The sequence below is a fragment of the Xenopus laevis genome, chromosome 7S, assembly GCF_017654675.1.
Source record: "Xenopus laevis strain J_2021 chromosome 7S, Xenopus_laevis_v10.1, whole genome shotgun sequence".
In the NCBI taxonomy this organism is placed as follows: Eukaryota; Metazoa; Chordata; class Amphibia; order Anura; family Pipidae; genus Xenopus; species Xenopus laevis.
In genome coordinates, this window is record NC_054384.1 from 47,399,164 (window position 1) to 47,471,252 (window position 72,089).

Sequence of the window (72,089 nt, forward strand, 5' to 3'; positions counted from 1 at the left end):
TTCTTTTCACCTTGAAGTGGCCTGCATTTATGCTAACAATCCCGCTGTGATCCCCCCCCAAACTTCACATTACCAAGGCACATTATATAAAGCAAGTCAATAACAGTATAGTCCTGGTGGTGCAAACACTGGCAGCATAGTTACCAAATTGGACACTGCCCCCAGACATGGTAAAGTCCAGCATGTGCTGCATGAGAAGGATTTCCAAGTGTATCATAAGTCAGTATAGGCGGGGGCTGCCGAATCCTTGCACCCCTCCTCATTTCTCTCTGGGGTAGTCCTCTAGATGAATCCTCATTAGAAGAATATCCATCATTCGGCAATGACCTCTGGTGAGTCTCAGTCCTCGGTACATACTCTGACCCCTGACAGACAGGATTAGGCCAATCATCAGAAGAAAGAGAGTCACTCTGGGCTACATATGTCAACACCAGTAGAAACATCACTAATTTAAAGTACAGGAAGTAGGTGATTCCTATGCCAGGATTTTACTTGACCTTCTGGTCCCTTTATCTTGTACAGAGAAATCCCAGGCAGCTTGCTTACCACATCAAACAGTTCAGGTCTCCAACAGTCAGCTAGCTTATGCTTCCCAGGCAATCTTAAATTCCTCTGTAACACTTTGTCACCTGGAAACAACTCTATGTACTTTACTTTAAGATCAAATCTTCTTTTGTTATTGACAGATACACATAGCTGAATATCAAGGGGCAACAGTGGCTCCCTCCCAAACATCAAGAAGTATGGAGAGAAACCAGTGCTATTATGCCGTGTACTGTTATAGGCATGCACCATAGCCTCCACATGCTTACCTAGCATATCCAACAATGTTCTATTAAATCTTCCAGGCAGGGCATCTCCCTGAGGATGGTAGGGAGTAGTTCTGCTCTTTTCAATGTTCAACAGTTGCAAAAACTCTTTAATGAGCCGGCTCTCAAAGTCTCTGCCTTGATCAGAATGTAGTCTATTTGGCCAACCATAGTGAATGAAACATTTCTCCCATAGTACTTTGGCTACTGTAGAGGCTTTTTGGTCCTTGGTGGGGAAAGCTTGAGCATACCTGCTAAAGTGATCTGTGACTACCAACACATTGCCGATGCCCCTTGAATCGTTCTCAATATAAAGAAAGTCCATACACACTAAGTCCATGGACTCTGAACTCTTCAGATGACCGATTGGGGCAGTGAGGACCAGAAGTGTCTTCCTTTGCAGACATCTTAGGCACTTTCTACAGTAACTAGTAACCCCATCTCTCATTCTAGGCCAGAATAAGGTCTGGACCAATCCATAAGTCTTCTCCACTCCAAGATTTCCATGGTGACCATGCAGACTCCTTAACTCCATGTTCCTGAACTTATGGGGCAACACCAATTGCCGCCTCCCAGGGTGATTATGATATGGTATCACCCGGTATAACAGTCCTTGTTCCACACAGAACTTCCCCCAGTCATGCTGGATAAATTCATACCCTCCTGGCAAACTCTTCTTGAGCAAAGCAGCATTAACTGCTCTCCACAGGAGCCCTATCACAGAATCAGTTTTCTGGCTTTGAACCATGTCCTTATGACTGATGAACTTGGAGTCTCCACCCACTAGGTCAACTAGATAACAGAACATAGATGGTATAGACTCTGGCCCTCTCAACTCAGAAAAAGCCACATTGTCATCCACTACAGCAGCTATAGCACAGTAAGCCTTAATACCTGGGCTCTCATCCCACTCCCCATCATTTTCCAGGACAGGCAGGCCCGGTCGTCTGCTCCAATATTCTTAGGCCCTGGTTTGTACTTGAGGGTGAAAGAGTAGTTTGACAGTGCTGCTAACCACTGGTGTCCTGTGGCATCAAGTTTAGCAGTATTCAAAATATATGTAAGAGGATTATTATCTGTTCTTACTTCAAACTCTACTCAATACAAGTAGTCATGCAACTTGTCCGCAAGGGCCCACTTGAGAGCCAGGAATTCTAGTTCATGTACAGGATAATTCTTTTCACTGGGTGTCAGACTCCTACTAATATAGGCCACTGGCTGCAGCCCTTCTGGGTATTTCTGGTGAAGGACACTTCCCAATCCTTCATAACTGGCATCAACATGGACGATTTATGGCCTGTAAGGGTCAGCATAAGCCAATACAGGAGCTTCTGTCAGCCTTTTCTTTAACAGAACAAAGTCCTCCTCACAGGCTGAACCCCACCTAGCACCAAAATGGGTTTTAGCAGCTCTTTTTGTCTCATCACCATGCACATTAGCAAGCCTCAGCAATTCATTTAAAGGGTGAGCCACTCTTGAATACCCCTCTACAAACTGCCTGTAGCTTACTAGCCATAATGATCTCAGCTTACTGACATTTTGGGGTTTGGGCCAGGTTGCCAATGCTTCTACCTTGGTGGGATCTGCTTTTATCCCTTCTGCAAAGACCACATGACCTACATAGGTTACATAACAGTGAACCATTTGCTAACATTAAGGGCTTCCAGAGTCTCCTCAATTCAAGGTAGGGTATACTGGTCGGGTCCCTAAATGGAGTGGGGTTGGATAAGCGGATGGTGTGCTGTGTACTCTTAACACACCAACATCCATTTCATCTGTTGAAAAAACTTGTCTGCGTGCCAATAAACTGTTACTCAGCCTCTGCTTACACTCCTCAGAAACAGGGGAATTCCAAAAATCAAACGCCAAGTTTGACACAGAAGCAGATACGGGAGTGGACTGAACATCAACAAAGTCATAAATCTCATGGACGGGGTAGCAGTACGCCATATGGAGAAAGATTTTGAACAGTCACTTGAACAACTAGGGGTATTTTCTTTCCCCACTCCTTTCTCACTGGAACAACTTGCCATCCATTCTGGGCCGCAGCCTCTGGGGGACTTTCAACCAGCACACATATGTAGCCTTGCATTGTTTCCGGTTCTACATCAGTTAGCGCTCTCATAGTCCTATTGGACCCCGGAGGGAGCTCAACAGTTTGGCCAGCAACATGGCATAACAATACATACTTGTAGGTAACTGTAAAGCTGTTGCATGCAATCTTTGAACTGTTATTAGTGTTCATAGGGGCTCCTGTCCCAGTCACTGAAGGGTGTAAAATAGCCCCGACTTCACTGACATTTGTTCCCAGAATTATGGGAACAGCCTTAGGATCTCCCATATCTGGGCAGACTACAGCTTCAACTTCCTGGAGCTGAGGACAAGTACCTTGAGGCCTCTGCATAGTTACAGTCACTTGTAGCAACCCATGTATGGGGTAGGCCTGCTAATTCATCCCCCCCAACTCTAAACCTCTAGCAGACTGTAAAGGTCTGTGGGCTAGATGTTTTAAGTAGTAGCTATAATGGATTACTGTGACCTGTGATGCAGTATCAAACAGGGCATGTACTGGGTGTCCATCTAGGGCCCGCCATGCTTCTATGCCTTGTCGCACATGATTTTATAACCTGGCCTCCTACATGAGACTGTCTGCACCGATTTGGGGGACTCTTTCTCTGGACAATATTAATAAAATACCCATCCTTACCACTCCCGAAACAACTGGTAGGGTTGGTAGCAGGTATCCCTTTGTGCCACTCTGATGGAGACGTTCTCCGGATCAGGGTTATCTGTGGTAACCCCTTTCTAGTAACCTTGCAATCCTTCACATTAGGTAAAACAGGGCTCTGCTTTAGTACAGGAGTACAGCTGGGGAACCAGCAAAGCGTAGGGTTGCCTTCCTCTTGCTTAATCACTTTCATCAGGTCATTAAAGCCTGTGTTTGTTTTATCTCTCAGGAGTATTTGCAAAGTGGAATACATGAGGGAAAAGGGTGACATCCCTGTTAACAATTGTTTTAGGCGTAGTTTGTCTACTTCCTCTGCTGAAATGACTCTTAGAAAAGAGTTGCCGCAGCATGTTCTCTAGCTGGAGTATAAATGCAGACACATCCTCTGTAGGCTTCTGCTTCGTCTGTTTAAAGTCAGCCAATAAATGGTCACGGTCCTCAAGCTTTCCGTATGCAGAAGTGAGGATATCAATTATGTCCATAGCATTGTAGTCTATGTGACTGGCTTTAAAATTTAACACAATACTATCTGCTGGTGGATGTACATGCTCCATAATTCGCTGTCTCTTGGTTTGTTCTGAGCAAGCCCACTCATCTAACGCTTGTAGAGCAGATTCCTTCCAGGTCTCAAATCACTCCTCGCCTGTAGGGAAAGGTTCTATGCCTGAAAAGGTCTTTAGCTTTTATAGTGGCTTAGCTGCAGACCCTGAGCCAATGCCTCTGTCATTTGGGTTATTGCATCATTGAAGGAATGCTCTGTAGTACTGACATCCTTAACTTCAATGGTCTCAGTTACAGGTGGTTCTTGCTTTACTGTTTGCAGTACATTACCGGGTAGTGATGGCAGTAACCTCCTTTTTCTTCTGTATAGCTTGCAGGTGAACTGGGTGCTTCAACTTTACAAGCAGCAATGACAGCCTGTGGATACACCAGGGGGCATCCCACTGATAGATCATCCTGGGGGAACACAACATATGGCCCCCTCTCTGTATTGAGTGTATCACTCACTTTGAAAAGCAGGACTGCATAACCATCCATGGTTGAGCCCTCATCTGCTATCAGGTGTGCAGACTCTAAATGTCTATATTTAAATAGGACAGCATTTCAAGTGTAACTTCAGGCAGTACACAGCTGCAAATGCATGGTTTGGGTTCACCTTTTCCTTTAGGGCCCAGGCATAGGCCTGGTCTGCCATTTTAACTGGCATATCCGCAGTGATTTCTGCTTCGATCTTAGCATTGCCTCCAAATATAACCCTCTTCTGCTACTGCATGAGATTTAGCATGCATTTAGTTGCGTGTGGCGCTACAGGAGTCCTGTGCCTCCGCTATATGGGAGAGCAGGTACACTTTACTATGGCTGCCTCCACCCAAGGTCAGGACAGGCTGAACTGTAATACCCCTCCCTGGGAACGTCTCCGATCTGCAATACACATACACAGTGGAACGGTTCATGTGTTTATTTGGCAAGACACTATACCTTTATATCACAGTGATACTGGTAGCCTGCCAGCCAGGAGCAACTTCACTTAAATAATACAGCTGATGATCTCTGGACTGCTGAAGGGAATCCCCACTTATGTGGCAGTTGCTTCAAAGTCCTGAGAAGGACTCCCTTTGGTTTTCCGTGCCCTGAGAAAAAAGGAATTTACTTACCTGGTAAATGTCTTTTGCATAGGCCGTACTGTCAGTGCAGGACGTATGGGGTTAAGTACTCCTCTCTGGAGGCAGGACAAACAAGAATGAATTTTGACTCCTCCTCTTCCTGTGTGTCTCCTTCTATCTCCAGTTGATTGTAAAGTCTGTGAGGAGAGAACTCTAACTCCCTAACTAACTAAGGATCGGCAGCAACCGGCATCCACAAAAAAAGGGAGGGATGCTGCACTGACAGTACGGCCTATGCAAAAGACATTTACCAGGTAAGTAAATTCCTTTTATGCATACGGCCTACCTGTCAGTGCAGGACGTATGGGGATGTCCCAAAGTCGTCCGAAAATAGGGTGGGAAATAACAAAAACTGATAACTGAAAACGTCTCTAAATTTGCAATAGGAAAAACTATCAGGAAGCTAACTACGTGCTACTGCTGCTTGTAGCACCTTCCTGCCAAACTCAGACTGTTGAGAATGGAAAACATCAAACTGATAAAATCTAGTAAATGTATGAGATGATGCCCATGTGGCTGCCTGGCAAATGGACTCAAGAGTCATGTGTTGATGGTATGCCCATGAAGTACTAACCTTCCTAGTGGAATGAGCTTTAATAGGCAATGGAGGATCCCTCCCTGCCTTGGAGTAAGCAGTGGAAATTGAATCTACTATCCATCGCGCAATTGTTCTCTTGGAGGCAGGGTATCCAGCCTTATGACCTCCAAAAAGAACAAAAAGGGCATCTGAATGCCTTAGAGACTGAGTTCTGTCTACATAAATTTTAAGGGCTCTAACTGGGTCCAACGTGCTAACTGAGCTAGAAGGGTTATCAGAGTCCTGTGACTGTAATGCTGGAATCACAATATCTTGGTTCAAGTGAAAGGCAGTGACTACTTTAGGTAGAAAACTTGGTTTGGTACGGAGTACCGCTTTGTCAGAATGGAACTTTAGCCATGGTGATTTGCAGGATAACGATGCTATTTCAGAAACTCGTCTTGCTGAAGCTATAGCGAAGAGGAAAACTGTCTTGATCGTGATATGTTTTAAATTGACCGAATCGAGGGGCTCAAAGGGAGATTCCTCTAGTGCCTGTAACACCATATTGAGGTCCCATGGAGGGACTGGGTGTCGAATTGGTGGTTTGAGTCTGTTCAGTCCCTGAAAAAATAGTCTGAACTCTGGGAGTATCGCCCATTGCTTTTGGAATAACGCCGCTAAAGCTGACGTCTGTACCTTGAGAGATGTGACACTTAAATCCAACTCGAACCCAGATTGCAAAAATCTCAAGATTTCAGGGGAGTTACAACTAGCCCATGACAAATCCTGAGAGTCACACCAGGAAAAAAAGATTCTCCAAATCCAATGATAAGCTTTACATGTAGCTGGGCTTCTAGCCGCCAAAAGTGTTTGAATCACCTTGTGTGTGAAGCCTTTCTGCTCCCATAATTTGGATTCAATAGAAAAGCCGTCAGGCTGAGTCTGTGTACTTCCGGGTAGTATGATGGTCCTTGTGACAGAAGATCCTGTAATAGAGGTAGACGAAATGGTTGGTCCGCTAACATCGTCATGATGTCCGCGAACCACGTTCGTGCTGGCCAATATGGAGCTACGAGAATGGTTGGAATCCCTTCCTGTTTGATCTTGGTTAAAGTTCTCTGTAATATTGGTAGAGGAGGAAAGGCATAAGCCATCTGAAATGACCATGGAATAGCTAGAGCGTCTACAGCCTCTGCCATTGGGTCCCTGATCCTGGAGAAGAATCTCGACAGTTGGTTGTTGTGTCTTGACGCCATGACATCCACGCAAGGTGTGCCCCATCTGACTGTGATCGTGCGAAACACCGAAGGTTTCAGTTTCCATTCCCCCGGATCCAATGTATGGCGACTGAGATAGTCTGCCTGCCAATTCTGAATGCCCGGAATATAGATGGCTGTCAGATGGGCTGAATGTTGTTCCGCCCAAGTGATTATCTTGGTGACTTCCGACATCGCTGCCGCACTCCTGGTGCCGCCCTGCTTGTTGAGGTACGCCACCGCAGTACTGTTGTCGGACTGAATGCGAATATGAGCACCCTGCAGATGTGCTGACCAGTTCAGAAGGGCATTGAGTATGGCTCTTATTTCCAGTACGTTGATGTGTACCTTCTGTTCCTGAAGGTTCCAGAGGCCCTGGCAACTGAGCTGATTCCATTGCGCTCCCCAACCTGATAGACTCGCGTCGGTGGAGATCACCAGTGGTGCTGGTAGTCGCCAAGGTTTGCGAGCCTGCGCCACCCCTTGCCCAGAAGGAACAGTCTTACCAGAGTCTGTGGTCTTGACGAACTTAGAGAATACCCTCTTAGAATACAGCTCCTGGACATACTCCTCTGTAGTGGTATATCGTTCCACAACGGAAATAAGCTCATCCATATCTATGGGATCTGTACGTCCAATGCAACGCTGTAGTTTTAGCGGCAGGGCTCTGATAAAATGGTCACAGACAACTCTCTCCATGATCTGACTGGAAGTAAGTGCCTCTGGCTGTAAATACTTGTTGGTAAGATGAATTAAATCAAACATTTGGGATCTCACCGGTTTGGTAGGGTTATACTTCCATACATGGACCCTCCAGGCTCGGACAGCCAGGATAACACCCATCCTGGCCAGGATTTCCCCCTTCAGCTTGGCATACACTTTGGCATCATGCCAGCTAAGATCATAATATGCCTTTTGGGGTTCATCTGTTAGAAAAGGAGCCAGTACTTCAGCCCACTGATCCTCAGGGAGCTTCTCTCTCTCTGTGACCTTTTCAAAGATGGTTAGGTAAGCTTCAACATCATCATCAAGTGTAAGCTTTTGCAGGGAGGACTGGATCAACTTTCGCGACCTGGAAACTGACCCCACTTGTCTCTCTGCCATAACTTGAATCTGCTGCTGCAATGACTGATTTACCAGCTGTTGTTCTTTCACAGAGGCCTGATAAGAGTCGAATATTGGTCGCATTTGTTCAAAATTTAGTCGGTTGGTCTCTTGCTGCAGTTGGTTTGCCTGCTACTGGTTAGCATTTGCCAGTACTAGCTGCTTTACTAGTTCCTCGATAATTGCTGAGAAATTCCCTTTAAGCGTACTGTCTCTTTAAGAATCTTGCCCGCATCTAAACACCATATGTGGGGATTTACTCAATTGGTGGCTGCAGTGCTTGCATAACATAAGGTGAACAGCAAGTAGAGTTTGTAAACAAGACCAGGCCTGCTCGTTTATTCAGCAAAATAACACAGTTCAAGTGTAAAATGAAAACAGCTTACCTCAGTCAGGAACTGACCCCAGTACCTCTCACATTGAGTGTGGCTGGCTTGGTTTTAGGGAGCCTGATCTCTCCTCTCAGTACTCCCCCTTCTCACTGCTCTGAATTGTAACACTCCTTTTACTACTCAGTCAGCTGAACATGCACCTGGCACAAAATCCGTAATGGACCTAGGAATGGAAGCTTCATCCCACCCAATGCTCTTCGAAGCCTCCGGACTCCAGGATCCAGACCAGAAATTCAAAACAACTCAGAGAAAACCCATAAACTGGTTTTCTCCCTATATCTATTCCCTGGAGCCCCTCACCATGTATAGGTATGAAACATAGGCAAAATATAGACACCATTTATTACTTTTCCAGCTGGTGTCTCACAATACTTAAATACAATATGCAAATAAAATTAAAACAATTAACTAAAGTTTCAGAAATATAATGTTTTTTTGCAAAATATCTGACTAAAAGCTGCATCAAAACATTGCAAAAGCAGATATAAAAACAGATAAATGTGAATAATGCTTTAAAAATAAAATGTGCTAGAGGTAGATCTAACACTATGCTTACTGTAGTTGATAAATAACACAGTCACATTGAGAAATCATTAACTAAAACTAGATTCTATGGTGAAGAGACTGAAACATAGGCTGAACTACAGCTTTTCAGAGAGTGGGCTGCAAGGTACTTTGAGACTGGGGTTGGAAAGTAGGTAATCAGAAATAGTACATATATCTTTTCTAAAAGAAGAAAATAATACCTGTGATAGATACAAGCAAATGTGAAACTAGGTGGGCATTATGGTTCTTAACATATCTCAGTATATGTCTTTCTTTCTAACAAAGATTTCTCTCAACATGCCACTGCCCCTGAGAAAATATGGTCTTCAATAACCCAAGAGCATGATCACTCCAGAGAAGTAAGAAATGATAAACAAAAACAAGGAAGAGCCTGGAAGGCATGTGGAGTCTTGGGGTTTGCCTTTTGAATTAGGCCTCTCTTGTCTGAACAACCAGTCATACTGAAAGACAAACAGGAGCTAGGGGCATCTAAGTATCAACATTCCGATAAAAAAAAAGATCCTGTATCAGAGGTCAGAGTGATCAAAGTTGTACTGATGTTGGCATGAGAACCAAGAACAGAAAATCATTACATAAGCCGCAAACCAGTTTCATTTAAAAACCAGAGCCACGCACACACATACAAAACATAAAGAGATACATCAACCATGGTCCAAACAAAAGCACTGGCAAAATGCTGAGGGGTAGTGGTTCTCTACCTCTCTTCAGCCAACAGAAAAAATACAGAAAAATCAAGAAAGGAGAAAGGAACGCCAATCACCTGACTTTAATTCTGTACAAAGGCCCCAACCTATTTCGCCCCCTGCCCTTCCCTATCTCTTCTCACTTCTCCTCTACATTCTATTCTTTTATTCTGTCACTCTGCTTCCAGATATTAGTTCAGTAATAAGTTAACCCTTATAACTGTATGACTATTTATTTTATACCAGTGCTTGACTAATGTCCACTGTGATGTTGTTTATGAAAATGTTAAAACAATAAAAACTTTTGAATTTAAAAAAAAAAAAATACCCTGTACTGAAAAATCTAAAGAAAAGCACCTAAGGGTAAGTTCACACCTGGAGATTCGGGGAGATTTAGTCGCCTGTCGACTAATTGCCTCTTCTTTGGGGCGACTAATCGCCACAAACTGCTTTCCCTTGTCTTCCACCTGCTAGAATGAGAAATCGCCTGCAGCATGGCACTCACAGCGCTTCGTTTTCCACAATTGCCCGAGGTTTCCACGTGAGGCAACTCCTAGCGACTTCGGAAAACAAAAAGCCGTGAGAGCCATGCCGAATGCATTTTCTCATTCTAGCAGGCGAAAGACAGGGGGAAGCTGTTCGGGGAGATGAGTCACCCCAAAGAAGAGGCATGAAGAGGTATGTGATTAAATCTATCTAAATCACTCTACATATACACTTATATAAGTCGCAATAAAGGAATAACAACTATTAATATGCTTGTAAAAACAATACATTTTGTATTGTAGCTACAGTAAAACATGAACTTCATAATAGAAATAAACAAGCTGACTTCAAATATTAATAGACCCAAACTGACTGCTAAGACTTGTCCCCTTTAAGAAGGGGCCTATTACAGATATTTTTGTTGCAACTTGTTAAAGGAGAAGGAAAGCTACTGAGCAGTTTATTGCTAAGAGATTAGACACAATAGTGCAAGCTACTGTATAACACTATATTTATTCTGCAGAATACTTTACCATAGTATGGTAAAGCATTCTGCTCAGATTCTGGGCTCAGATTACAGCAGGGAGGGGGGGGAGAGGGAGAGAGGAGCAAACTGAGCATGCTCAAACCCTAGCCCTGGAGGTTAAGGCTGAAAACAAGAAGTCTGTAACAGAAGCCCATTAATACACAATAGAAAGGAAGAAATTGTGTGTTGCTTTTGACAAAGCACTCAGAGCAGCACTTGATGGTTTACTGGTGTATTTATATAGACATTTCCTATACAGCTTACTTAATTTTAGATTTTCCTTCTCCTTATGCATAGCCTAAGCCTTCTCCTTATGCATAGCCTAAGCCTTATTCTTACTTAAGCTGATCAGTGTTTCTCATTAGATACTAAAAATACTTGGCCATGTTGTTCCCTGGTTGCTCCTCTTTACTGGTCAGTAATAAAATCACAGTGACAATAAGGTAAAGTAGAGAATCCTCTTCTTACCCAGCTCTGTTATAATTGGTATATGTGTTCTACTGTTTTTTTCCTGACTGAATGAAATTTTGCCAGGCTTAGTGTTATAAAAAAGGAAAGTTAGAGAAGAGAAAGAGTGGGGCCACCTACACCCCTTTTCCTAATACGTATTCTCCCCCCCCCTTTTCCTAATTATATTTATCTCTCTGTATCTTTTTTTTCTTCTTATTCTGCGTACTGGTCCAGTGCAGTATGAGGACCCCCACAATAAAATAAATCTTTATTGGTTCATGTTAAAACACAACTTGTTCAAGCAGGCAGGGGAACTAGCTTTACGCGTTTCGTAGCCAAACGTCACTTCATCCGAAGCTTAGGCGCCCCCTGCAGGTACAAAACTTATAAAACCACTCCAATAAAAAATTCATACTGAATTAAAATCAAAGATCACTACATATACATAAAGGGATATGACTATGAAGATTTTCATTCATCCAGGTCATGGTATATCTAGTATAGGTCAATCTAAAAACAACTGGACTTGTCATATTGCCATTCATTTTGAAGAGAATACTCTAAAACTGGTTCGGGAATATGAAAGAACAGCAAGAAAAGTGGCAGACTATCGAAAACTTCTACACTTTAATCTCAGATGCCGACATCAGGGACTCACCCCTTGTAGTCTGCACTACAAGGGAGGGCCTTACTTACTTTCCAGGGAACTACACCGACTCACTGGTTCAGGTATGTGGATGATACTTGGGTTAAGATCAGATCCAATGAAGTGGCGGCCTTTACAGAACACATTAACTCAGTGGACAATAACATCAAGTTCACAAGGGAAGATGTCCACGAGAACAAACTTGCTTTTTTGGACTGTTTGATATGTATCCAAGAGGGGGGTAACTTGAAGACGGAAGTATACAGGAAACCCACTCATACGGATCAATATCTGTTGTTTGATTCCCACCATCCACTGGAACACAAACTGGGTGTCATTCGAACCCAGCACCAGCGGGCGGAATGTGTGGCAACTGATACAGAGTCCAAAGACAAAGAGCAAAAACATCTCAGAGGAGCTTTGAAGGCATGTGGCTACCCAGAATGGGCCTTTGTCAAAACAGCTGCAACCAAGCCCAACAGGAACACCAATAGAAATAACCGCCTGGAGACACATAGTAGGTGAAACATAGTCATCCCATATGTAGCTGGAGTGTCAGAGAAACTCATTAGGATTTTCAACAAACACCATGTCCCTGTGTTTTTCAAACCTAGCAACACACTGAGACAACAACTGGTACACCCAAAGGATCAAACACCAAAAGAAAAACAAAGCAATGTGGTATACGGAGTCCAGTGTAGCGAGGAATGCACAGATCTATACATTGGGGAGACAAAACAACTGCTCTCCAAGCGAATGGCTCAGCACAGGAGGGAGAACTCTACAGGGCAAAACTCTGTCTTTCTACACTTAAAAGACAAGGGACACTCCTTTGAAGATAGCAAGGTCCAAATCTTGGATAAAGAAGACCGCTGGTTTGAACGAGGCGTGAAAGAGGCGATTCATGTCAAGGTGGAGAGACCATCTCTGAACAGAGGCAGGGGCCTTCGACACCACCTGTCTGCTACATACAATGCTGTTCTAACATCTGTACCCCGGCAGATTCAGAACACTTCACAAATCCATTCATGCAACCCCCACAAGTAACACCTGTATCTAGGAGTTGCATGACACATTGGATAATCCTATCACAACTACACAGAATCAACACCTCTGTGAATTTCTTCAGATGTCACCCCCTTGAAGAGTTACAATGTGCCATTGTAAATGGATTAGTGGAAGAGTTTATATGTTGAAAACTTCCCACACCAGTCAGTTGAACTGAAGAAGATGCTCGGATTAGTAGTGAAACGTCTTCATTGATTACTCAGCAAGTCCAGTTGTTTTTAGATTGACCTATACTAGATATACATAAAGGGATAAATATACAGTATTAAATATTCATAATGCATTCAAATTGAATAAATAAATGAATGAGAGTAATAATGGTAAGGTAGCAGACATGATATTATACAACCCATCATGACTAGATACAATAACCGGATTGGTAATGATACTCAAAATCAACAAGTATGCATTCAAGTTAATTACCATGTAAGTTAATCAAAAAATCAATAAATAAAATACATGAAATACAATCAGGTAATTAACCCAAACCCAAAAATGATTGTTACTTAATTTGAATAGATAAATGCATGATAAAAGTGTATCAAAAATCTTGATGAGGGAATTTTAAGTATTATTGAGTTAATTAAATTAATTATAAGAACTTAAGGAAACAACCCTGATATTGCATGGAACCTGGGCTAATTAGAGAATCATATCAATAGGCCCCACAATAGTTTGATTTTATTTTGATCTATTCTCCTAGGTTAGATAATCAAATAGTTGGAGAGAAAGGGTGTAATATATCCGCTGTGATATTTAATCAATAAAACAACTCAATTCCCATTCTCTATTCAAACCATGTGGAACTATTGTGTCTAGTGTGTAAATCCAGAATGCCTCTCTTTTTAAAAGAGAGGTCTCCACATCTCCCTTTCGAATGTTGGGTACCACCCTATCTATTATTTGGAAATAATCTTAATAGATTAAAAAATGTATTGTAAAGAAGGGGCTCATTTAGAATGTCTTCCCCTTGAATGGCTCCTTGCCTTAAAGGAGAAGGAAAGCCAAAAAATAACTTAAGCTGTAAGCGTTGACAATGTATAGTGTATATAGTTGCCAGCAAGCATACCCTCATTGGTTTTCCCTAAATCTTTTAGCTGCAATCGATTTTTGAAAAAGTATAGACATGTATGAGAAAGCTTACCTTTGTTTCTGTAAGAAATCCTTATGATTAGGGCACACGCATGCGCAATAGCTTCTATCAGTGCCCTGCGCATGCTCACAAGAGTGTTTTATCTTCCTTGTGCAGCGATGAAGATGCGGTCACATGACACAACCGTGCGTCATCACTGACCTCTCTGCCCCCGTCTCATTAATCGGAGCTTTATTAGCTATGCAGCTTCGCGTTGCCAGGAACCTAGGGGAAGCTTTGAAGCTCCTGCGCTCGCTCTGGTTTAACTTTACTGTCTGTCAGTGAGCGAGCGCAGGAGCTGAGGAGGGGAGCTGCAGCCAAGCATCGGGACTGTCTGACTGAGGTCTGTACTATATGCAGGGCGGAACTGACGCGCCTATATTAAAATGGCGGTGTCAAACTGTGGAAAAGGGCAAAACTTAGGAAGGATGGTGCACAGAAGCAGGTATAAATTCTGAGTTTGTAGCATGGCGTTTCAGGAGGGGGCCTGATAGAAAACACATTTGAGGTAGTATCGTTTTTTTTGTTTCCTTCTCCTTTAACACAGAGAACATGCTCTTTAGAGTGTCTTGGTAATAAGACAGCAGGATTGAGAGGCTTCTTAGGAAACCCTCGAGTTCAATGACAAAAAATTGAGAGCAAACCAGCTGATCACCAAAGCCCTCCCCCTCATAGAAAGTACTTTAGCAAAACCCCTCCACTTTCCCAAGCGGTCTAAAACATGCTCCTCAAGTTCAATGAAATCAGCTGAGAGGTAGACCCCTAAATATTTAATGATGTTAGTCTCCCACGAGATATCACGAAAAGCAGGAGGCAGGAAATCTACCTGTAGAGAACCCTCCAGAAGACCTGAGCGCTTGGACCAGTTGATCTGGGCAGATCAGGCAGCAATGTAGACCTCTTGACACTCTTGTGCCCACTCAAGATAAAATGGGTCCTGGGCCACAAGAATTACATCATCAGCATAGGCTGATAGAACCACTCTCATGTCGGGTTCTTTGAGCACCAGTCCAGTGAGCCTTTTCCTTAAGAGACACAGGAAGGGCTCAATGGCCAGCGAGTACAGTTTTCCCGACAAGGGGCATCCTTGCCGAACTCCTCGTCCAAAGGCCAGAGGTGCAGTCAGAGACCAGTTGATTTTAACTAAACACTCTGCAGAAGCATACATTGTTTTCAGGTAGCCCACAAACTGTGGGACAAAGCTATAGGCCTGCAGAATGCCTATAAGATATTGGTGATCCACCCTGTCAAATGCCTTCTCTTGATCCAGAGAGAGAAAAGCAAGAGATAGACCAGTCTTTCTCACAAGATGTAGTAAGTCTCGGATCAGAAAGAAATGATCAAAAATTGTCCTACTGGGGACTGTATAGGACTGGTCAGGATGAATCACTTCTGCCAGCACAGATTTGAGCCTGAGTGAGATAGCTTTGGCCACAATCTTATAGTCTGTGCTGAGCAGTGAGACTGGTCTCCAGTTCATAATATGGAGGAGATCCCACTTCTTAGGAAGTAGTGATAACACTGCTCGACGACACGAAAGTGGCAACTCACCTTTCTTGAGGTCCTCAGTTAGAACCCTATGGAAATCAGGGCCCAGATTATGCCAGAAGAACTGGAATTACTCTACGGTCAGTCCATCAAGCCCAGGATATTTATTGTGGGGCATTAAACAGAGTGCTTGAGAGAGTTTATCTAGAGCAGGAGGGGTAGGCAACCCGCGGCTCAGGAGCCTCATGCGGAACTTCATCCTGCTTGCTGCGGCTCAGTCATGTCTATACAGGCCTTGCACCTGCTGGCGGTTCTCGAGTGTGCGAGCGCAGTAAGCTAATGATCAGCTTACCACGGTCGCACACTCAGGAAGCCGCCAGCAGGTGCGAGGGCTGTATAGACGTCCCAGGAGTGACAGGCAAGACCAAGCCGCAGCAAGATGATTCATCATGGTCCTTACCTAGGTCACACCTCAAGACAAGAGAGGGAAGATCAGCATGGAGCTTCAGAAACAGAAGTCACATTAAACAGATGAGAACACTCTACGGTCAGTCCATCAAGGCTCAGGAGCCTCATGCGGCACTTCATCCTGCTTGCTGTGGCTCAGTCATGTCTATACAGGCCTTGCACCTGCTGGCGGTTCTCGAGTGTGCGAGCGCAGTAAGCTAATGATCAGCTTACCACAGTCGCACACTCAGGAAGCCACCAGCAGGTGCGAGGGCTGTATTGACGTCCCAGGAGTGACAGGCAAGACCAAGCCGCAGAAAGATGATTCATCATGGTCCTTACCTAGGTCACACCTCAAGACAAGAGAGGGAAGATCAGCATGGAGCTTCAGAAACAGAAGTCACATTAAACAGATGAGAACACTAGCATTTAATAGGGCTCTTAAATGTTTAACTTATTTCAAAGTAGGCCTGCACCAGGGCCGGAACTAGGGGTAGGCAGAGTAGGCACGTGCCTAGGGCGCAAAGCTGAGGGGGCGCCAGGCACGTACCTGCTTTGCCGCCTACCCCGTGTCCAGTCCCGTCTCTCCCTGACTGGCGCTGGTGTCTTTAGCTTAAATGCGCTTCTGCGCATACGTGAACACATTTCGCGCATGCTCGCTGGAGCAAAATTTCGCGCATGCGCGCTGGATTGAAGTTTTGCGCATGAGCAGTCAAGTGCGCACTGAGCCGGCGCTGTGGCCCGCCAGGTTGCCTAGGGCGCCTGGCTGGGTTTGCCCGGCTCTGGCCTGCACATACACACTGCACTTCTGTTTGTTGTATTCTGTTGTTGTAACAGTTAAAATTAAAAAAAGGTTAAAACTTTTAAAAGTTTATAAGCTGTGTTATGTTTTGCGGCTCCATTTTTCTTTAGTGAAAGAGGGGGCAAAATGGCTCTTTTGATAGTAAAGGTTGCTGACCCCTGATCTAGAGTGATTGGTCTTTCCAACCTCTCTTTTCTCCTCTCACTGACCACCGGAAGCCCATCCCAAGTTCCTCACAGACTTCTTGAGAGATAGGATCTGGTGAAAAAAGGTTTTGATAAAGGGACTGGGCTCTGTTCTAGATAATCTCCAGATCTTAAAAGGGGGTGCCATTCTCCGCAAGAAGGCATGTGATTTGTTTTCTGTTCCCCTTTTTCTTCTCCAGAGCATAGTAGAATCGCAAACCACGATCCATATCACAGAGTAACTGCGTCCGGCTTCGCACAAAGGCACCACGAGCCTGTCGCTGTTCCAAGTTACACAAAGCTTTTTCCTTTCTAGGTATTCACACTGAAGGGCTTGGTCTTCAAAACCTAATAGCATTTGCTCTGGATCAAGCACCTCCCCATTCAGTGCCTAAATCTCTGCATTGCGCTGAACCTACATTGCACCACTGATTCAATGTGGCAAATTCATCCTGAAAAGCCCTGCAGCCTCTCCATGTATCCCGGACTGACTTTGCAAAACCCTCATCTTCTAATAATCTGTTGTTAAAGTGCCAGTAGCAGCTTTGGCAGAGATGGTGAGACTGACATTCTGAGGAATACACAATTGTGGTCTGAGAATGGTGCCAAAATAATGGTGCTCGACTGAGATGGCTCGATATATATATCCTATCAATCCGGAATTGAGAAACATGACCATCTCTCACCCTGACATACTGTAGGTGAAGGCATCCGTCTCTGGGTTCAGTTCTCTCCAGACCTCAACCAAGGAGAACTGAGCAATTAGTTCTCACATAACTGACTTAGACAAGTCCCTTTTCTTTGGTACATTGCGGTCTCAAGCATCAAGGGTGTAATTAAAATCACCCCCTATAATCAAGGCTTCATCAGAGTCATTTGTCTGACAAACAATAGGCTGACAAACTTTCAAAGAACCGTGCCCACTCTGGTCCGGTAGTAGGGGCATACACATTTAGTAGATAATATGTTCTACTTGACTCCTGGACCCGAAGATGTAATAGACGGCCAGAGATGACAGAGTTGGTACTCAGCACCTCTGGCTGGAAGGATTCTGAGAAAAGGGCCACCACCCCACATGTCATCCAAGTGAGGTGATTAAAAAAGACCCTGCCCTTCCACTCCAGATGCCAGGTTGCTTTGAGCTCTGGAGTGGTATTAGTCTCTAGGAGGAAACTCACAGAGTACTCTCCTTGACGAAGAAAGGAGAGTACCTGAAAAATTCGGAAAGGGTTCCGACAGCTAAGTGTGCTTATACTTAAGGCCATTACTAAGTGTTAGGAAGTGCTTCAGCCCTCATCAAGGTCTGATGAGACAATTTTTTTTGTGAAACTTCATTATAAGGATATATTCCACTATTCTATAGTTCTGTGCTCTTAAAGGAGAAGGAAAGCTACGGAGGCATTTTATTTCCAATAGTTTAGCTGCAATAGTGCAAGCTAGAATGCTATATTTATTCTGTAGAATGTTTTACCATACCTGAGTAAAAAGCTCTAGAAACTCTCTGTTTGTTTAGGATAGGAGCTGCAGTATTAATGTGGTGTGACATCACTTCCTGCCTGAGTCTCTCCCTGCTCTGGGCTCAGATTACAGTAGAGAAGGGAAGGGGGGGGGGAGGAGCAAACTGAGCATGCTCTTGCCCAGGGCAATGAGGTTTAAGATTGTAAGGAAAATGAGTGATTCACAGAGCAGAAGATAGAGAGAATAGAACAACACCTTACAGATGGCGTCTAGAGCTTTTGGCAATTCAAGGAATGTGACACTGGTTAATGCTTGATTTTCACCATATATAGTATGCTAAGTGTAGTTTTTACCATATATAGTATGCTAGCTGCTAAAATGTATAAATCTTCTTATATCCTGTGTGGGGGAAACATATATAAAGCTTCATTTGGGGGGAGGCTCTTTGACTTCTGCCTGGACTTCAGAGTGCCTGGTTATGTTGGAATTGCAGCTGAGCCATTTTATGGAGGGGTCCCTCAGCTAAGTATCAATAAATCTCTTATGTTTGTTTTACTTGTGTGTGTCAGTTTAATCACTCTACAGACTGAACAAGAGCCCAATCTCAATACATTTGGTACCAGGAGCGTGGGGTCTGTAATTTGATTACTGACGGTGTCTGTGTGTCTACTCTGTGTGTCAACTCTACCTCTTTCCCTTGTCTAGGTCTGGGGATAGTAGGTATTCTTTGTGTTTTGTGTATTTGTAATTACTGTTTGAATAGGAGACATTCTTAAAAGAATGTCGTGGATAAAAAGGCTGAAAGGGGTGGGGAAAAGCACTAGTGAGAGAACGGGGATATTGCCCAGTTGGGTGTCTGTCACAGGACAGTGGATATCAGTAGCCCGGGAATGTGCTAAGTACTCCACCGCCATTGAGGTGGCTAACCCAAAGTATGTAGTAGCAAATCTTGACTTCTCAAAGTATGATAAGAGGGAAAGTAGAGCTGCTGCAGAGGTGGGTTGGTTGTGTTTTCAAGTGTTAGAGCAACAAACTAAGCAGATACAGGATTTAGAGTTACAACTTCAAACTGTCAAAGACTAATTGCAACTGTTAAGGTTATGCAGTCAGAATGCAGAGCAAGAAAAGGAACAATTAGCTGCACAGTTTGAACAGTATATTATAAAGACTCTTAATAGGAAAAGGAGGAGAAAGAAGCAGAAGCTCGTTAGAAATCACATAGAAGTGCGGGCTTTGATAACCTCTCAGGATTGGGAGGGGGTGAATGAATAGTCAGGGTCTGAAGAGGGGATGGATGATGACATTTGTGAGGTCAGACCCATTGTAACTAAGGGAGAAAAGTGGACAGCAGGCAGAACACACATATTCCACATCTGGAGGTGATGTGTCAGCTGAGCAACATTTAACTGAGGAAACTCGGTCATGGTCAGATAGTGAATTAACTGAAATTGGGCAAAAGTTTACACAAAAGGTTGGAGAGGGATTACTGGAATGGGTTTTACGTGTCTGGGATTTAGGAGGTGATGGTATTATGCTGACGGACAGAGAAGCAGTAGGTTTAGCAAGTGTAGCCAAGGATCCCCGTGTGCGTTTATACATGAAACGTGGGCGTAACACAACTGGGACATTTTCCTTATTGCATTTAATTAGGGATTCTATTGCACAGACTATAGACAGTCCCTATGAATTAATAGACCAGACCCCCTGGAAAGGGGATGCAGAGACTGAGAGCAATGGGATGTATGTCTGGTATCACTCCCGATCCTTTACCTGACAGAGGGGTGAGACATGTAGTGGTTGACTGGGGGGGTCCTGACATGGTTGCTTTTACACCATTGATCAAAAGGAAATTGCTTATCACAGCCCCAGAACAGTTAAAAGCCTCTTTTTTTACTATGTTGAGTGCTTTAGAAGCAAAAGAAGGAAGTACAATTTATGATGCGGCTGTGCTCTTGGGTCAAATGGGAGAAATGAATGTTGACAGAAGTGAAAGGAAACAGCAACGGAGTTTAGCTAAGGGAGGCCAGGAGGGGCATACATGTGTTAAAATTACTCGCAGACAAATGTTTCTAGATTTGCTAAATAGTGGTGTTCCAATAGAAACTATTGATGGAAAGCAGACTAAATTTCTGCTCGCTATGTGGAGGGAACTGACAGCAAAGGGGAAGTTGAGGCCAGCCAAACCTAAAAAGGTTGCCCTCAGTGATGTTGAAGAATTAACTCCGTCATCTCCTCCTATAATTGACTTAGATGAGGAGTTGAGCCCAACCCCATTAACCCTTCCCTCCACATTGCCATATGCAGAGTGTAAGAATCTGTTACATGACATGAAACACACAGAAGGGAAGGGGTGGCAGTTGCCACAGCCAATAGACTGAAAGGGTGGCAGATTCCCAGGGCCTGCCATAACAAAAATCAATGCTATGAAACCTGGGGATCCATGCCCTTACATACCAGTCACTTTATATTGGCAGGGACACAACTCATTCCAAGGTACAGCTCAGCCAGACCAACAAAATGCAGTTGCAATGACTGAAGGGTTGGGAGGCAAAGTTGCTGTTGCTGTACCTGTTGGAATGCAGTTATGTAAAAGTATTATTTTTGAAGCACAAATCTTTATTTTCTTAGTACCAGATAATATTGTGGGAATGGGTATTTTTAAGGTACAATATTTGGTTAAACGGTTGGGAACATTTATTGTTGGAGTCAAGAGTTTCACTATAAATGCTGTAATGCCCATTGTGTATGACAACATTGAATGGACTCCAATTCACATATCACCTCCACCAAACCAAGTGAACCTGAAACAATGCCATCTTCCAGGTGGTCAAAAGGAGATAACAATGGCAACTGAGATGATGGTGGAGGTGAGAGTTTTCAGAATGGTAGTCAGTCTATTCAGTGCCCCAATGTGGCCAGTAAAAGAGACAGATAGCTCTTGGCTTTTAACCATTGATTACAGAGAAGTGGATAAAGTAGAGTCTCCTTTGGCTGTATCAGTGAAAGAAATGGTAACAGCCGTGGAACAAGTGACTGATGCATTTACCAGTTTGGTTACAAATCAAGGATTGGCTCAAAGTATGCCTTTCATGACCATTATATGGACTGGTCCAATCAAAGTTATTCCACAACTGGTTTTGGACTGTACACAGCACATCACTGGACTGTTTTGTTACTGGATACGTTATGTGCTACTGACTGTTTGTTCAGTTTACTTTGTTACAAGGAAAAAGACTGTTTTTCAGTTGAGGGAAAAGGACACAAGTGCCCTGCAAACTGCTATGGAAGAAAAACAATTCCTTGTACTGTACACTGCCCTGCAACCTGATGAAGGAACTATTATGGATGTACCTGTCACAGCCGGGACTGATTTAGCAATATCTGGATGGGTAAATGGTAACGAAATGAACTTGTGTGCAGCTTTTTCACAGAAACTCACTTTCCTGAAGTGGAAATTGTATGTACAAGTAAGGGGGGGAGTGTCAAGTAAATCTTCATCTCAAGTGTCACAGCAGATATCTGGATTAGTTGGATGTGATAACTTTGAGCAACCCGTACTGACACTTTCTCCATCTACCATAAAAGAAGCAGTGACATCGGAGGACTTCATTTTATTGTTTACAGAATGATCTGCCATTATTATTGCTGCCAGACAAGGACACGTCTGGACAACAGCTGCTTTCCAACCTACAGCCCATCCAACTGGAGTGGGTGGATCTAGCCAATATGCTGAATTAATGGCAGTAGTTTCTGTACTGGAGGAAACACAAGGCTTGTTGAATATATATACAGATGAATGGACAGTGTTCAGAGCTTTGACTGTGATACATATTTTAGGCCAATGGCGAATGAGCACTCAGGACATCGAGTGGTTCAAGGCCCTATGGACTATGCAAAGCATAAAGGAATACCTTTAATCACTGTACTTGCTAAAGACATTGTGCAACAATGCCCTGTATGTCAGAAAGTGAAGAAAAGATATTCATTACATAAACTTTCTAGAGTATATGGAACACTACTGACAATGGGACTAATTTTACTGGAGTATATTGGGTGTTTCTTATTTCATATTATCCGCAAGCCACAGGATTAACTGAATACATTAATGGTTTGTTAAAACAGCAGGTAAAACTTTTGGCTCCAACTCATACACTCAGGGGGGTGGAACAAGGTATGGTTATGGGTGGATAATGGGATCATGGAATATACTGCTGAGAGTAAATGTGTGTTTCAAGCTAGTAATGATAGTGTGAAATGGGAAACTAAACCTGTTTGTGAGAAAGGTCTATTATATGTGCAGGGGGTTATGTAATATCTTTTTGGATGTGTGTGAAGAAGATACTAATCTTGTTTTATCTTCCAGCCTACTATGAATAGAGAGGTCAATATCCTAAAAACATGGCTGGCGAAATGGTTATACCTTTTCTGATGATTTGTGTGCTCTGATGTGATATAACGTTTGGTTTATGGCAAGAGAACTTGATTCTACAAATGCTTATACAGACTGCAAAGCAGGAAAATGAATCTAATTATTGGGGGACTAACATGGACTGAACTAAAGGACTGTTCTTAATTTCTCTTCAGTGGTTAATGCTTCATGGATGGATTATTGGAAGTAAAATCATATGAAAACACTTGCTTATTGGACTATGAAAGAAACAAATTTGGTGGATAAACAAAGTTTTCCATAGAATAAGACACAAATTATTTACTACTGATGATATGGACTTGGTTTGCATCTTGGACAGGGTGGGGCATGAAATTCTGAACAAGTGGGTGCATGTCCCTTCATCCCTGATAATGCGGATGTCATTCTAAGCCACATGGAGTAGGTTAAACTGTTGTAGGAAAAATCTAGAGCTATTGCTAAGGATGGTCAATTATTTATTTTATGCTTATGTTTAGCTTTTTCTATTATTTTGAAACTGATTTAATGTATCAAGGCTAGTACCATATCTGACAAGCGTCAGCTATTGCCCATATGTGCCAATGCTTTTGAATTGATTTCCTATCATACTTCTCTATGAATCAAGGGGTGGAATGTAAGGAAAATGAGTGATTCACAGAGCAGAAGATAGAGAGAATAGAACAACACCTTAAAGATGGCTTTTGGCAATTCAAGGAATGTGACACTGGTTAATGCTTGATTTTCACCATATATAGTATGCTAAGTGTAGTTTTTACCATATATAGTATGCTAGCTGCTAAAATGTATAAATCTTCTTATATCCTGTGTGGGGGAAACATATATAAAGCTTCATTTGGGGGGAGGCTCTTTGACTTCTGCCTGGACTTCAGAGTGCCTGGTTATGTTGGAATTGCTGCTGAGCCATTTTATGGAGGGGTCCCTCAGCTAAGTATCAATAAATCTCTTATGTTTGTTTTACTTGTGTGTGTCAGTTTAATCACTCTACAGACTGAACAAGAGCCCAATCTCAATACAAGATGAAGGCAGGAAGTCTGATACAGAAGCCCATGTGTACACAATAGAAGAAAAGAAATGCAGTGTTTCTTTTGACAGGGGACTCAGAGCAACATTACTTTGGGGGTTTACTGGTATATTTAGATGGACCTTTCTGATAAGGCTAACTTAGTTTTTTTTTTTTTTTTTTTTAACAAAATATTTTTATTGATTTACATATATCAAACAACCTTAGAACAATAGTTGGTTTGACCTTTGTGCAATAAGGTTACAAAGTAAAGTGATGACAAATAATTACAGTATCCACTATAGACATTGAATTTGTTATACAATGCAGTAGAAAATACATACAGCAATACCCTGTACCTAAAAAGGAAAAAAAACAAAGAGAAAGAGATCTTTCTTTGACATACATTGTTAGTACTTGAAAATTTATCAGCTTCATGTTGTTGTATTATTATCCCTATTACTTTTTTTGGTTAAGCCATGGCAACCATTGTGAAGTATTACCGACTGATTTTGAGACATACTTATAAAACCTCTGTTCCATTATTATTTGATTGTTAACCCTCTCTATTACCTCGTAAATTGAAGGCGGCTGAGAGGATTTCCAATTCCTAGCTATAGCGAATCTGGCTGCTGTTAAAACATGAGATAGTACTGCTGCTATATCTGGAGGTAGCTGGTGAATATCCATATTTAAAAGTGCTAAAGCTGGAGAGATAGGATCTGCAAGCTGTAAAACCTTTCGTAACAAAACATTTACTTCCTTCCAGAAGACTACTACTATTGGACAGGACCACCACATGTGAAAGCTATCTGCTTGCATGCCACAACCCCTCCAACATAAGGCTAACGGAGTCACTTTCATTTTTTCTAATCTTCGTGGGGTGAGATGCCATCTTAGAAGAATTTTCCTGCTCATCTCTATGTGATTAATGCAATGTGATGCTTTTTTTGGCCATTTTAAGGCTTCTTCCCATTGTTCATTGTAAATGACATATTAAGATCTTTTTCCCACTTAATGAAAGAGGAGGATTTCTCCATAGAATCATTGAATAGCTTATAACAAAAGGATATTCCTTTTAAAGTAGGTGAGATGGTAGCCAAAAACCGGTAAAACGGCGAGAACGTTTTACCTGTTAGTTTAAAAAATGGTTGTACTGTATGTCTTAATTGCAAATAAAGAAAAAAATCATTATTAGAAATAGCGTACGTGTCTCTAATTTCTTGGAATGACCATAAATTATTTAGACTTGCAATGTCCTTTATCCTATGAATACCATTTTCAATCCATCTATTAAAGCCATTCTGATAGGTAATAATCTTCACAGCAGCTATCGGAATGTCCAAAACCTGAGCTTTCCACCACTCTTCCCTTTGGACAATATTCTTCCAGACTTGACACATGTGTTGTGTTGTCGTTAGAGATGAGAATTGGAATTCAGGATTTAGAGCTAATGCCCATAACAGGTTTTGTAAATTATTAGTAGGAATAAATACATTTTCAATTGTCATCCATAATTTATGGTCATTTGTTGCCCAACAAAGTTTTATATTTTCAGCGATGCAGGCTTCCATATATTTAAACAAATTAGGAACACTCATCCCTCCTTGTTCCATTGCTGTATACATAAGCGTTTTATTGACTCGGGGAAGTTTATCATTCCAAATAATCTCTTGGAATACTCCCTGAAGACTTCTAAGAATATCTGTATTAATTTTCAAGGGGATTGTTCTCATTAAATATAATATCTTAGGCAAAATCATCATTTTCGCAGTGTTAATTCTAGCTATCCAGGACAGTTCCAAATTTTTATAACTTTTAATTTCCGCCTTTATCTGATGCAAAATTTCTTTATAATTTTCCTCCACTATATTTGAAATCGGGAAGGTAAATTTGATCCCCAAATAAGGAATCGATTTTGTATGCCATTTAAATGAAAATTTTCTTATTAGTTTAGCAGTAGTCTGATCATCTATTCCCATATTTAGTATCATACATTTACTTTCGTTGATTTTATAATACGAGATTAGTGCAAAATTTTCTATTGTTTGTTGTATAGCCAGTAATGAAGTCGTCGGGTTAGAAATCAATAATAGAACATCATCGGCGAATAAACTGATTTTATGACAATTATCCCCCACCTTTATCCCAGTTATATCTACATTCTCCCTGATCGCCATTGCCAAAGGTTCCATCACCAAGGCAAAGATTAAGGGTGAGAGAGGGCACCCTTGGCGCGTCCCATTAGTTATTGGGAATATCTCAGACAAAAACCCTGAGGCCAGTACTCTTGCTGAAGGGCATGAATAAAGAGCCATAATGGAATCAAAAATTTGTTCCTGAAATCCAAATGTTTTCAGAAGACTTCGTAAATACCCCCAATGAACCCTATCAAAAGCCTTCTCCGCATCCAATGATAGGAGCAGAGAAGGTTCTGGTTTTTTCCCCACTATTTCTATTAAATTTATCAATCTCCGGGTTCCATCTGAAGCTTGTCTCCCTTTGATAAATCCTACCTGGTCAGTATGTACCAACAATGGGATTATATCGGTTAATCTAGTCGCTAGAATTTTTGCAAATACTTTTGTGTCCGAATTGAGTAAAGAGATAGGTCTAAAATTAGCTGGTCTATCAGGATCCTTTCCAGGTTTAGGGAGAGTGATTATAGTAGCTTGTAGAAATTCTGTAGGGAAATGTTTCTGTAAGATGGCATAGTTAAATGCTTTAGATAAATATGGGGTAAGAATGGTATCAAATTTTTTATAGTATTCATTAATCAATCCGTCTGGGCCTGGGGATTTGTGTGCTTTCAAAGAATGTAGAGCCGACAATACTTCTTCATCACTAATAGGACTATTTAAGACCTGAAGTTGGTCGGGAGTTATCTTAGGAATTGTAAGCTTTGCAAAAAAACTATCTATAATATCTTGAGAGGGTTGTGGAGTAGATATATCAGCTTTAAGATTATATAATTTTGAGTAGTATTCAGCAAATATATCTGCAATTATTTTAGGATTTTGTTCTTTAACATTATGTTTATTAATTAGATAAGGGATTCTCTGTTTTGCTTGATAAGTTTTAACACGTTTAGCCAATAAGGCCGAAGCCCTATCTCCTTGGTAGTAATAATTTAACCTCATTCTATTATATACAATAGATTGCTTGTATGCGTATAATTCCTGAAGCTCATTCTGCACCTCTTTAATCTTTTTACTAATGGTATGAGAGGGATTTAACTTATTACTATACTCCAATTTATAAAGCTGGTTCAACAAATTTAGTTGTTTAAGAGCTTTTTCCTTTCGGAGACATGCATTTAGTTGCATTGCTATACCCCTCATATAAGCCTTATGTGCCATCCAAAGAGTTAGATGGGAGGTATCATTTGTGTCATTGAATTTAAAATACTCCTCTAAATTCGTTTTAAGAGATGTAAAGTATTGATCATGATTCAACCAATATGAGTTTAACCTCCATAATCCTGATTCTTTATAATTATATGTCTCTTGAACATCTAAGAAAACAGGAGCATGGTCAGACCAGGTAATATGACCTATACTTGTTTTCTGAATTCTTTGTAACACCCATTTATCAGTTAGAATCATATCAATTCTAGAATACATATTATGGACCGGAGAAAAGAAAGTAAAATCCTTTTCCCCTTGATGGTGACATCTCCAACTATCAAAAAGTTCTTCCTTATGTAACAAATGTGCCAATTTTGTGTTATTACGTTGCCTATTAGGAGAACAATCCAAAATAGGATTGACTGTTTTATTAAAATCTCCACATACCAACAAAGACCCCTTTTGTTCTGATTTAACTTTCTGCAATAATTTTTCAATAAAATTGAGTTGATTTACATTTGGACCATACACGTTCACTATTGTATAGAGTGAGTTATTTATTTGACATAACAAAATAATATATCTACCCTGTTTATCCAAGATTACTTTATCCTGTTTGAAAGAAACCGTATTTTTAATTGCTATCAGTACCCCACATTTTTTTGCTTCTAGTGAAGCTGAGAAAATTATTGGAAACTTCTGATGAGAACATTTGGGAGTTTTTTTCCTGTGAAAGTGAGTCTCCTGAATGCATGCAATATCCGCCTGAGAGGTTAAAATTTCTTTCCACATTAATGACCTCTTCACCGGACTATTTAACCCTTTCACATTAAGGGACATAACTTTAAGTACCATCGTAATATATTAAACAATAGCTCATATGAATCTCTTTCAGAAATGGATATTGCATCAAAATAATTTGAAATCTTACAATCCAGTAGATACCATATTGAGTACCAAATTCTATTACATACCTTAACAATGTTTTAAATACTGGAACTAAAATTTGACTTATTGCACATACAAAATTAAGAGTAGGTAATTTAAATTGAAGTAAACAAAGCAACCAAAAGTATAAAAACCTTAGAACCCGTATAAAGCGGAAAAAAAAAGGATTCCACTTATTCAGTTGAACTATAATAAACTCTACTACTGTAGAGCACTCAAAGCATGAAAAATCAACATAGCAACAAATTGTACTCTGAAAGCCAGAAATAAGGAGGGTGACCGTAAGTAGAAAAATTGAAATAAAGGAGAAAAACAGCATATTGAAAAGAAAAAAAAAGATATATATCAGGGAGACTCCTGAGTTCCCCAGGAGATAATGAAAAAAGGACCTTGAGTATTAGGCCTTCGGAAAATACTGGTACGTAAAGAAAGTCAGGTAATTGGACCCATTTTTCTTTGTGGTGTTGTAAACCAGCCTGTATCCACTTGTCTGCGTCGTTTCGCTGGAGTTGCGCACGGGGATTCAGTAGAATCAACCATATTCCATGAGTATAAAAGATTAAATGCTTCTTCCACCGTAAAAACAGTGTGCTGTGAACCGTTCCTCAAAATAATCAGTTTTACTGGAAATCCCCATTTGTATTTCACATTGGCATTACGTAAAGCTTTAGTAATGGAGGCAAATTCTCTCCGTTTGGCCAGTGTAGCAGGAGAAAGATCTGTAAATAATAGGATGTCTTTGTAAGGTTCAGGCAATTGAGGGTTACCGTATATACATACTCGAGTATAAGCCGAGTTTTTCAGCACCCAAAATGTGCTGAAAAAGTCTACCTCGGCTTATACTCGAGTCAGCTGCTAGGGAAGAACTAAATGTATACTGAAATGTTAAAGTTGCTGCTTACTCACTGATCCGAAGACCGCAGTGACTCCTCCGTGCTTCCTTAGCCCTCCGCCCCTCCCCTCTCAGCTCTCGTAACTCAGTCCTCCCTCCTCAGCCCTTCCCCTCTTAACCCTCCGTGCTCTGCGTTTGTGAGCTAGCATTTTCATTTCAGCTTTGAGCACGGAGGGGAGGGGCCGAGGGCTAAGGAAGCAAAATCAAGCCACGAGGGGGGAGAAGTATGGGCAGAACGGAGGAGTCACTGCTGTCTTCACATCAATGAGTAAGCATCAACTTTACCATACTGCCATCGGTGTCCGCATAATAGGGCAAGGGGGGGGGGGCACGTCTGCATAATATGGCAAGGAATTTGTCGATTTGTCCCCTTCTTTAGCTGCCCTACAGTTCAAACTATTTTATGAAGCGTCCGGTACACAGACTCATAAGTCTGTGCAAAACCCTTACCGGCTTTTTGCTGTTCTAGGGATTCCTTTGATAATGGTATGCGCAGCATGTGGTGTTGCGCATACTTGTCTGCCTGAGATTACCGTCATGAAAGAGAAGAATGTGCTGAGAGATAAGGAGGGGGCATAGGAAAGACACAGAAAGAATAAAACAGGGGGTGAGTTGAAATATGACAGGGAGAGGGAGATTAAAAAAGAGCAGCAGGAGGGGGAGGTGCGGGTGAGATAAAGGCAGGAGAGCTTTAAGCGTTGAAACCTCCTCTTCTAAAACTTCATTTGCGTCAATTAAATCATTATGGGCTTTAGCAAAGTCCCCCATATTAGATTCTATGTGTGCAGTGCGTTCGCCTAATTGCGACAGTTCCAATTTAAACTCCGTCATAAGTTGTTTTAACTCACCCAGCATAGCTCCTTTTAGCGCTTGAAGGAGTTGTTTCATACGCTGTTCAGTGACCGGGGAGTCGGAAGATGAAGCGTCTTCCATGTTCAGCAAGTCTGGGTTCTCTGACACTGTCTCCGAAATACGAAGAGCTCCTGCAGGGAGCGACGTCGGAGTTGAACAGCCGCCATTTTGGAAAGACCGCGCTCTGTTATCCACTGCGGGAAAAAATTCTGTAAGCTTCCTTGGGCTCCCCTTTTTCTTTGTTCTGCCCATCGATCAGGTCCTTGAAGTTGCCAGTTATTTGGGCAGAGAAATCAGCAATAGTCCTTCTGTTAAGCCGCTTTAATTCACCTGGAGGTCAGGAGCTCCCTGAACACGCGTCCACTCTCTACAGCATGCAGGCCACGCCCTCCTCAAGGCTAACTTAGTTTTAACCTTTCCTTCTCCTTTAAGCAGGGATGATTGGGGTAGAAGGATTTGCCGCTCTTATGTCAACCTCCTCTTTGATGTTCCCCTCATCCATGAGCTCTTCCTGGGTAAGGGATTGATAATTTCCCCTCTCCACTAGAGCTTTGAGAATCTCTCCACAAGATGTTGCAGGAGAAGGATCAGAATCACTTGTCATCTGGAGACCCTGCAATGGCTCGGGGTTTCCCTCAACTTCACTTGTTGAAGTGTTTGACACAGGAGCAACAGAAATAATTAGCTCCCCAGCAACAGGGAGAGCTTTGGAGGCTCAATGTTTAGCCTCTGCCCTCTCCACTGCCTCCTGTGCCTCCTGAATGGCAATAACATTGGGGTTAGTGGAAGACAAGGGAGGAGAGTTCTTAGCATGAACAGTAGAGTTTGTCTGGCTACCCTCCTCCATATTCACAACTCCACCCTCACCATCCTCCCCAGCAGTTTCATCTGCAGGGTCCTGTATGGGGGTTAGCTCAAAATTCTCCCCCTTCTCTAGTGAAATACCCTGAGGTACTAAAGACTGAGCCTGATTGTAGTTCCCAAATATCAGCACACCAGGAACACTGACTGCCCAATCTGTAGGAGTCAAGCAAGCCAAGCAATGTCACCACATGAGGAGAAGATGTTTTGCTGCCCTTTTTACCTTACGTTCAGACAAGCTTTGATGTTGGGTAGTTAGAGAGAGAGAGAGTTTAGAGAGACATTTTGGAATCAGTAGAATGTGCACTTTTCAAAAATATATGGTTTTCTGGGGTAAACTGACTGTTTCAGGATTTTATGGCCTTCGAATCTAAAGTATGCCATTTTCTGCCTTAGTGCCTTCAAAATTCGGTTATAAACTCCCGGGAGTTTTTGCTGTACAGAAGTCCTAAATCTGCCTAAAACTATACATATCTGGGTTTGGCACGTTCAAAAGACATAAGGCTTTCCAAATCAGTTGGATTTTCATGGGTAAAATTAATTATTTTTCTGGTATAAATTCATATATTGTGAAAAATAGGACATTTTCATTTTTGTTCCTATTTAGTGCTATAAATCTTTTTGCAGAGGTGGAAATATATAAAAACTCAGGCAGATTTAGAAAACTCAGTTTCTCCCGAAAAAAACAATTTATAGTTTTCCTAGGTAAACTATAGGTTTTCCCTCAGAAAATGCCCCTCAAGTGAGAGAGTACAAAATGTTTCAAAAACGTCTGGCATTTCGCATTACCAAAATTTTAAATTCTGCTGGCATGTGTGAACAGCTCAAACTAGTGAGGAATTTAAGAAGCTAGATTTAGATTTGAGGGGATTTATGGAAAATCTCAATCATGGAATTATGGGGAAGAAAAAACGGAAATATGAAAGAGACAATTTGGATTATGATAATAAACAGATTTACATGTGGAACAAAAACAAAAATAGAAGGAGAGGAGTCTGAGACTACACAGGTGATCAACAGGGAAATAGACAGAACACTAGGGGGGGCACTTTTAATATGGCCACATCGAATCACATTAAATTTAGTAATCACCACGAAACTGACACAAGTGGATCAGATTCTTCATTTTCATCTTCATCATGTACTCGTAAAAAATGGAAATTAAACACAGGAATACAAAAGGAATCAATAAGATCATACACGGTGGGGGAACAGATTGCCAAGGCCCCCTTTTTGTTCAGCTTTGGCAGTGAAGTGATTACATCGGGGGATACCAATTTTTTAGGGGCATGTCACACACAAACTCACAACTGCTAGAAACACACAGCAATTTGAATGATCTACAGGTCATCAATTTATCCACATTGACACTCACTGATGAGTTGAGGAATGTACTCAGGAGAGGCCTCTCTTTTGTACCATCTACAATTGATCAATTAACGATGATTAAAGATCTACATTTAATTGTGCAAAAATTGCTTTTACATTTGTATTGGGTTAAGAAAAATGACAGGGAAAATTTGGACCTCTCCCTATTTATTAAGCACGATTTCAAAACGTTAAAGATCCTCTTGGAACTCTGGGATGATCCCAGGGGTGACCAATGGCATCTTAATATTCAGGATCTATGGTATGAGAATTTAAATGCAACTATTGATTTACCTTCTTTTAAGAATAAATCACAAAGTTACCCTCATATAACTGAAAATAGTTCAGGATATCATCTCCATTCCAAACAAAACCCTCATGGAACCAATTTGTGAATTAATTGATGCAAATTTACAACAGCTTGTTAGTCAGTTGGACTCTTTTATTTTGGATACCACTCATTTGTTGAAGGAGATCAATGGTTTGGATTTAGACTCTGAGTGTATTTTAGTGGGGTTAGATGGGGAAGCCCTATATATGAGTATACCACATGCACAGGGCCTAGAATGCATGAGATCCATATTCCAGAGTACAACATGAATTTGTATTACAGGCTTTGGACTTTGTTTTACATCATAACATATTTTTATTTGATAGAATTTACTACTTACAATGCCAGAGCGTAGCAATGGGAGCAAAATGTGCTCCCAGCTATGCCAATTTATATCTCGGCAAATGGAAGAGACACATTTTTCCCACTGAGGAATACAAGATGTATCTGTGCCACATTCTCAAGTGGCACAGATACATCGATGATATTATGCAGTAACACATTCAACTTGACATTTACAATGAATTACAATTGGCAATATTTGGAATTCTTAGACATCTTAATAAAGATGAACAGGTATGCCTCTCTGTGACCTTACTCTGCAAAAAAACTGTGAGTAATAGTTTTCTTCATGCCCACTCTATGCATCCTCCTAAATATATAGAGGGCATCCTGTTATGTTTTGGGTAGCCGAGGATGAGGAGAGTATAGTGCTTTATTAGCAGGCTCTCATGCAGCCATTACACAACAGTAACTTTCACTTTTAAGCTGTCAGTAAGTATGCACAGTATAAGTCTGGGCACAGTGACATCTACAGGCCATTTGTATAAACACCACATATTCCCCCTATTGTAGGAAAGCATTTGGGCAAATGTAATAAACAACAACAATGCATCTTAAAGCAATAATATACATTATTCACATCACATAGTCCTGGTTCCACGCCTTATAGGTTCACTTTCTTCAGGCCTATTGCAGTTGACATCAGGAGTAGGAAAATGTCCTTCATCAAATGGAGCTTCTCCAAAGTCATATCTAACAGGATCAAGATGACTTGCATTCCATATGCGTCCATCAGTCAGTTCATATGTGTATGGTCCTCGCTTGCGTCTCACTTCAAGTGGTGTAGTAAATTTAGATTGTCCTAGATCAGTGATCCCCAACCAGTAGCTCGCGAGCAACATGTTGCTCTCCAACCCCTTGGATGTTGCTCCCAGTGGCATCAAAGCAGGTGATTATTTTTAAATTCCAGGCTTGGAGGCAAGTTTTAGTTGCATATAAACCAGTTGTACTGTAAAACAGAGCCTCAATGTTGGTTGACAATCCCCATAGGGGCTATTAAATGGCCAATCACAGCCCTTATTTGGCACCCCAAGAACATTTTTCATACTAGTGTTGCTCCCCAACTCCTTTTACTTCTGAATGTTGCTCACGGGTTCTAAAGGTTGGGGATCCCTGTCCTAGATTGTCCTTGTTTCAGTATTCCTGGTTCCAGTATTTCTGGTATTCCTTAATTCAGACTAAAGATCCAGGCTGAAAGTGTACTTCTCTGGCACCATGTTTTCTGTCAGTATAAGCCTTGCATTTGGCTTGTTGACGTTTCACAATGTCAGAAGTAGATGATTTTGGCACAGTATTTTGTGGAAGTTTAATGTCAGCAACATGTAACTTAGTGCACATCTGTCTGCCATGTATTAATTCAGCTGGAGATGATTGGGTTGTTGCATGGCATGTTGCTCTATAATTATATAGGTACTCTGTTGTAAATACTTTCCAAGATTTCCCAGTAAGATTTGCTGTCTGTAGTGCTTCTTTCAGACTTATTTTGAATCGCTCGATTTCTCCATTTGCTTGTGGGTAATACACTGAAGATTTCCTATGCACAATATTCCTCTCTCTCAGAAACGGACAAACCGTGGTCCGTTGTCTAATATTAACTCCTTTGGATTACCTTCTCTGACTGTAGACAGAAATGTTATTACTGTATCTGATGTTATATGAGAAACAAATGCAATTTCAGGCCATTTACTGTAATAGTCTATCAAGGTTATAGCACATCTACAATCTATAGGAGCATCTGTAAAAGGACCAACAAAATCAATAGCAAGTTTTTCCCATGCTGAATCAGGAAATGGTACTGGTTTTACATCTGGTATCAACTTAACTTTGCACAACCCAGTGAAGTGTTGCTTTGTGGTGAAATTTTAGACACTGGCTGTGTGGCAGGCACTGGTGCTGTAGTAATGAGACCATCAACTAATTGTAGGTTTAATGCAGCAAAGAGATCCCTTCCAAGTATAGCAGTACCCTTATTCACAATGTAAAAGTCAGATTTTGCAGTATTTGATTAAAATTGTACAGTCACTGGCAAGCAACTAAGTATAGATTGGGATTGGATCATTTAAGTAACTGACCAGTTTCAGGGCAGGTGCAACAAGCGGATATTTTGCAAAGTATTTCAAGAAAATATCCTTTGGTAGTATAGAAACAGCTGAACCTGTATCAAGCATCAGGTTAATGGAGTGTCCCTTGTCAGCAGAAGCAGTACTGACACTGGCAGTGCATATAAACTTGTCTTGAATAAATGTACCAGCTTAATCCACACTTAATACTGTAACATTTGTAGTAGTGACTTCATGAACATCTTTAGCAGAACTACGGCAGATCTTAGCAAAATGTCCTACTTTGTGTATTTGCGGCACCATACAGCTTTTGCAGGACATGTAACATGGGAGTTGCAGACAGCATTACTTGCTTACAAAACCCCAATTACAACAACCAATCATAGACACGGACACTTGCATGGTGGAGAATGGCCGCAGCTGTTGTTTATTAAATATCATATCAATCAGAACATTAATATTGCTAATGATACTAATACCTGTTCATACATATCTTCCCAGCCAGCCTCTGCATCAGATCTCTGCAGCGGACCGCCTTAAAGCTTGACCACAAATATCCTTAAGCCCCGCCAATTTTTTTACCTAGCCAGGAGCATACCTCCACATGAAACTTCACTATAAACAACAATTAACTGCTGCGACAATATTGTTTTTTTTTTTTTTTTTTTTTATTATATATGCATTCATATATTATATACCATAACAGGGTGGGTGGGTGGGATTTCCAAGACGATCCTCTCACGTCGGCTGCCGGCGAAGAATGAAGAGTGTTCGCCGGTTCGTCCTTTTATAGCCGGTCTTCGCGGCTTTTCCTGTGAAGCCACGCCCCTTTTTTGAATCGACCAATCAGAAGGCTTGGGATTGAAAATTGACCAATCGGAAGAGAGGTAAGTTTTTTCCACAGAACTACACGAGGTAAGTAAAAAATACATCAAACGGGGGGGAGCTGCCGCACTCCCATGTTAGGGGAGGTTAAGTCACTCCCCGTTCATGGGAGTTGCAGACAGCATTACTTGCTTACAAAACCCCAATTACAACAACCAATCATAGACACGGACACTTGCATGGTGGAGAATGGCCGCAGCTGATGTTTATTAAATATCATATCAATCAGAACATTAATATTGCTAATGATACTAATACCTGTTCATACATATCTTCCCAGCCAGCCTCTGCATCAGATCTCTGCAGCGGACCGCCTTAAAGCTTGACCACAAATATCCTTAAGCCCCGCCAATTTTTTTACCTAGCCAGGAGCATACCTCCACGTCAAGGCCAATTAAACCATTACATTGGCCTTGGCCATTCCCCACACATGTAAAGCTCTTTCAATTGCACTTTGGAATCCCATGTTCAGAATGTCAAAACCGATATCTGACAAATGTACCCTGTCCGCACGATACAGGCCTTCAAAACCTTGCTCCAACTCATAGTGCCTATAAACCAAAATATTAACTGTCTTGGAAAATTTTGAGATAGCAAAATTGAGTTTTTTGCGGCATCTCTCAAGGGGGTGAAAGCCTGCATCTTGAAGCCAGACTAATCTGGGCACAACTTCAGACCAAATTATCACAGTATTGGGAAAAATAAATCTGATCTGAGCAAGGTCTCTTTTTATATTACGAATTAAATCAATGTTTCTACCCTTTCCAATGTCATTTCCAGCTAAATGGATCAGAATAATTGCTGGGAAACCCCAACGAGATTTCATTTGCAAAATTATTGGTAATAAATCTGGCCATTTAAGGCCTCGAATGCCCATCCAGACAATTCTAACATCTTTAATGCCTAAATTAGTTGTGTAGGTTCGTTGTTCTGCTCTAGCTCTCGCTCTGTGGACGAAAGAGTGTCCAATAATCCAGACCAAAGGAGGAGAAACTGTAACGAAAAAAGGTAACACTTACTAAACCAGGGTAGGTCTGACATAAAGTTGATACCTAGAGGAGTTCCATCTGCCAAGCCTTTTGATGAACTCTTCTCCTAAACCCATCAATGAGGCTTGTGTGGCAGCTCCAATGCGAAAAGAATGTGTGTTATAATGGTCAGGTGGTATACCTAGCTTACTGACAGCTCCTTTGAGAATTTTCACAAATTGAAATCTTGTAAGGAAAGATCCATCACTGTGTATAAAGAAAGGGCCAGGAAGGCAGGGTCTGACTTGCTGATAATGTCTAAAAGCTAATACTGGACATATTGACTGTTCCGTGCTATTACCAAGCCAAATGGTTGTCCCTCTTCCTACTTTATCCGTTTTTGATTTTTTTAATATAATCTTTAATTTGCCCTCAACCAGATGAATGTCTTCACTCCCAATACCCCCTGGGGATCTTTTACTCTGAGAGACCGACTCACTTACCCGAAGGGCACCAAAGAACGACACAGAAAATAACAACGTAAACAACATTGTTTCAAACCGAGAATAGCATATTTGAGGTAGGACCGAAACGAGATCTTTCAACAATGATAATGTGATGGGTCTCCTAATGTCTACAGATCGTGTAATCCTACCAACACCCCGAAGAATTTGTTTAACCAAAAAGGATTTAGTTATGTCAGCCTCACCTTGAACCTTTAAAAAGAAAGATATGCCTGCTAGTTTTTTAGTTATAGCTGAAAGAGAGTACTGAGCCTCAACTTGCTCCAGTACAAAAGACAATAAGACGTCACTGTCCCTTTGATAATGCTCTTTAGGAAAACTTGTTTTGAACTTCATCCACTCATTCCAGCTTGCGATGTAAGCATGCCAGGTTTGTCTGCCAATGACATACTTAACCATTTTGAAATTCTGGCAATACTAAATTCCACAGATGTTGGGGGCATGGTGTTCCTTCTTTGTCCAAATAATTGGCGATTTCCCAGAGCTCGTTGAACTGAAATCGAGATAATGCGTCAGCCACAACATTGGTACAACCAGGGATATGCTTTGCTTGAATCAAAATGTTAAATTTAAGAGCTCGGAATACTGCCTGCCTAAGTAATCTCAGTACTGGGGGGGAGCTAGAAGATAGATTATTAACAACTTGCACCACACCCATATTATCGCAGTGCCAAACAATACGTTTGTTAGCCAATTGGGGGCCCCACACTTCCAAAACAACTAACAGTGGAAAAAATTCCAGTAACACTAGATTTTTGGTAAGCTTGAGTTCTACCCAGAAAGATGGCCACGCATCCGCAATCCAATGTGTGCCAAAGATAGCACCAAACCCAGCTGAAGCCGCGGCGTCTGTATACAGATTCAAAGCTGCATTCTCGAACAATTCTCCTTGCCAATAAGAAATGCCATTGAAATTCTCTAGAAATTCCTGCCAAACAATCAGGTCATCTTTAACCACCTGAGGGATTCTTATGTGCCAGTTAGGATTATCTAGGCCAGACGTAAGTGCAATAAGTCTCCTGTTAAAAACCCGACCAATAGGAATAACCCGTGTAGCGAAATTCAGATGTCCGATCAAGGATTGTATGTGTTTTAATTTAACCTTTTTAGATTTTAAAGTTGCGTTTAGAATGCTTCTCAGCTTAGCTACTTTTCCTTCGGGTAAGCGAAATTCACGATTTACAGTATCTATCTGAATACCAAGGAATTCTAAAGTTGTAGTAGGGGGTATTGTTTTTTCAACAGCTAGTGGAATGGCAAATTTCCTAGCAAACCACGTAAAAGTACTTAACAAAATTCCACATGAACTAGAATCTGCAGGACCGACAAATAGGAAATCATCTAAATAATGAATAACCCCCTTAGAACCAGTTTCCCATTGAACTACCCATTGCAAAAAGGATGCAAAGGCTTCAAAATAAAAGCAGGAAAGGGAACAGCCCATTGGGAGGCATCTGTCAAAATAGAAACTGCCTTCATAATGAAAGCCTAAAAGCTTATAACAGTCAGGGTGTATGGGCAGTAGCCTGAAAGCCGATTGAATGTCACTTTTAGCCAATAATGAACCTTGACCAAATTCTTGAATTATCGATATTGCCTGGTCGAAAGTCGTATATGAAACTGAAGATAATTCATGACCAATTCCATCATTGACAGATGCCCCCGAAGGATATGATAAATGGTGAATTAAGCGATAGCTTCCTGGCTCCTTCTTCGGTACAAGTCCTAAAGGCGAAACTCTGAAATCCTCAAATGGAGGATCATCAAACGGGCCATCAATTCTGCCCAATCTAAGCTCCTTCTCAATTTTTTCCTTAACTACTTTTGGGTTTAGCTCAATTGATTTTAAATTCTTGGGAAATGATATGAGGGTTACAGGATCTGCTGATGGTATCCAAAAGCCAACTTCAAAACCCTTCTCTAAGAGGCAGGCCATCTGGCGCTTTGGATATAGCTCTAGGTATTGGCGCATTTCTGGTAACCTCACTGGGGTTATCTGACTTACTGGAGTCCCTACCACTGTGCTTTGTAGCAAATCGTTTGATGCAACGAAAGGCAGGATGGTTGCCAGCACAATGAGCACATTCATGTTTATATCTACAGTTTGCCTGAAAGCGGCAAGTTGACTCATTGAATGCCCAGCAAGCATTGTATTTCACAGGAGTCTTGTTCCCCGGTAATGGAACTAATGGCTGTTTGGGAATAAGCATTCCCATCCAAAGGTCAATATCCTTTGAACCCCAAGATATTGACTTCTGAATGGACATTTTCTGTCTGAATCTATCATCATACAAAAACCAGGAAATACCCCCATAGGCTTTATATGCTTCCAGAATAATGTCAATGTGTTTAAATAGGCCTGGACCTAATTGTGGGTGTTTTTCACACAATACATTTGAATAAATACAAAATGCCTGTAACCAATTAGTGAATGTCCTTGCCACAGGCCTGCGTCTGTCCATTTCAGGATCTGACTGCTTAACTTGCTTGCCTAAAAATTCCTTTGATGATGGCAACAGTGAGAGCATGTCAATATACTCCCCTTTTGTGATTTTTTCCTTTATGGCCTGTGGCAAGTGCAAACCCAAAGGTGTAGCATCACAGAGTATTGAATCTCTAAAAGCAGTTTCAGCTACTTGAGAAGACACAGCCCCTGTGCTTGTATGCGTTGACGCCGCACCAGGGGTTAACAAAGCTAACAAAGATTTTATGACATCAGTGGCAGCATAGTTACCAATCACTTGGATGGGTTGACTCTCCTCCTGAGGGGTAAAACCAGCAGGCTGGGGTGCGCTGTGGGTGACAGATGGTGATGTATGACCCCTGATGGCAGGTGGCAGAACCGGGTGCCCTATAGTGTTACAGCTGGAGGGCCCCGGTTCTGGGCGGCTTTGGGGGCCCCTGCTGACCTGGTGCCCCTCATAGGAGCTGCCAGCTGCCGGACCTCCCCCGGACCCTGTGGAAGGAAAGGGCCCTGAAGTGTTAAAGCTCTTTTGATGGAGCGGCCCACCACTTGCAACAGCGGCGGAACTCACTCGCGATGAAGGGGGGGAAGCCGACGGCCAAACTCCTGTCTGCGGCGGGTCAGCGACGATCCTCTTCTTGGCGGAGACCGCTGACGTCATCTGGGTTCTCTTCTTCGCCGCTTGTTTCCCTCTGGTGTTCCTCTTGACGGCGACGATCCGCCTCTTTCCTGGTCCGCGTGAAGCTGGGGTGCGCTGGATGGCGACGTCAGATGCGGCTCCTGAAGATGACGCAGCTTCCTCTGACGGCGATCCTGGAGGCTCTGCAGTCGGAAGTGATGTCACCGCTGTCGTCGTCGATGATGCGAGCTGGCACTGCTGAAGGAGCGTCTGGATGTCTTCATGTCCCGCCTCCGCCTGGATCCATCGAAGGATGTCGCGAAGTCTGCCGTCGGGATTCTCTTCAGCCATTTCCAAGACGATCCTCTCACGTCGGCTGCCGGCGAAGAATGAAGAGTGTTCGCCGGTTCGTCCTTTTATAGCCGGTCTTCGCGGCTTTTCCTGTGAAGCCACGCCCCTTTTTTGAATCGACCAATCAGAAGGCTTGGGATTGAAAATTGACCAATCGGAAGAGAGGTAAGTTTTTTCCACAGAACTACACGAGGTAAGTAAAAAATACATCAAACGGGGGGGAGCTGCCGCACTCCCATGTTAGGGGAGGTTAAGTCACTCCCCGTTCATGATTTGCAGTGTGTTGTGTTGAACCACAGCGAAAGCAGTATTTTCTATTTGTATTTGCTGCAGTAGGTGAATCCCTTTGCTTAGCACTGTATTTAGCCTGTGACTGTGCATCATTTGGCCACAGTGCTGAATTCACAATCTGCACATTCCCAGCAGTTCCCTGACTGAGAGTTTTAGCCTCTGCCACTGCTGTTTCAATTTGGCTAGCAACTGTAATAGCCTTTGCAAGGGTTAAATCTTGCTCTAGGAGCAGTCTCTCTCTAATGCAAGGTGAATTTGTTTTTTCCATTATTTGTTCTCTTAGCATTTCATCTGTTAGATTCCCAAACTGACAGGTAACAACCAGCTCTCTCAAAGCTGCTACAAACTGTTCTGTGGATTCGCCATTACATTGTCCACGTTGGCGGAATTTATATCTTTCAGCAAACACATTTACTCTTGGCACAAAAACGTTCTTTATAGCAGTAAGAGTAGTGATGGGCGAATTTGCGCCGTTTCGCTTCGCCGAAAAATTTGCGAATTTCGGGCAAAATTCGCGAAACGGCGAAAAATTCGCGAAACGGCGCCGGCATCTCGTTTTTGACGCCGGCGTCTCGTTTTTGACGCCGGCGCCCGTTTTTGACGCCGGCGCCCGTTTTTCCGACGCCGGCGCCCATTTTTGCCGCGAATTTTCACGGGCGTTTTGCGAATTTGTTCGCTCGCGGCGAAACGCGCGAATTCGCCGCGAATTCGCCGCGAATTCGCGCCTGGCGAATAAATTCGCCCATCACTAAGTAAGAGCAGTTTCATAAGTATCATCAGGTAATGTATAGAATATAAGCTGTCCCTCTGCTCCCAGGCAGTGAATATGTAAAGCACGCTTTCTAACAGCAGATATCTCCCCTTGGTCAGCAGCAATAATGTAATTTTCAAACATACGGATCCAAGCAGTTAAAGGTATGGTAGGCTCACCAGGGTTTGGATGAAAAGGTGCAGGCTGCTGCAGAGGTAGAAGATCCATCTTACATGCTGCAGTACTCCGGGTAGGGAATCAATCAATGTTTCAGCATGAACCATTATGTCTGTTGTTCCACCACTCATATTTATTTACTGTGTCACTGTCACAATGTCACTGTGGCCACTTATATGTTGGAAAGTCCATCAGACCACTAAAACGTAGAGTATATGAATATATCCTGGACATTCGAAACTGTAACTTAGTGTCGAGCATAGCCAAGCATATTTATTGCTCCCATGATGGCAATTACAAGGGGTCCTTTTTCCAAGGAATTGACCATTTGCATGGAGATCTAAGGGCAGGGAACTGGGACAAATGATTGCTCCAAATGGAGACATTCTGGATATTTAGATTAAATACCTACAAAACAGATGTAGGCCTCAACTTAAGCCTGAACTTTCAGGCTTTTTTATAATTTGGGCTATAACAAATGATATGCATAAAATTCATAGACTACAATTGTTTTCTTTTCTTTCTTGTTGGTTTACTTGTTTCTTTTTTTATAGATATTGTGTGAAATTATTGGATATGATCGATTATAATTCTCTCACAACGTGCCAATGAACCACTAATTAAGGGAGTAACCTTTTGTTGCAACTTTGTATATTGAGGATGATATTATTTGCGATAAATGACGGGTTTTTCCTGTATATCATCATGCAGCGCTTAATAAGGAGTGTTTTTCTTTAGGAATCAAGGAAACACTAAGTTTCTTTATATCTTTATAACCCTAGCAATACGAACTGCAGTTTGGATTTATGGACATATATGTTGGGATTTCGACACTACTATTGCTGACCCTATGGTCCTTTTTCTTTTACTGCATTATAGTACGATTATAGTATGATGTTGATATGCACATTACTTTAATTAAGATAAGATAAGATTCTTTATTTGTCACATGCATAGTTATACAAGTACAACATGCAGTGAAATGCATCCTGATCCTATGGTCCTTTTTCTTTTACTGCATTATAGTACGATTATAGTATGATGTTGATATGCACATTACTTTAATTAAGATAAGATTCTTTATTTGTCACATGCATAGTTATACAAGTACAACATGCAGTGAAATGCATCCTGATCTACTTTTTTAGACTGTGCAAAGTTAAAAAATACTATTTAAAAAATAGTAGTTAGTACTAAGTACAAAAAAAAATTTCAAGTAGGTGCAAATGAAAAAAGGGAAAGGGGGTAGGAGATATGGGTAAGGTGACATAAACCATATTATTTACATAGTGGCAATTATAATTAAACTCTATACAGTGTTAGAACTAATATAGGAGGGGTCCGTTCTTTTACCATTTATATGTATTGTGATTCATTGGCATGGTTGCCAATAAACATTGCCATTTTATTCATATGTTGATACAAATATTTGATTAGTATTTAGCTGGTTCAAAGAGCATAAATCCCCTTTGTATGAGATCATTAGAAGAGCATCTATGAAAACCAGCATCCCCAAATAGATACTTCTGCTATATTGAAACCCAGTTGCTCTTACAAACAAAATTGTAATTAAATAAGGAAAATATAACTCTGAACAAATTGAATTTAATAATTTTATCAGTTTAATAACAGCTATATATTTTATTCCATACATTCTCATACTGCAACAATCAGCAGGGAAGCAAAATGTACATGTTTTTTCACACTTTAAAACAGGCAAACTTTCCACACAAACACCAACATAGGCAACAGCATTCTACTTTGCACAATAGCAAATAATTTACATAACTGGCCAACCTCCCTGAATCTGAGGCAGCAGTCTCTAAAGTTAAGGAGGGCCCAATACAATGCCACTGCTGCCTTACACATTACTACCAGGGGGAGCAACAAGTATAAATTGAGCTCTTTTAGCACAGGCAGAAAACAAATTTGCTCTCTTTTGTACTAGTGATACCACCACTCAGGCTCCTGTCTGAACACATGAGAAGTACGCCCTGAGGAAGCGACATGAGGTCTGCCTTAGGCAGCAGGACCAGAGGTTTACCTTGTCCTATATAAATAAAGGGCATATTTTCATAATTGACATAGAAGTACAGTTCTTTCAGCCCCACTGTTAGTTTAGCAGGTGTTTATCCAATCAGTCAAACTCATATTAAAAGAAACCATGGCTTATTAGTTACTACATTTGCCTGCAACTCATGCAGTAGATGTAAATTATCACCTGTTGTTCACATTTCAGATTTGCATAACAGCTCACTTTTTTAAAGGGCTTTGTCATCAAATTCTGTAATATATCTAGGTGTTACCATTCTGTTCTAACTTTAATTCCCTAACTCTATTTACTTTTTTCCAGTACTTTAAACAGGACAACTGAGACAAAGTGAGGCCTCAGGCGTCAGTGAGCAGCCAGTTACCAGGGGAGCTAAAAATGGGACATGGCCTGTTCATAATTTGGAGCTTTCTGGATAACTGGTTTCCAATTAACAGATTCCAACAGACCTTAGTTTAGAAAGCAGTCGTTTGTTGGGCATGGTATAAATGCTTTGGCAAAATCCAAATAGATCACATCTACTGCCCCCCCCCCACACTGTCCAGCATCTTACTTACCTCATCATAAAAAGCAATCAAAATTGTCTGACATGACCTATCTTTCATAAAGCCATGCTAATAGCTGCTCATAAAGACATTCACTAGGACAACATTTTGAATGTGTTTCCTTAACAAACCTTAAAAATAATTTGCTAACCACAGATGAGATCGTAATCCCTTTTTAAATATTGGAATGACATCAGCTTTTCTCCAATCCATAGGTACCATACCAGATGAAAGCGAATCTGAGAAAATCAGAAATAGGGGCTGGTCTAAAACTGAACTAAGCTCTCTTAGAACCCGGGGGTGTATGCCATCAGGCCCTGGAGCCTTGTTTACATGAATTTTTATTAAAGCTTTATGGATCATATCCTGAGTCAGCCACTGACTAGATTGAGCTGAGCCACCAGTACAGCTATGAAGTGAGCCTGGGAACTCAGAATCCTCTATTGTATACACTGAAGAAATATTTACCTTTTCTGTGTCTGTTACAACCATACTGGTACCATTATTTAATGGAGCAACACTCTCAATCTGTATCTTTTTACTATTTATATTTTAAAAAAAATGGGTTTCCAATGAACACATTCCACACCTTTATAAGTAAGCTCCTCTATAGCAACAAGACTGTATGGAGGATAAACATGGTTAAATATGCTATAATAGACAAATATGCTAAAACTTTTCTTTTCTCCAGTTAGAGTCAGAGTTTCAAGACACACAGGATAGGGGCACTGAGCTCAGTCTAGTCAGTGGTTTACCAGAATTTGGGTACTTAAAGGTTTACTCAAAATTAATGTAAACAAGGCACCAGATGGAATATACTCTCAGGCACTGAGAGAGCTTATTTCAGTTTTAGCTAGGACTCTATTTTTGATTTTCTGAGACTTGCTTTGATCTGGTATGATACATATGGATTGGAGCAATGATGATGTAATTACTATATTTAAAATCTCAGCCTGGCAATTGCAGGACAGTAAGTTTGACATCTGTGATGGGCAAGTTATTTGAAGGCTTGTTAAAGGAACTGTTAAGTGTAATAATAAAACTGGTTTAGTAGATAAATATAAAGTTATGCATCTAGGATGTAAAAATATGGCACCAAACCAGGCAAATCCATAATGGACAAGGACCTTGGAGTCGCCCATCACTAACTTCCAGCAGACACAAGGCATCCATTTATATTACAAAAAAGGAGGTTCCATCTAAATATTCAGAAAATGTTTTTTAAAGTGAGAGCTGTAAAGTTGTGGAATTCTCTTCCTGACTCAGTGGTACTGGCCAATCCATTAGATAGCTTAGAGAAGGAGTTGGATGGCTATTTAGCAGTGAGGAGAAATGGGGTTACTGAAAATAGCACTTAGTATAAGTTAATCTTGGAGTCAGGAAGGAATTTTTCCAAACTTTTCCAAACTACTATCTTTTGTAAAATTGAAGAAGCACATCATTAAAACAGTTTTCTGCAACATCCTTGACTCAGTATCAAACAATACCTAATCCGTAAATGGCACACCAAGGCAATATCCAATAATAATGTGAAGCTGGAATTTATGCATTCATAAAAATGCCAAGATAGTACAGCAAACAAGACAAATCCCATGCAATATTTACACTTAGGGTCCTGTTTGTATGTGTGTGTGTTTGCGTGTGAGTAAAATATGTTTTAATATCTGGAGGCACGTAAGCTCAGACTTAAATATTTAATAAAATGTTTCAGGATAAAGCTTGGGGAATTAATACCTCTATACCAGGAACATAGACAATCAAGCTTACCATGTTTAAAATGTGATAAATCAATGTAAAGATGCTTCTCAGCTTGCAATCCCAAATGAACAATAAAAAACGGTTTTCAGTTGATGAAAGCAAGCACAAATAAGTTGTTCTTGTAACCCTTTCTACCTCAAAATAGTTTTTCTGTTCCATGAAAAATGGCTGTATTGGCCAAGCTGTGAAGATGCAGCAAGGACAAAGACCACTATAAACTGGTTAAGAAAGAGCTTTAATTATGTTGTATGTGTCTCTTGAACACCTGGGAGAACGAAAGTTACTGATTTAATATTTTATAACAGTAATGTCATGCTTGCATTTGCTGTTGTATAATTAACTTTTATAAAAGATTTCTAAGGCTGTAACATATTTTCCCACTTTCCAAAAGCAAGTAGTTTTGAAATTTGCTTAAAAAAACTGTCAAATACAAAGGGATACAGAGAATGCAGACAGTTGTAAAGATACGAAATTTGTTGTAAATAGACATTGAATGCTATGTTGTTATTTTTTGAAATCTTAAAAGCATTCTTTTGTCTACAGAAAGAGCAGCAGGATGCATTATACTGTATGTCATTACTGCCAATTTTTGTTGCCATTAAAACAAAAACTATGGGATGGTCAAATAATTTATTTCATCTGAATTATGTTGCAGAATTAATAAAACAAATTATGAAAACATTTAAACATTTAATTTTCAACAATGGTGTGGGCAGCCATCTTAGTTCATTATGCATGTAACATAGTAAGTTAGGTTGAAAAAAGGCACATGTCCATCAAGTTCACACTTTTAACTTTTTTTTACCTGCCTAACTACTAGTTGATCCGGAGGAAGGCAAAGAACCCCATCCGAAGCCTCTCCAATTTGCCTCAGAGGGGGAAAAAATTCCTTCCTGACTCCAAAATGGCAATCGGACTAGTCCCTGGATCAACTTGAATTATGAGCTATCTTCCATAACACTGTATTCCCTCACTTGCTAAAAAGCCATCCAACACCTTCTTAAAGCTATCTCATATACCAGCCAGTACAACTGATTCAGGGAGAGAATTCCACATCTTCACAGCTCTCACTGTAAAAAAAAACCCTTTAGGCAGAACCTCTTTTCTCCTAAACGGAATGGGTAACCTTGTGTCAGCTGGAAAGACTTGCTGCTAAATAAAGCATTAGAGAGATGCTCCCCCTTATGATTCCACTTATATATTTATACATAGTTATCATATCACTCCTTAAACGCCTCTTCTCCAGTGTGAACATCCCAAATTGCCCAGTCTTTCTTCATAGCTAAGATTTTCCATACCTTTTACCAGCTTAGTTTCCCTTCTCTGTATCCTCTCTAATACAATAATGTCCTGTTTGAGTGATGGAGACCAAAACTGTACAGCATATTCTAGATAGGCCCTTACCAGTGATCTATAAAGTGGAAGAATGACCACTTCCTGCCGTGAATCAATACCCGTTTTAATACAGCTCAAGACCGTATTTGCCCTTGATGCTGCTGACTGGCATTGCTTGCTACAGCCATGTTTATCATCTACAAGGACTCCAATGTCCTTTTCCATAATGGATTTGCCTAGTGCAGACCCATTAAGGGTATACGTGGCTTGGATATTTTTACATCCTAGGTGAATGGCTTTACATTTATCAACATTGAATATCATTTGCCATTTAGCTGCCCAGATTGCCAGTTTGTCAAGATCCTGTTGCAAGGATGCCACATCCTGGATGGAATTTATTGGTCTGGATAGTTTTATGTCATCTGCAAACACTGATACATTACTTACAATATCTTCCCCTAAGTCATTAATAAACAAGTTAAATAAAAGTAGACCCAATACTGAGTCCTGAGAATGTACCATTAACAACCACGCTCTGTACCCGATCCTGTAGCCAGTTTCCTATCCATGTGCAAACGACTTCATTAAGCCCAACAGACCTTAGTTTAGAAAGCAGTCGTTTGTGGGGCACGGTGTCAAATGCATTGGCAAAATCCAAATAGATCACATCTACTGCCTCCTCCACTGTCCAGCATCTTACTTACCTCATCATAAAAAGCAATCAAATTTGTCTGACATGACCTATCCTTCATATAGCCACCATGCTGATTGCTGCTCATAATGCCATTCACTAGGACAAAATTTTGATCCCTTAACAAACCTTCAAATAATAAGTCAAACTTACTGGCCTATAATTGCCAGGGGGTGTATGCCATCAGGCCCTGAAGCCTTGTTTACATTAATTTTTATTAAAGCTTTATGGATCATGTCGTGAGTCATCCACTGACTAGATTGAGCTGAGCCACCAGTGCAGCTATGCACTGGTGGCGTAGGGGGGGCCCACCCCCGAAACGTTACATTGTAATAAACACGCAGGGCTTTGCCCGCATGCATCGAGCTCTGAGTGCCATTTCTTCTTTTATTACGCTTACAACCATACTGGTACTATTATTTAATGGAGCAACACTCTCAACCTGCATCTTTTTACTATTTAAAAAACTTTTTGGGGTTAGTCCTAGCCTCCGTCCAGAATTTCTCTGGCCTACATGGTGGAGGGTCAATAATGGAAGCCAGTGTTGACCACTTCCTGTTTTTAAACCACACCCTGTATCTATTACAACCATACTGGTACTATTATTTAATGGAGCAACACTCTCAACCTGCATCTTTTTACTATTTAAAAAACTTATTGGGGTTAGTCCTAGCCTCCGCCACAATGCACTCTTCATTTCCTTTCTTTGCCTTCCGGATTGCTGATTTACAACACTTATTATAGTGTTTATATTGATTAAATGCAGCTTCTGTCCCAACAGACTTGTAGTTTTTAAATGACTTTCATTTCTTTCCCTATTAACTTCTTAACTTCTATATTAAGCCACATAGGGTGATTTTTAAAGCTTCTACATTTACTCCTTAAAGGAATAAATTGAGAACAGTAATGATTTAATATCATTTTAAATTACAACCATTTCTGTGTTTTTAGCTAATAACTTAATGCCCCAATCAATGCTCTGAAGGGCAGCCCTCAAGGCACTAAAAATGGGCTTGCACAAACGGCGAGCACAGCATCAACTACTTTCAGACAGCTACTGCATTATCTATAGCAGTGCTGTCCAATTTCTGTGGTACAGAGGACCAGAATTTCTCTGGCCTACATGGTGGAGGTTCAATAATGGAAGCCAGTGTTGACCACTTCCTGTTTTTAAACCACACCCACTTAAAACCACACCCATGTTACCACAAGACCATACCCACATTAATTGTGGTAGCACACCAAAAAAACAAATGGTGCTCACTGCAGGGATATTACTTATCACTCATGTGTGAAAAAAGTTAAGATATATTAAGACACCCTTAAATCCATATGCCTCATCCTCCCCTGTGGATAACATAGCAATCCCATCATATGATTAAACACCTTAGGGGCTCCTAACAATAATTTTCAAATGCTAGCAAACCCCCAGAACAAACCCCTACCAGGCTTATGTTCCACAGGCAGAGCTGGGCACACACAGGCAGAGTATGGCACACCCAGGGAGTACAGGCCAGGCAGAGTATGGCACACACAGGGAGCATAGGGTGGGCAAGTACGGCACACACAGGGAGCATAGGGCAGGCAGAGTATGGCACACATGGGTAGCATGGGACAGATAGATTATAGCACACACAGGGAGCATAGGGCAGGCAGAGTATGGCACACACGGGTAGCATGGGTCAGACAGATTATAGCACACACAGGGAGCTTAGAAAGGGAGCATAGTCTCCTACTTGCTGTTGTTTGCTCATCTGACACCAGGTGGCCCAATGATGCTAAGCTAAGCTAATTTTGACCTGTAAGATGCTAAAACCTATGAAAGCCTTCAGGTAACCTGATTTTTTGGAAGTGTCAGAATATCAGTTTAGACAGTTGAATCCTTGAAGACAGATGTCAGGAAACCATGTTAAACAGATCCTGCTCTTTTCACATCAGTTTGGGGTGGGGGGTTGACTACTGACATCAATGTGCAGAGCAGCAGTAAAGAAAGACTGAAGTTTATCAAAGCATCATTCCTGTGGCTGAATCCTGGGAAAACAGAAGTATGGTTTGCCTGATGTCTTGGTCTTAAAATTAAAAAAAAGTATTTTCTATTTGAATGAAAAAAAAACAGTATATATTTATGTGTGAGGAGCACTATTAATGTACAGTATTTTGAAAACAGCATACTTCCCCAAGTTAATGTCACTTTAACTAAGGGGTTCACTAAGTATTGGTAAAGCATGAGAAAAGAAATGTTTCACGTCTTATTTATCTCAAGATATATCTTGAGAGATTTTGACAAAATTGAAGTTTTACATTTAAGTTGAAATTGTCGGTTGATATTTTAAAAATAAAAATTGGGAGGTTTTGCGCCTAAATGACTAAAAGCAAAGCTGTAACCATAAAAAATGGAAAGCAAACAACTGTTTTGATGCTATAGTTTACACCTACAGTATGGTGCAATTTAGCAGCTATACTGGTAAATGAGCATTACTATAGTATTTCCAACAATATTCAGTACAAAACATTTAAAACAAAATATAAGTTCTGAAACAAATGCAACATAAAATGATTTGTTTAAAGTGACTACAACTGACCAAAAGCTATCTTGAACTGTAAGCTAAAAAGTGAATAGTACTGTGTAATGTATTTTGAAATTCTGAAATATTACATTGGTTCTGCTATGCACATTGGTGTTGTTTTACAATATTCGAGATTGATAACACTTACCATACAATCTTTTAAGCTATTAATAGGTGTTAAGAGACCCAACAAAGACATCAGCAATTTAAGCAATGTCACACGCAGATACTGTAGATGATCCTTGCCTAGCTTAATGAGGGATATCACACAGTACCCACAGGAGTGTGCATAGGAGTGAGCGAGGGCTTGGATTACCTTGAGAGTTTGCTTGCAAGAGCCCTATGCTGTCATCAAACTGCATGGATTTGATGTTGAGAGATGCCAAAATGCATTCTTTGTCCTGCAGTGATGTATCATCAATATTATTCTGATTGGCTGACAGGATAACGCACATGTCACACAGGTTAATGTTGACAGCTCTCAGATCTGCTCGACTTAATGGTGTCCCCTAAAGAGAGTGTGTAGGAAAAAATGGCAGATTATAGTAGTAGACATTGTCAGAGGAATGAGGTTTATGGATTTATGAGAAATAGTAATAAAAAACACAACAGAGCCTAATTTCATGAGATGATTTTGACATAAAAGACAGTTGTATGTTGGGGGTTAATTTTGCAAGACAAACTTTCTACTGAATTCTTTGGTTTAATCATAAAACTCTTTGGGGTACTGAAGCAGGGAGAATTATGGCAGATGTAGGTTACCATAATGTATTGTAGAAGAGCTCCTTATAATGGATGTATGCCAGTGCTATGGTGCAGAGCATAGCCCTACGTGCGATCTGAGCATGAACACTAAAGGGTGCAATTTTGTGTCGCTTAGTGCTCCTGCATGCTGGGCAATTTTTAATGAAGCATTAACCATAAGCATGTCACATAGGGGTGATGTAATATTGGTCGCTAGCGCAAAAATAATTTGCAATTCATTTGCAATGTGAATAAATGTTCAAGTGAAAAATTTTGCCTTTGCAAACACTTCAACCCTCACACAACAGTAAGACAGTGATTGTGAATTGTATAGTTTGTGAACATTCTCAGTGTATGTAATAAAATTTTGCAATCACAAAACCATTTTTTGCAACAAAATATTTAACGAAACTGCAGAGCAGGTGTTAAAGGTTTACAATGCGTTAAGATTCAAAATCCAATAAAAGCCTAATGAAGAATTTTATATTGCAACAGACAATTTTTAATTCAAAAAGTTTTGCTCTTTGTGAATTTTATTACATTTCCCCCATAATGTCATGATAAGCATGTCATAATTAGCATGTCATTTGCTGAAAGAACAAAAAGAATGTTTGCTGTTCACAATGCAACACTATTTGCCAGAATTCTAGAACTTTGCATCAAATACTGGAGGTGCCAAAATTTAGGTTAGCTTGTGGTCTGGGCATTGCCATGCACACGTTTTCTATTGTAAAATATTCAGCTGTTGAAGGTTAAGCCTCTATAGGCATAACATGCAAAAGGAACCCTGTACTTTTCGCCTGATGAAGAACTTGTTAGGTACGGGATGCTCAGTGTACTGCAAGTAACTCACAAACTGCCACACAGTGCTAGCATAGAAGAGGTACAACTGCTTTGTGAATGTTGTTATTATAAGAATTCATTAAAGTAGCCTACCAGTTTCTAAAACATTTTGGGGAAGTGTTTATTTTGCCATAATTTGAATATATCTTAACAAATGATCTGCCCAGGATGATTGCCTGTTGTTCATATCAGTCATAAAAAATTCATGTTGTTCATATCAGTCATAAAAAATTCCTTCTTCAAAGAGGTTATTTTTAACAAATATAATTGTTATTATTACAGTTTGGACTTCTGCCGACTAACTTACAGGCAATATGGAAACCTTTGGGAAGTTGTGTAGTGTTTCCCATTCTCTTTAAGGTAATCAAGGGACCCAACAAAGACTATATTTTTCAGCTCATGGTAATGAAAATTGCTGGCTCTCAGTGGCATCACCAAATTCCGTAGTCCAATCAATGCTGATGTCATGTCTCCAAAAATGCAGACAACCACATGCCCACTGAGGACTGTCATGGCAGCTTTACTCCGAGTCTGGATTAGATGATACAATAATAACTTTGTTATATTTACATTCTGATTATCATAAAACATCCACAAATTCACATATATTTTTGTGTTGTTATATACAATTAAATAATAAATAAATGCTCTAATTTGGCTGAGTAGGCCCTCCATTAAGTATAAACATGGAATATATTACATATTTAAAACATTACAATAATCAAAATGTTTGCATTATACCCAAGAAAGATGGTAAGAAGACAGGAATAAAAAATGGCCTTCAAAAGTCAATAAGCTCCCACTGTCTTGTCAGACACAATACAACATCTAGGCCAAATATGTATTTTATTATGTATTACTGTATATATAAATAGAGTACAAGCACCTGTATTTGCCAATTCCACTGACATGTATCAAAACCCCCATGAAGTACATGTGAAATATATGCACAATACTCCTGCCTGAATAGCCTACAATGAGATGCCTTTGGATAGCAATTAAAGGAGAAGGAACCCTACAGAGGAATTTTATTGCCAATAGATTTGCTGCAATAGTGCAAGCTAGAAGGCTATATTTATTTTGTAGAATGTTTTGCCATACCTGAGTAAAAAGCTCTAGAAGCTCTCTGCTTGTTTAGGATAGCAGCTGCAGTATTAGCTTGGTGTGACATCACTTCCTGCCTGATTCTCTCCCTGCTCACTTATAGCTCTGGGTTTAGATTACAGGAGGGGGGGGAGGAGCAAACTGAGCATGCTTACGCCTGGGGCAAGGAGGTTTAAGCTGAAGGCAGGAAGTCTGATACAGAAGCCCGTGTGTACACAATAGAAGGAAAGAAATGCAGCGTTTCTTTTGAAGGAGAACTCAGAGCAGCACTACTTTGAGGGTTTACTGGTATATTTAGGTGACTCAGAACAGGCAGACGGCACTTCTGGAATAGGTTTATTGGGGTTGCTGCTGTAGAACCTAACGCGTTTCGGGAGTAAATCCCTTAATCTATTCCAGAAACGCGTTAGGTTCTACAGCAGCAACTGTATTGGAATGGTTACACCGCACACCTGGAACTTTACTCACTTTTTCTGCTTTAGTGGTGCTGGTTATCCTCCGGCCTGACGAGGCCCTCCAATAGTAGCAATTTCAATTATGGATCCGCACACACCAATTTTCTGCAGTTTTCTTTAATTTTTATTCACCACCAATATCAACGTTTCGGGGGGTACAACCTCCCTTCGTCAGGATATCCTGACGAAGGGAGGTTGTACCCCCCGAAACGTTGATATTGGTGGTGAATAAAAATTAAAGAAAACTGCAGAAAATTGGTGTGTGCGGATCCATAATTGAAATTGCTTCTACAGCAGCAACCCCAATAAACCTATTCCAGAAGTGCCGTCTGCCTGTTCTGAGTCTATTGGATGTTTGCAGTGGGGACACTGTTTGACAGAGCACCTGGTTAGGAACATGCGGTGAGCAGTAGCGGTCCCTTTCTTTTGTTCTTTATAGTTAGGTGAACCTTTCTGATGAGGCTTACTTAGTTTTAACCTTTCCTTCCCCTTTAAAACAGATCTACATACCAATTTTTTGCACTATATTTCTTTTGTAGACACCCACTTACTTTCCTGGGTTTGGTTTAGGAAGGATCCAGGGCACCTGCCATCCCACCCCAACCTGTCCCTTTTCAGGAAACTTGTATCTGGTCTAGTGCCTTAACTTACTACAAAATATGTTGCTAAAACATAAAACTCTTATATTTAGGGATAGATTAATCAATATATGACATTAACTCAATTTCTATTCATTAATAATGGATTTTTTAGAGTTGTACATATATCAATGGGTTAGTTGGAGTTCACTATTTGATAAATACACTTCTACAAATCCCATAGCAATGAATAGAAAGTGAGTGAGTTTTTCTGAGTTGAACTCTAATCTCACAATTTGATAAATCTGCCCTTAATGTAGCTCTACTCCTAGGGGGTTATTTATCAATATCCAAAATTTTCTTTCTATTTTCTGAAAACCACTCTGACCAAATCTGCACAAACTTTTCCCCCTATTTGTCAATACATTTTCACGAAAAATTTAACGGGAAAAGACTCAATAAAATTGTGAAAAAAATCTGAATTGTAGGATTTTTTCAGATTTGTTGCCGAAACCTGAAACTTTTTTGGATTTGATACAAATCTTTGGATTATTCAATGAAACCTAGCGCAGATCCGGATATCTTCAAAATTTCAACTGGAAATCTGCCATTAACTTCTACATGAAAAAATCTAACTTTAATAAACAACCCCACAATGTCCCATAAATGAATATGCTCAAATGGTAAGGTCCTACATTAAAACTTGGGGAGGGAGGCAAAAAAGTTGCTGATTAAACAAAATCAGATAGTTCTTTATACCTTACCTGTATGTTTTTAAAATAGTATTCATTATCTTCCCTTTTAGTCATCCCCAGTATCATGTTTTGATGTGATCTCTCAAAACTTATGGTTGCTTCTAATTGCACAAGTACAGTTGCTCATGTCATCAGTTCACTACCAGTTATCAGTTCTACTGGATCTGACTGGTTGTCACCTACAATTTCTCTAGTCGAGTTTTAAAGGGGAAAAAATCCTAGTTTTTAGAGGGAAAAAATCGATATTGCCCCAAAACTGCTAAAAATCTAAATCCAAAAATACTCCAGTTAAAACCTGTTGAAGTTGCCTTTAACAACTGGACATGTTTTCTGCCTTCAGGTTTCTCAATAGTTTCATGCTATTTGCGCTGGTTTTCGTTTAATAATCTGAAGAAAAAGTCGAGTTTTCAGAAACGTTACACGATTCACAATGACTCTTGATTTTGACATAATGTTTTTTTTTGCACCAATTTTTTCTAGAAAAATTATTGGTAAATTAAAGGTAAGAAAAGGTTAAAGCTAAGTAAGGCTTATCAGGCAGGAAGTGATGTCACACCAAGCTAATACTGCAGCCGCTATCCTAAACAAACAGAGAGCTTCTAGAGCGTTTTACTCAGGTATGATAAAACATTCTACAGAATAAATATATCATTCTAGCTTGCACTATTGCAGCTAATCTATTGGCAATAAAATGCCTCCATAGCTTTAAGGGGATTCGGGTTTGGAAGTTTTGGTCAATTTTTTTTTAATACAGAGTGAGAAAATGTTTTAGTAAATAACATCTTTAAATTCTTATGCATTTGTTCAAAACAAAGGTGTCAAGAATATTCAAAGGCAGCCAATGATCAATGATGGTACACAGGAGCAGCATTAATGGTTTGGTTGCATTTGGGCTGAAGTTGATGATGATGATGATTGGCTTTAGCAAATCTCATTCCCATAAAAAAACCTTACCAGAAGCACTTTATCCAATTCCATGGCTGGACACCAGTGGAACATACCAGTAGAATCATATATTTTAACACTGCTAGAATCCATATTATCAATTTGATCATTCCCAGTCATGAGAAGGGGATCGTGCCTGTTGAAACAAGAGATAAAATGAAAGTATCTGAAGGAATGCATTAAATAAATAATTTTGCAATCTGTATTAGTCCTATTTATGATGGTGTGCATGGTGTTAAATCATTTCCTGCAATAAAACATGCAAGCAAAAATAAATTGCCTTGAACATTCTTAAATGTGTGCATAAAAGCATTATTACAATTTTAGTAAATCTGACCTAAGAGCAGGTAAATGAGGCAAAGCATGTCAATATGACTATTCTGTTTATTATGAGCAGCAAGTGACTGTTTCTGAAATATCTGCTGCATCTTTAAAGGAGAACTAAACCCTAAAAATGAATATTGCTTAATATGCCATGTTTCATATACTGAACTTATTGCACCAGCTTAAAGTTTTAGCTTCTCAATAGTGGCAATGATCCAGGATTTCAAATTTGTCAAAAGGAGTCACCATCTTAGAAAGTGTCTGGGACACTCACATGCTCAGTGGGCTCTGAGCAGCTTTTGAGAAGCTAAGCTTAGGGGTCATTGCAAATTATCCAGCAGAAAATGAGGTTGGTCTGTAATATGAGCTGATGCTACAGGGCTGATTATTAAATTCTGATGCTAGGTGCACTGGTTTCTGTGCTGCCATGTAGTAATTATCTATAATAATTACTAATCAGCATTATATTGTGACATTTATATTCTATGTGTACTGTATATTGTGAGTGGGTACCTAAGCTCAGTAAGTGACAGCAGCACAGAGCATGTGCAGTGAATCAGTAGAAAAGAAGATCGGGAGCTACTGGGGCAACTTTGGAGACAGATATTTTTATTAATAAAGGGCTGTGGTTGCCTTGGGCTGGTACAGAAGCACAAAACATAATGTATAAAAGTAGGGTAAACGTGGCGTAAAAATGTATATGCAAACATTTCTATATCCTATATGCCAGAAATATACATTGTAACGGTAGGAATTGTTAGATTTTGTGTTTCAAAAATGTTTGTTTTTTAGCTTCCCTCTGTCCTCAATATCAAATGGCTGCTAATAGGATCTGCAATGAAGTATAAGAAATTTGAATTTAGCAACAACCGGTCCTGTATGTTTGGCATGAGAATTGAAACTCAATTATTTGCTTTCACAGTGGACAATTTCTGACATGCTGCCCTGCATGGTAAAAGCTTCAACAGGCCAGGCTTTTACTATATTAGCAATTGCCCAGTTTTAAGATTCAACAGAGTGTGACGTGTCGCTTCAGAGTCGGATTCTCCCCCTCCTACCCATCACAAAAAATAAAAGATATAGACAACACTGAGTGGCTTCTGATGACTAAAAAGGCTTCCTTCATAACATTGAAAAAAGATTACGTACAGTTGCTGTAATATACAGTAACAAACTTTTAGGGGCACATTTACTTAGCTCGAGTGAAGGAATAGAAGAAAAAATACTTTGAATTTCGAAGTTTTTTTTTGGCTACTTTGACCATCGAATTGGCTACTTCGACCTTCGACTACAACTTCAAATCGAACTAAAAATAATTTCTGTCTCTTTAAAAAAAACTTCAACCACCTACTTCGCCACCTAAAACCTACCGAGCATCAATGTTAGCCTATGGGGAAGGTCCCCATAGGCTTTCTAACAAATTTCTGATCGAAGGAAAATCGTTTGATCGGTGGATTAAAATCCTTCGAATCGTTCAATTCGAAAGATTTAATCGTTTGATCGAACGATTTTTCCTTCGATCGTTCGATTGCAGGAAATACGGTAAATCCTTTGACTTCGATATTTAAAGTCGAAGGATTTTACTTCGACGGTCGAATATCGAGGGTTAATTAACCCTCGATATTCAACCATTAGTAAATGTGCCCCTTAAAGGAATAGTTCAGTGTGAAAATAAAAACTGGGTAAATAGATAGTCTGTGCAAAATAAAAAATGTTTCTAATATAGTTAGTTAGCCAAAAATGTAATGTATGCGGGCTGGAGTGAACAGATGTCTAATAAAACAGTAAGAATCCAACTTCCTGCTTTTCAGCTCTATAACTCTGAGCTAGTCAGCGACTTGAAGGGGGGCCACATGGTACATTTCTGTTCATTGAGTTTGTAATTGATCCTGAGCATTCAGCTCAGATTCAAAAGCAACAGTTATGACTCATTTGGCTACCCCTCAAGTCTCTGATTGGTTACTGCCTGGTAACCAGGGTAACCAGTCAGTGTAAACAAAGAGAGCTGAAAAGCAGTTCTGACTGATATGTTACACATCAAATCACGCCAGCCTTTATACATTACATTTTTTGCTAACTAACTATATTAGAAACATTTTTCATTTTGCACAGCCTATCTATTTATCCAGTTTTTATTTTCACACTGAACTATTCCTTTAATCTGGAGGGAAAAAAATCTCAACTATTATGTTATTGCTTAGTTGCTCCTAATTGCTTCAACAAATGGTATGTATATGATAACCTTTGTCCCCTATGTGGATTTTGATGTTATATATACAGAAGTGCATTCTTTGGTAAGTGACCCCTACCATGAGGGCAAACAAACCAGAACCCTCTGTAACACAATACACATAATTGGCCCCAAGACCCTATACAAGAGCTATGCTCTCATTGGCCCAGCAGTACTAGCTATGATTTGCACCATTACAACTCATGGCCAGATTGGTTCTTATAATGGTCTATCATGTGATTTGCCCTTCTGGAAGCTGCCTTTGTGGTTGGCAGAATGAAACAAACCCTGTTCTACATTTACGACAGGGGCTGTTCCCTTTTTGGCTTACAAAGTTGGCAAATTGTTAGTCTTTTTCCATACATGGAGGATAACAGAGACTGCCCTGCTGTAAACTATCACAACTGTAATCACATGCTCCAGTAACCAGGAATAGCAGTGCTCAACCCTGGCCTCATCCACAAGCAGAACTACTGAATGCCGGCTGGCTACCAACTAAACCGGGGATGTTGACGTTGCCATGCTACAATAGCAAAGAGCTGCATTCCCTAAAGTAGTTATGTTGTGTGAGTCCTGCCCTATGCCCACGTCTTCTCGTGGCAAGGTGTTGTGGCAGATGCCTTAAGCAGAAAGCCACTTAACCTTTACAATGAGATTATTTTGTTTAAAAAACTGACTGCTGACTGTGTTGCCTGACAAATAAGCTCAAACTATGCATACAATATAGAGTTCTGAAGGAAATACTACATATTGCTTAATGAAAGTAGAGCAAGGGGAGAGGGACTTAAATTAAGAACGTGTCACCTTTGATATAGCAGTTGTTCCAGGTTTCCCCTGTGCCAGAAAAATGTGATTAATCAAAACAGACTCAAGTGACACAATGTTGTTTGCAGCAAATACACGCAAGTCCCTACTATAAACTACATCCATTTTTGCCTGCAGTTATAAATTAGCTTTATGGTTTATCTTGTAAAAATGTATTTGCAGATTGTTTACTAGAGATCAAGCTGGGGAATCCAGAAGGATTCTGAAGAAAGATCAGTATTTTGTCCATTTTCCTTACAGTCAAAAAAAATTGGCACATTTACCAAAGGAGACAGTTGTGTAATTTTGTTAGAATATGATCAATTGTTCAAACCATCCATTTTCTATGACTCTCTAATGCTTCTTAATGATTGTATTGTGAGTTTAATATCCAGTTAGAGGCAGATTTACTGATATTTGATTTTTGCTGTTTCTCCCATGGGAATTTCAGTATTTTAGTATTATGAACACTATAGATGACTTGAAACACCATCCATGGGCATCCACAGATGCATGGGGAGCACTTGGACCTGGAATTGTACTCCATAATAAAGGATAGTATCTTGCCATATGCATATATATTGTTTTGCTCTTTTTTATGCACACATTTTTTTTTTATAAAATTACCACTAAGAACCTGAAATAAGTTTATAAAAGGCTTACATCTTGTGTTCAGCACCAATTCAAATAATGGACAATCCCAATGCACAGGGATGGGCCAGACCAGCTGGGCACCCCAGGCAACCCGTACAGTCATGTCACTCCCTCCACTGTGTGCACGCAGGCAGTACTGCTCAGTGCAGCAGTCCGGATTTAGCTTTCATCTTTAAGACACTTTCTGCTCCTCAAATGTGTGAGACTCAGAGATCTGAAGAAGCAGCTTCTTTCCCAGGGCAGATGAGTGTGAATCGTTTGTGTTAAGCTTAAAGTGTGTGTGAATGCCAGAGTATGCATCAATGCCAGTGTATCTCTGTGTGTCTTTGTATGCATCTATGTCTGTTTGTCTTTTGTGCATCTATGTCTGTGTGTAAAATTAACTGTTAGGGGCAGATTTATCAAGGGTCGAATTTCGAAGTGAAAAAACTTTGAAATTCAACCATCGAATTGAAAAATTCAATAGTTGAAGTTTTTTTTGTTTAAATGTAGCTGTTTTCGATCGAATTAAAATCGTTCGATCAGTCGTAGAAATCGTTCGGATCGAACGATTCGAACGATTTAATCGATCAATCGAACGATTTTCAAAAAAAAACTTTGACTTCTAAAAACTTAGACAAATGTTGGCTATAGGTTCTAGGAGGTCCCCATAGGCTAACATAGCAATTCGGCAGGTTTAAGGTGGTGAAGTGTCGAAGTCTACGTTTTTTAAAGAGACAGTACTTCGATTTTCGAATGGTAGAATATTTGAAGTATTTTCAATTCAAATCGAAGTCAAATTTGGCCTATTCGATGGTCGAAGTTCCCAAAAATTACTTCGAATTCAGTTTTTTAAATCGAAAATTCACTTCGACCTTTGATAAATCTGCCCCTTAGTGTTAATGTGTGTAAGGGCAACTGTGTGTAAGTCTGACAGACTATGTGTTTGTTATAGAGACTATAATGAACCTGTGTATAGCTATGTAATGACATTCATTATTCAATCTTATAGGTACATCTTGGCTGTTGGTTTTGTCTACAACCATTTGCAACAAAGCACCCATACAGTTCCTTGTCCTGCTGTTCCATTGTATAACCCACCTATCCATGGCCTCACCCTATTCACTGTCCTCTTAGGGGGGTTATTTACCAAAATCCAAATATTTCTCACTATTTTTTTTAAAAAAAAAGCCAGACCAAACTTATTTATCATCAAACTTTATTTATCATTTTAAAAACTCGAAAAATTCTGATTGAAAAAAATTTAAAAAAAACTCATTTTGAGACATCAGCTAAAAACCTCAACTTTTTCCTATTATGGTACAAAACCCAAGGTAGACCTTGGATATAATATCTTCAAACTGGAAATGAGACCTCTGCCACTGACTTATAAAGACATCGGCAGATTGGAGATGGTGTATATTTGGATTTGGACTTTTAGCAGCTTCAGGATATAATAAAGCTTAAAAAACTTAAAGTTTTTTTAGTGTTTATCCCTTTACCTTCTAATTCTGCTTAGTTACCCCCACACCTCTCTGCCTTTAATAACTCACTGCCTCACTCTATATATTTGTATAGATAGGAATATCTGTAATATTATTTTTGCACCTCATCCCATTCTGCTCCTGTCCTGTATCCTCCTCATTGTTTGTTTTTGGATGATTGCGTATCACACTGCTCCACAGTTCTTTGTGCACCTTTAGAAAGAACTTTCCAGTTGGTTGTGCACAACAAAATGTTTATACTTTTATGACTCTCATCTTTTAACTCTTCTGCCACTCTGGGAACATAGTTGCTTTCCCCTAGACTGAAATACTTCTATTTCAGTCTAGGGGAAAGCTGCTTTGTTCCCAGAGTGGCAGAAGGGTTAAAAGATAAGAGTCATAAAAGTATAAACATTTTGTTGTGCACAACCAACTGGAAAGTTCTTTCTAAAGGTACACAAAGAACTGTGGAGCGGTGTGATACGCAATCATTGGCAGAATTCTATATCACTAGCTGGTGTATCTAGGAGACTATAGTATGCACAGCCAGGGTCGGACTGGGAGGGCCGGGGCCCACCGGGGCTGTTGTTCCAGGGCCCCCCTTCGACCCCATGTTCCTCTACTGCGCCGCGCCGAGCTCAGCGCTCAGCGAGCATATATGAGCATGCGCGAGTGGCGGCGCTCGCCGCGCATGCGCGAGTGGCGGCGCTCGCCGCGCATGCACAGAAGGCACTGCGCATCGGCGAAGACTTTTTTCCCAAAATAGAATTATCGGGAGAGGGGGTCTGGCCCGGCGGGGGCCCACGAGGGTCGGGGCCCACCGGGTTTTTTCCCGGTGTCCCGCCGGGCCAGTCCGACACTGTGCACAGCTTATCGCACAAGTGTTTTAAAGGCTGTGCTAATGTATATTTCATAAGTAAAAGTACCTTGAACTATGCAATTGTTTTTTACAGATATGTGTATTCAAAATAGGACCTATCCATTTTAATTCTTGTATTTTCTTTTTAAATAATTGTGTGTGTGTGTGTATAGCACTTAACTTGTACTTCATCGCTTTATTTATTTTGGACACTAGCAACCATCCAGTGTTTGAAATAGCAATCTGCATGTTGACTTGGAAAGAACTTGACAAACTCCAATTTGTATTCAGCTGCCAATAACACTAGAATGTTCAAACTCACATCTCTGCATATTTATATTCTGAGTTATTGAACACTATCCAAAGATATGAAGACACACTTTCAAAAATATATTGATGTGTTCATAATATTAACATCTTTTATGCTCATTAAAACATATCCACACAAATCCTAAATAGGCCTATCAATAATCGTTCTTAATCATTTCCCTTTATTAGTGATTAGAAGAGTGAGGAGACTTGTACAGTATAAAAATAAAAACTGGGTAAATAGATTATGCCAAATAAAAAATGTTTCTAACATAGTTAGTTAGCAAACAATGTAATCTACAAAGGCTGGAGTGACTGGATATCTAAAATAATAGCCAGAACACTACTTCCTGTTTTGCAGCTCCCTTGGTTTCCACTGATTAGTTACCAGGCAGTAACCAATCAGAGAGTTGAGGGGAGGCCACATTGGTCATAACCATTTGCTTTTGAATCTGAGCCGCATTCCCCCTTAAAGTTGCTGACTAACTAAGATTTAGAGAGCTGAAACGCAAGAAGTTGTGTTTTGGATATTAAGTTACATAGTTACATAGTTAAATCGGGTTGAAAAAAGACAAAGTCCATCAAGTCCAACCCCTCCAAATGAAAACCCAGCATCCATACACACACCCCTCCCTACTGTCACACAAATTATATATACCCATACCTATACTAAGTTAGACAACTGTTTACTCCAGCCTTTAAAGATTACATTTTTGGTTAACTAAATATATTAGAAACAGCCTATCTATTTACCCAGTTTTTTTTTTTTACATTGAACTGTTCCTTTAAAGGAGAAGGAAAGCTACGGAGGCATTTTATTGCCAATAGATTAGCTGCAATAGTGCAAGCAAGAATGCTATATTTATTCTGTAGAATGTTGTACCATACCCGAGTAAAAAGCTCTAGAAACTCTCTGTTTGTTTAGGATAGGAGCTGCAGTATTAACATGATGTGACATCACTTCCTGCCTGAGTCTCTCCCTGCTCTGGGCTCAGATTACAGTAGAGAAGGGAGGGGGAGGGGGAAGAGGAGCAAACTGAGCATGCTCTTGCCCAGGGCAATGAGGTTTAAGCTGAAGGCAGGAAGTCTGATACAGAAGCCCATGTGTACACAATAGAAGGAAAGAAATGCTGTATTTCTTTTGACAGGGGACTCAGAGCAGCACAACTTTGGGGGTTTACTGGTATATTTAGATGGACCTTTCTGATAAGGCTTACTTAGATTTAACCTTTCCTTCTCCTTTAAGATTGCAGGTTAGATGGAGTGTTGCCTCCCCTGATGCATCACACTGCTCAGTAGAGGATCCAATAATAGTTGCTGCGGCATCTCCATTTGTCACCCCTGAACGTACCCCAACTTGCCAGCTTGCTGGCTGGCTTAAAGTGATACTGACACTAAAAAAATATTATTCAAAATATTAATCTACATTAAAAGTTACCTACAGGTCATGTTGATCGTTTTTCACTGATAGTTCTGCTTTTTTAATCATTATAATTGAAGTTCCTAAACCTGACTGTTTTGCCAACCTGACTGTCCCTTCTTAATCTGTCAGTTAGAGTTTCTTATGCTAACCGACTACTGCTGCACTAATATGGCAGCCTCCTCATACAGGAACATGGGGGTAAGAAATGGAATGTAAAAGCATCAGGCAAATACTTTTATGGCAAAATTATAAATAGTAAAAGACAATATTATGATAGATATCAAAAAAATATTATTTTCTGATGTCAGTATCTCTTTAAGGGAGGCTGAAGTTGTTGATAGATATCAACTCATGGATCTCAGTTCCTCATGGATCTCAAAACGTATATTGATCCTCTGGCATCTACAAATAGGCCAGTTTCAGGCTTCACAAAGTCATTGCCAACCTGTCATTTTCTGGCATCTGTCAGTTTTCTATCATCAGAAAGCCTTGTCAGTGGCATGTCTCAATCCAGTTTCTCTTAAGTTCTACAAGCTCTTAAAAACAGATGTCATGTATTTATCAATTTTTTCAACACCAGACAGGATTGGCTGATAGTTAAAAAGGGCTTTTATGTCCGAGGAGAAATGTCTAAGATCTAAAAATCTGTATGAGCAACCTCCAGTGAAATCATATTTTGCTGGTACTACACTCCAACATGCATCAGTAAACTCAGTGGTAATCCAGAACACGCCACTTGCTTCAGAGGATGTGGGGGACAAGGGTCCTTTCACACACATTTCTTTTAGGCATGAAAATTAGGGCCATAAACTCCAAACAAACTAGCTACATATATCCTGACAGCAGCAAGATCTCTCCTAGCAGCAAATTGGAAAAGATCACAATTACCTGGTCGGCAAATACTGATAACCAAGGTGAATTGGATCTGAACGATAGAATCTATCAGAGACAAGCTTCTAGATAGGAGCTATGAAGGGGAACTGGAGTGGTATCCGTGGGCCCAATACCTGGAAGTAATCCAATCTGGGTCTAATACCAATGATCCTGGAACTAATTGAGCAACGCAATAGATAAATTGTTGTCTGTTAATAATATACTGCTAAAATAATTATTTCTTCCTTCATATGTCTTCCCCTCATCCCCTCCCTCCCCCCTTTCCTCCAGCTTTTCCCCCCTTTCTATCTTACTGTCAGCTGCAAGATGGTAGCACTGAAATAGAATAACCAGAGAGGTCACGGAAGTAACCAGTTACATAGAATGATCTATATGGAACGACATAAAATAACCAGACAAGGACAAGCATGCAGCTGAATACATGTTGTAATATATTGCATTTATTTGTTATAATGAAAACCAATACAAATTTTGAATATTAAAAAAAAAAAAGAAAGTTTCCATTAATTTGTATTCCCACACTTTTCTATCATTCTGTTTTAAAATTGCCCTTAAGAACCAAAATTCTTAAATCATTTATGGAGTGATGAGGGCCATTGAAATGATTTCCTATTGGTATGTCCAGTTTTTCATTGGTTACAATGAATCGGTGGTGTGTATTTCTCTTTCTCAGACTTTGCCCAGTTTATCCTATATACAGTCCCCCTGTTATGCATTTAGTGCATTGTATTAAGTACACCACATTGGAAGAAGAACAGTTGTAGTGACCATGGATGCTGTATTCCTTTAATGTGTCCGGAATTGGTATTTTGTCAGGATGTGTGGGCAGTTTTTACATTGTTTTTTGCCACAGAGTTATGTTCCATTTTTGGTGGGGTGCAATAAGGCACTTCTTGTTATTAGTGACTTTAGGTTGGGAGGTTTTCGGAATGCTAGGAGTGGTGGCTCTGGGAATATGCTTTTGAGCCTCTCGTCCTTATGAAGTATACCTTGTAGATCTCTGGATAATCCTAAATTGTGGATTGTATGTGACCACTAGGGGGTCCGATTTATTTCAGGTTTTTGTTTATACTGTAGAAGATGACTTCTGAGAATCCTGGTGGATGCATGAATGTATTGATCTACAATACAATGAGGTTGTAGCCCCTGTTGCTGAAGTCTACTCTGTTTTGAGGTGGTGGTTCCTTTAAATAGTGTGCGAACATATACGATTGTATCGTAAAGCCTGGCTGTGGGTTATTGAGTGTTTAGTGTGGTCAGGGTGAAAGCTGTCATACGATAGATATAATGAAAAAAAACTGCAAAGGCTTCGATTTCAGCAGATCCAACTGATGCACAAAAATGGTGTGTAATAAATTTATCAGACTACTCTGCTACTAGAGGAAATAACAGTAATTTCAAAAGGGGCTAACATAATGCCCTACAAAAGCAATGGATAAAACTGAACTCTGCAAAGACATGAAGGAATTCTTTAGGAAACTGCACCTTAAGGAATTTTTTCATGACAGGCCATACTGTGATTTTGACACCTCCGTACGACAGGAACAATAAAAAAAAAAGAAAGTCAAGTGGATACCTTTTGCAGGCATGAATCGCAAACTAGATCAATACATAGACTCATTTAAGGACAGGGTTACAATCTGAGTGCCCAAGAAAGGAATGCTATTAAAGGTCTCAAGAACAACAAGGACATCATCATCAAACCAGATGATAAAGGGGGTGCAGTGGTCATTATAAACACTTTGGACCTCTGTCACAGAGGCCCCCAGACAGCTATCAAACTCCAATCACTATACTAAATTAGATACTGACACCAGGACTGCCTATAGGAAAGAACTAAAAAATCTAATCAAGACACTGAAGGGTTAACATGCCTACGTGCCGACCCTTGTAGGCCTCTGTACTTGTTTTTCTGTACGACCCTGTACTGTCTCTTCTTAGACAACCTTGCATAAGTATCATCATGTACTAAAAACAATATTATCAGCTTGCCTAAGACAAAATATCTTAGCTAACGCGCATGCACATATTTGTCTCTTTTCTATCTTGTCCATCCTGAAGGATATACCTATTACAGACATATACTTTGCTAATAACTATGCTGATACGTCACTATATTGGGACGTCTTTACTTATAACCTATATAAGCCTATGTTTGACCTTCAATAAACGGAACTTGTTATTCTGATCCACTCGTTGGTGTTTCTTTGTGCAAGTTCCCCGGATCCGGAATACTAGGCATTGTTGGTCAGACGAAATCCAAAGGTTCCAGTAGCAGTCGGTTCGTTGTCCCCTTCAGTCTGGTGTCAGAAGCTGGAAATAGCAAGCGGCACGGACAGGTAAGAAAGCATCTGTCTTATAGACGATATTTTTCTTACCATCCGTATATGCTTAATGCTGTATTCTTAAGCTTAAAGGAGAGACAAAAGAAATCCCTGACGAGGGATTCAAGAAAAAAAACAAGGAAATCCCTGACGGGGGATTCCAAAGGAGTTTTAGGTAAACTCCCGGTTTCACAAGTTTTAGGATCCCGGTTCATATATTATTACTCCTGGAACGGATTTCTGCTGTAACGTCACTGCCTTGTATTCAACTGCATGTTGTCTGTGTCTGTGTTTTACTGTTTGTATGTTATGACAATGTTTAAAGGTTAAGGCATATTTTTTGTTGTGTATAATACATGTAAAACGATCGCTATATTAAGGACCCTCGATCCCAAGACAGCCCGTAAATTGTCTTGATTTATTGCAATCGCTTTACTCTATTTCTTTTTCACGTCTTGCTTGTGCTCAGTAGTAGTATTTGAGTTTAGAAACCACACGTTCCCTATAAATCACTATTAGTGCACATGAGCTCTGCCATCCAGAGACAGGCTGGATTTTTTTATTATTTCTGAAATCTAGGATATAAGTTGTAATAACCACTTATATAGTATTTTTTCAAATAAGTAGTCTTCCTTAGGAACTCTGCGAGTTGCATGTAACACTAAATACATTTAATTTTAGTATTTCTATCCGCCCTCTCTTCTTTTCTCACTAAGAAACTCACTACTTATTTGGTGCAAGCAAACAGCGTGTTTTATTTCAATATGGGTGAGAAAAATTCAAAGAAATTGCCACCACCCATTAATGGTGAAACTTGTAAAGAATATGTGTATAGATGCAGTCCCACGTAGGGTTTTATGTTGATCCCTGGGTTGATAAAATAGCAGGATGGGGAGAAGCTTTTTTTTCTTGTGTCAGTATGGTTCTTCTGGTGTAAACCCATAAACTAATTAAGACGGGAATAGATATCCTCAGGACTGTTTGTGTCCTTATCAATTTTGATGCCCATAGTGAGGCTGCAGGTTCTGACTGCTCATCAGCAGGGTTAAGTTAGAAAATAGAGAATAGTGAGAAGAGACAATTCATCTTTCAGTGCTGAAAACAGCAGCGCTGATACAGGCAGTTCTTAGCCCCGCAGCCAAGCTCTACCACGCCCGTAGAGAAAAGGGGGGGTGGCGGGCGTCCCTGCAGCACGTCTCATTAACACAGACAGAAAGCTCATTCCATGGACAGCACCAAATCTTATAAGGATTTTTCAAGACGTACTAATCCACACAAATTTGGACAGGAACTCTTGTTTATCCATAGTGCCCATAACCCTAATTGGAATGATATGTTAGTTGTAATCATACATGTGTCTGGTCCATTGGATTACCAACATCTGCTAGCTAAAATGAATTGGGACACTTACCCTGCTAACCCAGCCCAAGTAGGGGTCCCGTATCTACACAAGCTGCCTTTCTTATCAGTGCCCCCATCCCTGACAGTTTCATAGGTAGGGACATCCTTTGTAAACTAGGGTGCACCATATACTGCATTCCGGATTGAGTGTGTGTGTTTCTGTCCCACCTCAGTAAGTGTCTGAGATGACTAATACCCCACATACAGTAAATCTTTTGTCACTAAAAGAAATGTCTAAGGAGGAACCTTCCGTACCTCCCGAATTATAATGTGTCCTAATTGATGTATGGGCTTTATCATTGACGGATATCTAGTTGATATCATCCATCCCACCTGTGTCCAAACAAGTAGACCCACGGGCCCCCCCTGCCCAAAATCCCATAGCACCCACTGTCCAGGGTGCAAGGAGAGGGGATTCGCCCAGTCATTCAAGGGTTACCTGACAGGGGAGTGTTAATTCACAAGATCAGCCCATCTTGCCAATTAAAAAGCCCGGCAAGAATGAGTTTTGTTCAGGATCTCACAGCAGTTAAAGATGTTATTGCATCCCATCGGGTAGTGCCTAATCTGACTACCAAAGCAGATTGCAAAACTCCAGAAGGTGATGTTTCTTTTTTGCGCTTAGGCAATTGCCCTGTCGCACCCCGTGTTCTGTTACCATATTTGGTTGCTGCCTCACATGGTCTCACCCACATTTCAAAAAGGGGGAGGTGTGATGCAGTATCAAGAGTATGGTTTGCCCCGGGTTCTTATCTATCGCAGCCAAATATGTACAATCAATGTACCCATTTCAGATATTGCAGATAGATTCAACAAATCTGTAAAGACATTGGGATATACCAAATGCTTCACACACCCTGACAAAATGAGGTACATGGGTTTGATAATGTAAAAGATGAACCTTTGTTAAATCCTTATTGTGAATTGTTTTTTGATGGTCCAATGCTGTTGTAACATTTGTTTGATGTTTTAGTTCAGCAGAATCTACCTCCACATATGTCAGCTCAAGAAGCTGAGCTACAAGCACTCATCACAGCATGCATACTAGCGGAAGGTCAAAGGGCAAACATCTTTTCTGATAGCAGGTACTGTATTGGTATTTGTCTCGACTATCTTCTGATTTGGAGGGCCAGAAATGTTATGACATCATCAGGTAAACCAAATAAGAATACAAATACAAATTTAGTAAAACAGCTATTGTTAGCATTACAGCTTCCAACTGAGGTAGCCATTCTTAAAGTACAAGCGCACACAAAGTTTCAGATTCCAGAAGCTACAAGGAAATGCAAAAGCTGATGAGAGAGCCAAGTCAGCTGCCCTCTTGCCTATAATGACAGTAATTTGCACATGGATATCCGACCACAAAGGGCCGTTGCACATGGATATCCTGGCTACAATACAGGACTAGGCCCCTGAGATGGAAAAAGGAAAGTGGTCGAAGCTGGGAGCATCCAAGGATGACATGGATATGGAGAAATGGTGTATTATACTGTCTATCAAAAGCAGTGTATGCTATGATGGCACATCTAACTCATGGACTGGCGCACTCAGGTAAGAATGCAATGGCTGCTTCAGTTCAGAAAAGTTGGATAGCACCTGGGTTTCCAGCATTTGTTGCAAAATATGTATTTTCTTGTGTTACCTGTTTACGTCATAATCCTGGTCAGATAGTCAAATCTCCGAGACAGCACTTTGCTAAACCAGAATAACCCTTCCAGCGATTACAAATAGACTACAGCCAACTGCCTAAAGTAGGTCCATATGGATATGTACCAGTATGTATTGACATGTTCTCAGGATGGCCTGAGGCATGGCCAAGTTTCTAAGGCTACAACAAAAGCAACTGCTAAGAAACTTTATATGAGGTAATGTGTAGGTATTCTTTACCAACCTACATTGAAAGTAACAGGGGTACACATTTTACAGGGCAGATAATGTCTTAAATAAAAATAACCCTCAGAGTTTTGGGAAGGTTGAAAGCCTAAATGGTGTTATATAGAATAAAATTTAATAGATTCTGAAAGAAACATTCAAATCTTGGGTTAACTTCCTTCCATTGATTTGTTTTCAATATGCACCAATCCAAGAGGCCCTTACAAACCGTCACCCTATGACATTCTGTCTGGGTCAGCCCTAAGAATGGGATTTTATATGTAGCTATTGTACAGAAATGTCTAAATGAAATACACAAATATGTTTTTGATTCTATTCCAGATCCAAATGTCAATACTGGTTCACACTATCTTAGACTGGGTAGTGATTAAAAAGCATATGAGGAACAGCTTGGACCCAAGGTTTGAAGGTCCTTTCTAAGTGCAATCAGTAATACCTACTTCAGTAAAATTACATAACAAAGATATATAGATACATGTTTCAAAATTGTAGTAGAGCAAGTGTACCCGACAAGCATGTATTTGTATTTTAAGTACTACTGATTTTTGGTTTTGTTCATATGTCCTCTAGCAAAAGTAATTTTTATGAACAATCAAATCATTACACAACTTTACAAAAAAAAAGAATAACTAAGGAAGCAAATAGAACTAATTGTTGGGTGTTTGGCATTAGGCCAACTGATTCAATGGGACTACCCATGGTAGTTTACCCAATTTCTGCTCATAAACTAGTTTAACAATAACAATTATTATTTATATATGGCTTGGAAAATAGCACTTTTAAAGCATTAAACATGTTTAAATGACACATGGAAAATAATGATTGGTCTAAGTGTGGAATTGTAAATAAGATTAGAGTTACAATATGAAGCAAGGGCAATTACGGTAAGCATAAGGGGTGGAACCCTTTTAAAGGTTTCCAATTCAGTAATATATTTCGTTTTACTTAAGCAAGATTGTGTTTTCTTGTTCATGGTTTTCATTATATTACTATAATTTTATGCCCTTTATAAACTTACAGTGTTTATAATTTCTCAAAGTACAAAACCTAAGGCTAAACATATCTACCGTATTAGGATTCAAGATCCTGACTCTGAAATTCTTTATAAAAGTAGTTTCTAACATTATAATTTGTTTACTTCTATAGAACAACTGAGCATGTGGAAGATTTTGGCAATCGTTTTTCTTGCTACATGTTTATGATGATGATGATTTCAAATGAACACTCTTTATTGATAATTCAAAATCGGTGATAGATGGGAACCATTCTT

General features: G+C 40.3%; 1 protein-coding gene and 1 long non-coding RNA gene across 2 annotated transcripts; one reads left to right on the plus strand and one right to left on the minus strand.

Annotated features, from left to right (window-relative positions):
- The first annotated feature begins 20,571 nt into the window (after positions 1-20,571).
- LOC121396338 lies at positions 20,572-23,527 on the plus strand. Its single transcript, XM_041571178.1, has 2 exons — positions 20,572-22,536; positions 22,775-23,527. Exon 1 carries the CDS (start codon positions 20,835-20,837, stop codon positions 22,038-22,040), a length of 1,206 nt encoding a protein of 401 aa, XP_041427112.1. The 5' UTR covers positions 20,572-20,834; the 3' UTR covers positions 22,041-22,536; positions 22,775-23,527.
- Positions 23,528-35,242: 11,715 nt separating this feature from the next.
- Positions 35,243-37,585, minus strand: LOC121396340. The gene is made up of 2 exons (XR_005962990.1): positions 36,104-37,585; positions 35,243-35,439 (listed from the first exon to the last, which is right to left on the minus strand). It is a non-coding gene; the product is annotated as an uncharacterized LOC121396340 (long non-coding RNA).
- Between the last annotated feature and the right edge of the window lie 34,504 nt (positions 37,586-72,089).

What these genes read in the sequence shown, in the direction of transcription:
- LOC121396338 (XM_041571178.1), top strand. Translation starts at nt 20,835, where the DNA reads ATGAAACCTGGGGATCCATGCCCTTACATACCAGTCACTTTATATTGG.